The sequence below is a fragment of the Elephantulus edwardii genome, unplaced genomic scaffold (genome assembly GCF_000299155.1).
Source record: "Elephantulus edwardii isolate Elephantulus edwardi_28Jun2011 unplaced genomic scaffold, EleEdw1.0 scaffold00080, whole genome shotgun sequence".
NCBI classification, from domain to species: Eukaryota; Metazoa; Chordata; class Mammalia; order Macroscelidea; family Macroscelididae; genus Elephantulus; species Elephantulus edwardii.
In genome coordinates, this window is record NW_006399830.1 from 4602108 (window position 1) to 4663299 (window position 61192).

Here is a 61192-nt window from a genome sequence, read left to right on the forward strand (position 1 = left end):
GACAGAAGGAGCCGTGATGGCACAATGATTATCCATGGGGCTGCTAAAAAAAAGATCAGCAGTTCAAACCCACCAGTTGCTGCAAGTGGGAGCAAGCTTAAACCCCCTGTGCATTTCTGCTCTGTTTTACAAGGTCCCTGTGAGTCAGAATTGACTCAGCGGTGGTGGTTTTATGGTCTATAATAGCACATAGAACTACTGTGAATTTAGTGATGCTTTTAGGTGAATTTGACATTGTTTATTATAATGGCTGTAGCATCTCGGCACATTTAGAAAATAGCAATAAGAATGCCCATGGCACTTTCCATCTGTGGGCCTTGTGAACTCAAGACTCTGACCTTACCCAGGGTCCACCTGGTGGGTAGCTCCCAACTCTTAGCCTCCTGAAAGGACAGCTGTCAACAGCTGGATCTGAGCCCTGAACTGGCCCCAGCCAAGAGACAATATCACAAATACTGTTGTTGTTTCTGTATTTGGAGGGTTGTGGTTGTTGACATCATAGTTCAGTGGTTGCAGCTTTGGCCAGTGGCTGGCTGTCCTTGTACTTCCCGGTGGAACCTTGCTTGGGAACCAGGAGGAGGAAGAAATTATGGTACCTTGAGCTTGTCGGCATAAGTAACCTTTTGTTTTCTCTCTCTTTCAAAAATCTAGTGCTGAAGGGAAAGAAACTCAGTTTGCCAGCCTAAGTGCCAAAGACCATCGCCAGCATCTGTCCTTCAGGGTGCTTGGACAGAATTCTGACCACAGCAAAGGCGTAAGATGCTTGATACGGAAAATCAGACACTCACCTGCCGCAGGTGCCCCTGAGGCTCTGTGAGAACACAGAGGAAGAGAACTCAAAGGTTTCTGTTGAATGCATCTTGCCTTATCTTTTTTTATTACAATGTACAAAGATTTTTTTACACAAAGAAACTTAATGCTGTATTAATACCTTCAATGTATAGCTTCAATTGGGTTCGTTCCAAAAGTGAAGATTTTGTTGCGGAATACTGCAAACTCCCTTCTATTTCTTTTCTTCTTTTCAGTTTTAAAACTTCTTGGAAATTGTTGATTCTTTGTGTCTATAATGAATTGTACTCCTTGACTGTTGGTAGATTATATATTCTTCCATCTCCCAAATTGCATTCCACTATATTTATTTTGTTTTTTCTTTTTGCCAGAGATGGGTTGTGTTAGAGACCTGCATCACTATGCAGACGTGGTGTCTGTTCACGTGCCCACCACCTACTGGGGCAGCCCGCCCTGGATTTCCCCACACTAGTTAAGGCTTGGAAGGAGGATTTGCACATTTTATGAGTCAGGATGTAGACTGAATCTCTTTAAGGGTCACTGAAGGTGCTTCCCTGCCGCCCCCCCGCCCCCCGCCCCCAGGAGTGAGGCTGTCCCAGAGGCAGGGAAGGGACTTGGACAGGACTTGGGGCTGCCTGTCATCTAAGTGTGGGACAGGGGGCCTCGGGTTATGTAATGGGATATGGGACTCTCCCCTGCAGAGTGAGACTCTAGAGTGAGATCCCAGTGCTTGCCTGTCAACATTGATTTCCACATAGGATACACATGGGAATACTACAACCATGTCCTTCCCCTCATCCAGAGGGTCTGTTCTGTCCATTTGGAGGTAAAATCACAATGTTTTGTTTCTTTCTCAAATTGGCAGCACTGACTGTCATTCCTTATAACCTTTCTTTCCCTCTCCCTCCCAGTTGAGTTCTGGCATGATTTTTCTTGTGTTCACGTTCTAAATAAACATTTTTCTCAAACGGAGAATCTCCGTTTTTTTGAAGGCGGCTTCCTGAAAGGCCTGTGTTAGTGTGTGGTCATTTTTCCCTTGGCAGCATGGAGGTGCTGACACCAGACGTCCACCTAATCTAGAAATCTTTCACAGTTCGTGGACACACCCAGTTCCCTTTTTTCCTCCTGATTTTGCCATTATATTGATTTGCTACATCTTTTTTTGATTTATGAGAAAGTCTATGACTGTTTTTCTGTGAGGCACCATAATGTTAAAGTGCTAAGTAACAGCAGTGCTGACTGTAAGACAGATGGCCTCTTTGTGCTTTCTGCATTCAAGTGTTTTGAAGAGGAAGCTGGTGGATTGTTCTCTGGTGGGGCTCTGCACCCCTCTTCCTGGAAGGTCGCTGTCCACTCCAGCCTCTTTCCACCTTTACTGTGTGTTCCTCCTTCACCCATTTGCATCTCTGTCTGAGCAGCCTACTCTTGGTTGAGTTTCTGTCAGGTTTTCATCACCCTCCTTCGAAGATTCTGGGTCTTACTAAGTGGAGCTGGCTGCTGGCTGTCCAGCCTGCGGTTGGGGTGAAGGTGGCCAGGGCCTCAGTGTGGGCCCAGCTGGGGTGGGTTGGGGAGCCCAGTACACCGTGCCCGAGGTCAGCACCCCCTGCCGCCCAGAGCCCTGTGCTTCAGTTCCCCTGTCCTTGTCAGAACAACAACGGCTAAGATGTCCCCACTATTTCTGTGGCCAACCAGATTCATGAGGAAGAGAGTACCTAAGCTGGCGTTGGAGGGCGGGGACCAGGGCAGCGCCCCAACCTTGTCAGAAACAGCCGCCTCGTGTGAAACTGCTTATGAAGCACTGTTTCTTAGTTACTTTCACTTCCTGAATAAAGGTTATCAGGTAACTAAGACTTTTCACTGAAGTGTTTATTTGTGCAGTTTTTTGTTTTTAAATGTGTGAACTGAAATAAAACAAACTTAACAAATGTGCCCAGTCAATGACACGACACCAGCATGTCCTATCCAGTTTAGTCAAAGCTTCTTGCTCCCTTATAATCTGTAGTGAGGAGAGGAATAGGCAGAGAAACAAGTGTCCCCCACCAAAAAAATTTTTTAAAGTTTGCAAAGACTTTGCCAGAAGGGTTAGCCTGACCTTTACAATGCTGCCCACTGCCCTCCTGTTGTGTCCAGCAGATGGTCCAAGCACGTCAGTGTGGACCTGCTCTCTGGAGAGTCTTCAGTGGCTTTTTTTGGAAAGTAGATCTCCAGGCCTGCTTCCTGAATGCCTGAGGGTGGACCTGGGACATCCCTTCCAGGCAGTACTTGGGTGTGCACCACTCACTCCAGAGAGGAATGCTGTTGGGCGCCTGGTAATTCCACCCATAGTGACCCCATGTGACAGCTGACTGCCCCACGAGTTAGCAGTCAGTCAGGTTCTTGAACCACTGTGCCATCGACGTCCCTTTACGAGAGCAACACCCTAAACTCGCTGCCGTCCAGTCGGTTTGGACTCATGGAAGGAAACCTTCCACTGGATTTCTGAAGCTGTAAATCTTTATGGCAGGAGACTGCTCAACTTTCTCTCACAGATCAGCTGGTGGATTTGAACTGCTGGCCTTTCAGTTAGCAGTCCCAAGTAACATACTATACCCGGCAGAGTTCCTTCTGAGGAACCCTCGCACTCACTGCCTTTGAGGAGGAGGCTACTCAGGGTGACCCTCTTGGGTTTCAAAGGACGTAAATGACAAGGGAGCAGAGTGTCCATCTCGTCCCTGAGAGTTCAAACTGCCAGAGAGAAGGGTGGCCTCTGGATTAGCGGAGCAGCTTAACACACCGTTCCACCGGAGCTCCTAGGAGAGAAACTGAGGCACAGAAAGCCCTAGGGACCTCCCAAAACCACGCCCATATTCTCCATGTGTCTTCACCCCACCCCCAGGCTCCGCTGGGCTAGTGGTAAGAAGTTGCACGGCAATCCCAAAAGAACACAGTTCAAATCCACCAACTGCTGCACAGGAGGATTGGTGATCCCTTCCCTGGAAATTTACCGCTTCTGAGAATGACGGAACGAGTCCATTCCACTCAGCCTCATGCAACAACAGCCCCGCTAGGGGCTGCGCAAGGCACGGTGCCTAGTATGGCCTTGGTTGAGTATGCCAACTTTGAAGCAATTAATCTTTTCTCTGAGTTGAAAGCAAGTCTAAGCACAGTATTTAACTAATCCCTCTGTACATCAACGAGGATACTTTCTATAACAGTAGAATGTCACCTGATCGAGTTTTAGTAAAGCAAACATGTCATTCTGTCACCAGCATGAGAACGACAGCAGTCTGCCTCTGTAAAGATAGCCTAGAATACTCTCCAAGGGTAGTTCTACTGTCACACGGCAAAGTGCCGTCGATGGCCCCCAGCAACATGCACATACCAAGCATCTGAATGATAAAAACAATTAGGTGCAGGCCTCCTGACGGAAGTTCAAACATACCAGAGGTGCTTTGGAAGACAGGCCTAGATATCTCTTTCCCAAAGGTCATGGCTTTGAAAACCTTTCAGAGTAAACTGCATACCTAAGGTTACCACGAGTTAGAATTAAAGCAACTGGTGCAATACACACAATAGGGAACACTGTAACTCCAACCACTGCTGACTTTGCAGAGCAGAGCACTGTCCCATTGGTCCCAAGACTGTCTATCTTTCCAGGAAGTGGAATGTCAATCTGTTGTTTATTCCCTCGGAGCAACTGGTAAATTTGAACCATGGACCTTTCAGTTAACATGTTGCCACAAGTGACGGTAAGAATAAAAATGTTTCTAAGCACGTCGTCAATTTAAAAGTGTGCAGCAACGTGTTAAGGAATGTAATACTTAATTCATGACACCACGGGATCGTTACAAGTACCTACTAAAAATCATTAAACAAGTGCCAAGATTTTCCAAGTCTGAAATTCTTCTATGGGGGTCTTAGAAAGAACAAGACTTCAGGGTATAAAAATAAGATTCTTTTTGGTAAGGTAATCAGGGAGGAGGTCAGAGGTAGTAGCACTTGACCTATATCCAGAGTATTATCCAGATACCCAGAACTAGGCTGTGTGTGTGTGTGTGTGTGCACACACGCTTCCTTGCTTTATTCCCCCCCTTAGTTTATTTACAAAACTCAAATACAAACTCGAACAAATTCAATTTCCCTCACCCACCCACCCATCCATCAAACTGTACAACTCAATGATTAATCCCCCCTGCCCCTGCACATCCACATCCCTCTGCTTCCAGCCTCTCCCACCCCTCCTGGATCCTTATACTCATTCAACAATAACAGTTTTATACAATATTTATCCTTGTGGGACTGGGTTTTTTAACGCAGCATAATGCTCTCCAGTCCCTCCCAAGTTAGATAATAATTTACAACATTATTGCTTCTGTGTCCTGCATAGTATTCCATTGTGTGAATGTACCACAATTTCTCAATCTATTTGTTTGTGGTTGGACATTTGGGCTGTTTCCATATTCTTGCAATGGTGAATAATGCTGCTATGAACATTGGTGTACAAATCTCAGTTTGTGCTTCAGTTCTCATATTCTCAGGGTGTCTTCCAAGTAGAGGAATAGCTGGGTCATATGGAATTTCTATGTTCAGCTTTTTGAGAAAGCACCAAACTGCCTTTCAGAATGGTTTTACCATTTTACAATCCCACCAACAATGTATAAGAGTTCCTTTCTTGCCAGATCCTCTCCAACATTTATTATTTGCTGTCAAACTTTGCCACTGTTACTGGAGTGAGATGGTACCTCATTGTGGTTTTGATTTGCATCTCTGATTGCCAGTAATATGGAGCATTTCTTCATGTGTCTGTCATTTGAATATCTTCCTCTGTGAAAACACAGAAATAGACCCAGATATTTTTGGTCAACTGATATTCGACAAGGAAATCAAAGCTATCAAATGGGGAAACAATTTCTTCAACAAAGGGTGCTGGCAAAACTGGGCTTACACCTGCAGAAATCTGAAACGGGATCCACATCTCACACCACACACAAATATCAAATCAAGGTGGATCAGAGATCTGGGAGTAAAGCCCAGAACCGTAACTTTCCTAAGAGGCAAACTGGGGTCAAGCTTAGAAGCACTGGTCCAAGGTTCAGAGACTGCAAAATACAACTAGAAATGCATAATCTAAAGATAAAATTGATGCATGGGACCTTGTAAATATTAAATCTCCGTACACATCAAAAACTTTTTCCAACAGGGTGAAAAGAAAACTACAGACTGGGAACAAACATTTGGTAACACCATCTCAGACAAGAGTCTTCTAACAAAAGTTTACAGAATACTCCTGAGCCTCCACAAGAAAAAGTCTGATAACCAAATTACAAAATGGGCAAAAGACAGGGAAAGAATTTTCACATAGGCTCTTTCTTAGAACACAGCCCACCAGCCAGTTCAAAATGTGTAGGAAAGATTTTATTAGACTTGCACAAAGGACATACTGGCCAGGTTTGTTTACCTCCTGGTGTGTGCTGCCAGTTGACTTGTTCATAAATTTCAACCAAAAAGAAATATCCAGGGGATTGCATATACACTGTAGGGTGAGACCTACAATTAAAATTTAACAGAGTGACAAAGATTACTAAAAATAGAACCACAAGACTAAGAGCATTCTTGTTTCATCTCCCAGCTGGACTAGATGATCCCTCTCAGAACTTGCCAAGATAAGGTTCAGGTGACAGTTGGTTATCAAAAGCCTTCAGTTCATGGGAAAGCAAGAAAGTCGTTATTAAAACACATGCGGCGGGCTGGCAAGGGGAAATCTAATGAACTGGTGCCCCTCTTGGTCAAGCTGTCAAACTATGACAAACAAAGAGGAAATACCTGTGGGAGGTGGATTCTGACGGAGACAACCTGGAACGTAAAAGCCCTGGAGAGGGAGCCTCGTGTGCTTTAGGAGGGGGAAGAGGGTCCAGCAAGGGGTGATGGAGGGACCCAGGGAGAGAAGGGGAGACACGCCCTCACAAATGCGCATCACTTCCAGGGAAAAGGCCTGCACGATGCTGAACAGACTTCAACCAGGTGCAAGCCAGTCACCGCGTTTGCTGTGCTGGCCAGCATTGTGGGGGACGGTGGGGCTCAGGAAGGAAGGAGACCATCCAGGCACGAAAGGAAGGGGGAGCAAACCTGAGAAGGAGGCACTGACGAAGGCCTGTTCGAGAGTTTGTAGGTTCGAACCCGCCACCCCCAACACTGCAAATGAGTGTTGCAGACCCTGGGCTATATAGCAAGGTGCAGCGAAGAACAGAGCGGCGGCAGCTTCGTCACAGGATCCCGCGTCTCACAGCCCTGGGCAGGAGTGCTGCACTCCGGTCTGCAGGGTCCTCGGCTATAAAAGGTAAATACTGAGCTCCGGGATGCCCTAAACGCGCTCACAGCCTCTACCGCCAAGTCGACGCGCGCAGGCGCTGCTGTGGGAGCCTAGAAGCGCGCAGTGCGCATGCGCTCTCTCCGAAGGGAGGCCACGCCGAGGCCTCAAAGTGAGCGTGCGTCGTCCCGCCTCCCCGCCGACGGGCGCGCATGCGCAGTGCCGCGGTCAGGCCGGCGGCTGAGCCGCGAGCGCCGGGTTCGAGGTTGCGGTGTTGGGCTGACCGGCCCGAGGCCAGGCGGCGGGGCCATCGCCATGCCCGGGCTGGTGCTCTTTGGCCGGCGCTGGGCCATCGCCAGTGACGACCTGGTCTTCCCAGGGTTCTTCGAGCTGTTTTTACGAGTGTTGTGGTAAGTGCGGCGGACGGGTCAGAGTGCAAGGGGCACAGGGGTGGGGGCGAGCGGCCACTGGTCCCAGTGACCATGGCGCCGGCTGGCACGGTGACCCGCGCCGGCCTTGCATGCTCCTGTCTCGCTCATGATCGCGTGAAATCAGTGCTGCTGCCGCTGTTATGTCAACGAGTGTCCTGCGACTCATAGCGACCCTGAGTGTCCAGCAGCCCTGACCCCTCCCTGCCCTGTCCACAGCCAGTCTCGCTGTCTCCGTCTCTCCCACTCCCATCGCCCCAGTTACTGTTACCATCGCATTTACCCAGATGGGAAACTGAGGCCTGGCGAGGGGAGGTGTCCGGGTGTCCGCGCTGCAGGACGCGGTCACTCTGCCGAGTGCAGCACTGAGATCCAGGCCGGAGCTGTGCGTGACCCTCCGAAGGAAAACAAAAACACATCATCATCTCCCAGATGCAAAACGAAAGCTTGTAAACAGTGACCACCCCAAACCCCACTCTGTCCATCCAGCGGTTGTGGACTCAGCCAGCCTGTGGACAGAGGAGGAAAGGGGATTGGTCACTCTTCGGCCGAGCAGCTGGTGGGGTCAGACTGCTGACCTTTTGGTGGACAGCTGAATGCTTTAATCCACGGCGTAACCTGGGCCTAAAATGAAGGTTGGGATTCTTTGTTTATTTGGTGGTGCTCAATTTCCAGAGAAGCAGACGGGCTTGGAATAGACTTTGCCTTTGGAAGTGGAAGTGTGTACTTCCTTAAAGTAGCCTTTTTTTGGGAACAGTGGCAAACTGATACTTGGCATAATAAACTGTTTCTGCAGGGTCTAGGTCAGAAATAGCATATTTGTTGTTATTATTAAGTAGATTGTTCTGGGTGGTGCCCAGTTACCACTACAGAACATTTCTTTTAAAAAATATTTTCTTTATTTTGTTGGTAGCCGAGCATTTCTGTGACTATACATTTAAACAAATATTCCATAGTATTCTGATCAAAAGGGGAAAATGCAGAACAGAATTTCAAACCTGTATGTACAAAGTTTTTAGAGCCATTGAGGCTGAATGAACTCCCAGAGTTTCAAACTTTTAAATAAAAATATATTAGGAAATCCACCTTAAACCAGTCAATAGTGTGGTCTTGTGATGCATCACTTTTATATGGCCTTTCTTACCATGGTCTGTGACTCTCACCAAATAACAAACGGGTGGGGCTGTGCAAGTAAGATGCTGTTCTATGCCTGGGATTTTGGAGAACTGGCTAATAATAATTCAAATAAGGTACATGACACTCTTATGGAGGTGAGGCTATGTAAATGAGATATATAGGACCCTAAGTAGGGGAATTCTGGTGGCCTAGCGGTCAGGGAGTTGTGCTTCCAACCCAAAGACAGGTGGTTTGAATCCACAAGCTGCTCTGAGGGAGAAAGATGAGCAGTTTCCCCCCATGTGATTTACAGCCTCTGAAACCCCACTGGGAGGTCAGCTGTGAATTACTGGTACGCAGCAATGCAGGAAGAGAGCTCTGGTGCCCTAGGACGTTGCACTGCCAACCCAAAGGCCGCGTCTCTCTGGTAGTTCCAGTTCACCTCTGGCTCTGAGGGGGAAGAGATGGGCAGTCTCCTCCTGGTCAGTTTACGATCTTGGAAACCTGCTGGAGGGTCAGCCTCGAATCTGCTCTGGCTTGATGGCAGTGAGTTTGTTTTGAGAATGTGGGACTTGGTAAGTTTTGACCTCTGCTAGGCTTGAAATGAGCCATCCACTGGCAAACGGGGGACTCCACTACCACCAGAAAGAGGAACTGGGAGTGGAGGGCGTCCTTTGGGCTCATCCTTACCCTGACAACCTCTTGGACTCAGGAGCCAGGCAGCGAAAGCTGTCCCACTGAACATGGCATGGATGATGACAGTGAGGCAGCAAAACCAGGTGCATCGAGCTCTCCAGCCTGGAAGATGTGGTTACAGTGGGTGCAGAAGGTTTCACGCCTTAGGGCCTCCCAGCTGAGTGAGATGCCTCCAGGGCACTTGTGGGCTCTCCCACAGAGCAAGAAAACTGAGCCTTGCAGCAGGGTTTATAGGCCAAGGATAAGTAAAGAGCTTTGTAACTTTTGGCCAGGGAGGGCAGAGGCCAGTGTCAGCGTCAGCGTCAGCGCCAGAGAGGCCTGCTCACAGGCATGACTGAGAAACTATTCTGAATGAACTGTTTTATCCAGATTACGTCCCGAAATGATACATGGGATCAAATGAGCAACAGCGTCTTGAAAGATGAATAGGGAGCTTACGGAGCAGTGAGCTTATGCTAATGAGGGAGGAACAGTTCACAAAAGGAGGATTGCTTATGTGTTGTTATTATTTCTAGACAGAGTCATAATATTATCACAAAAAATCCCATGAAATCTTATCTGGTCTCATTCTACTTCTGGGTTTGGATTCTTGGGTTCCTGCCAGGCGGGACTCTGCCCCCTCGTAGCTCCAGCGACGGCCGGGTCCCTCATCGCTTTCATTGTTGGATGCTGTTCTTTGTTCTGCACCAAATTACAAAATACACAGTATCTGCCCTTTGAAGGTGATGCGTGTTCACCAGGGGACAGACTGGCACAGCTTGCTGCCTGTTATTCAGGTTTAAAGGACACCAGTTTTTGAGCGTTTGGCTTCTTCTGTTGATCCACAGATGTAAAACCCACTCTGGTTAGTAACAGAGGGAGAGTGTTATCCCGTGGTTTACTGGTTGTGTATTTCTGAGTCTTGATAGGATGCACTTCCCTTCCCTGGCTCACGTCATACTTGCTTGTTTTTGGTTGAAAATGCCTCTTGTTATTACAGCAGGCGTGAAAGTATATTATGTAAGCACAGACTCTTATAGCTCATTAAAAATAAAGCATGCTCTTTAATTGGTAATTTAAAAAAAATTGTTGTGTGTTCAGTGGATGTTTACACAGAAAATTGGGTTCCCGGTTGACACTTTCTTTTTTTTTTTTTTTGGTTGACACTTGCTGCTCAGATCATCCAGGGGCGTGGCCTCTTTGTAATGTGTTGGCCGCCCTTTGCGTCTGTCCAGGCGTTTCTCTTCCATCCCTGCCCCCTGTGTCTCTCATTGCTCAGGGTCCCTGCTGACCTTCTGGTGTCGTGCAGCTGGTTTGCACCAGAGCCTGGGACTCACAGGTGGATGCCAGTCTGTTACTTCGCTGTGTGTGGACCTTGGGTTAGTTTGGGTTCAGAGTTTAGAGAGTATCTCAAGGTGTCTGTCTCAGCATTGCTCCTGTCTCACCTGGCCCAGTAAGTCCGGACTTCTTAAGGGTTTCAGTTCTAGTCCACATTTCCCACCCCCCCTGTTCTTTTGGGGTCATAGAGCTGTGTGTGATGTCCTCTCCTTTTTTATTTCATGTTAGTTTAATTCTTTATTGTGTTCTGAGTGGACATTTACAGAGAAAACCCACTGCCCATTCATTCATTCATCCATTCAGATTCTCTTTTATGCATAGACTGCAGGACCCGTGTGGTAATAGCACTCATCCCTCTTCCTTCTTGGGATTCTCATTTCCTTTTGTCTGTGCAGTCTGTCCCTTCCTGTCTGTCTGGGCACATATTGTCCGTTTGATCTCATGTGATTCTTCTAAGGAGCGAGTTACCACCCTCATGTACTGTTCACCTGACAGGCATGGCTGAAATTTGAACCACAAGGCACAGATCTGTTCTTTCTGACAGTTATGTTCCCGAGTGTGCCTTGCCTTGTTTGGGAGAGGACTGACTCCGTTCGTCCCTCTGACTCGCGTCTTACAGAGCTGCTCTGCGGCCCTGGGTCTGACACTGTCTCCCCCGCAGGTGGGTCGGTATCCTGGCGCTGTACCTCATGCACAGAGAGAAGCTGGACTGCGCTGGGGGCGCCCTCCTCCGCAGCTACCTCGTCGTCCTCCTCGTCCTCCTGGCGCTGGTCATCTGCGCCGTGTCGGCCATCGTGTGTGTCAGCATGAAAGGTAAAAGCGAGCGTTCTTTGGCCCCAACTCTTAGTGTTCACGTCTTGCTTTGGGTCCCTTTCCTGAACTGTCCTGTACTGTACTGTACTGTCCACCTCAAGACCTCGTCTCACACACTTTGGGTATGCTGTCAAAGGAGGGTCCCTGAGGAAGACATCGTCCTTGGTAAGGTGAGGTCAGTGCCAAGGAGGGAGACCTGACATGATGGTACCTGACCACCCCCTTCCTGCGTAATGTGTGTCATTCCGTGGTTTTAGTAAAAGCACAGAATTGTGCAGCCAACCCTATAGTCATTTTATACTGTTTCCCTTACGTCATCACACCTGTTAGCAGTCACCCCCCAGTCCTTCCCTGGCCCCTCAGCTCTAGGCACCCACTGTTCTCACTTCTGCGTCTGGCTTTGCCTCTTCTGGACATCCTGTGGCACGGAGGAGCCCGGGGTGGGGGGGGCATGGTGTTTTTTACACGTTAGGCTGCTGTCTAAGAGACAGGCTGCTGAACCCCCCTCAGCTCTGTGGGAGAAAGGCCAGGCCTCTCCTCCAAGAAGGTTTACCACCTTGAAAACCAGTGGAGAGCTGGCGAGTTCTGCTGTTTCGATGGGAGGGCAGTGGATTGGTTGGGGTTTTTCGCTTGGCTTGGATAATCGTATAGAAGTGGTGGATTCTTGTAAACTGAGTATGGGGTTTTCGGGGAGCATCCTGCTTTAGTAGAAATCAGACTTCATTCTTCTTTTGGCTAAATGAAAGCCCACAGTTTAGAGCACGCTGCTTTATCCTTTCAGTGAATGGACACTGGGGTGGTTTCCGGTGTTTGAAATTATGATTTAACACTGCCACGTACGTCTGTGTACGAGTTTTTATGTTGACACCTTTTCCTTTCTCTTACGTGTGTACCAGGGAATCATTGAGTCACATGGTAATTCTGTGCTTAATATTTTGAGAATCTTTCCGGTGCTGGAGAAGAGTATTGAATATACCATGGACTGCTAAGAGAACAAACAGGTTCATCCTGGACAGGGTGAAACCAGGCTGCTTCTTGGCGGCAAAGACTCTGAAGCTCCATCTGACATACTTTGGCCCTGTTGCAAGGAGAGACCAGTCCTTGGAAAGAGACATCATGCTTGGGAGGGTGGAGGGACAGCGCAGGAGAGGAAGACCCTTATTGAGATGGATTGACTCAGTGACTGGGAGGGTCATGGGGGTAGGTGTGTCAGAGACAGTAAGGTTGGCTCAGGATAGAGCGGGGCTTAGAGCTGTTTTCCATAAGGTCGCTGTGAGTCGCAAGTGACTCGACGGCACATAACAACAACAACCATAGTGAGCTAGGGAGCTCTGATGGCCTAGAGGTATGAAGCTCAGTTGCAGTCCCAAAGATACTTGGTTGAAATCCATCTGCTGCTCTTTGGGAAGGAGGGGCAGTCTCCTCCCAGGTGGTTTACTGCCTCAGCAAACCTGCCGGCGAATCAGCTGTGGGTCGGTTCCGACTTGATGGCACGCAGCAACAACGACAGAGTGGGTTAAGTGTTGCGCTTCTGACCAAATCTGGTCTCCTGTCTGCTCAGCAGGAAAACCGTGGCCGTCTCTGCTCACGGAGTGACAGCCTCAGGCCTGGGGGAGGGCGGCCGTGGGCGGGAGTGGAGGCAACTCGAAGGCAGGGGCTTGGTTTTGCTGCGCCTGCTGCAGGTCCAGGCTCTGGCTTCTTCACAGCCTCATTATACCTGTTCTCTCACTCCCGCTCGTCGCCTTCTCGGGGGTGAGTCGATCACCTCACTGTGGCTATGGTCTGCTCGGCCCTGGTTGACCTGTCCCCGAATTCAGGCCATCTGTTTGTTATAGTTGGAGGAACGGCTATTTGGAAGCTTTGCCCATTTTTTTGTTTGTTTGTGGTGTGTACCCTTCAGTCAGAACCCACCCACAGCCCTTTGTCCATTTTTAGATTGGGTTGTTGGGGTCCTTTTGTAATGAAAAGGTAAGAGTTACTGAGTCACGGTGATGGGCTGTTGGTGACCAGGTTAACATGAGACCGTCCCTGGAGGTCACGGGAACCTCCTTCCTGGGTGGCCCTGGTCACGTGGGCATGTGTGTGGTAATCGATGATGAACCGCCTTGGGTCCCACCATCTTGGTCATTCAGGGCCCTGCCCGCACCTGCGTGGCAGGTGGGAGCCAGGCCTTGGAGGGGAGGAGGAGGAGAAGGAGGAGGAGGGAAGTGGGAGGCTGTGGCAGGCAAGCAGGAATCAAGGTGCTGACTCTGGACTGATGGGCTCAATGTACAAGGAACCTCAGTTCACAGGGAGAGGCGGCCTGAGAAAGCGTTCTTGGGAGAGGAAGAGCGGAGGGTTTGAGGTGACCAGGAAGCACGGGGTGCCCACTCTCTCTGGGGGCAGATAGGAAAGCGCTCTGCTGGGCTGTCGTGTCCCTTCTAGACGTGAACCCACGGGGTCTGGGATCAGTGTTGATCCCCACATCTGTGTTGTCCTGGGTGCCGGATGCTGAAGGAGAGGCCGCAGCTCCCTGTCCACGTAGGATTTGGCGCTCTGGGGTCTTTGGGTGGAGGCAGGCTTTCTGAGAGGTGAAGGATCGAGTCTGATGTCATTTCCGATCAGGACCAAGGCTCTGAGTCACCCTGAAGGACAGAGCAGAACTGTCCCACACGGTTTCCATGGCGGTCATGTTCTTGGGAAGACATCGCCTCGTCTGTTCTACAGTGACAGCTGGGTTCAAACCACCAACCTTGTGTTTAGCAGTTCAATACTTAGCCCGTGGCACCACCAAGGCTCCTATTTCAGACCCAAAATTAGCTCATTTTCTCATTGTTCCCCTCCCCCTCTGGTTTGGAACACTGTAAGGGTTGACCCAGACTGGAAGAAGGAAGTGTAGGTTTCTTTTTCCCTGAAATTGTTTCCTGTCAAACGGTGGTGGTCCCGGGGCAGGCGCAGCCCTGTGGCAGGGGTACGTGTCCACTCCGTGCCTCCCACCTAACACTCACAAAGCACGTGCTCTTAGCTCAGCCAGGCTTCACGGGTCCCAGGAGCGTCACTGCTTCTCTCTCCGCCACCACCTCCACGTAGAACTTGGTTTTGTTCTGATTCCTCACCACGGTTCCCATCTCGGGGTGTGTCCAAGAAGGCGGTCCTGTGGCCCACTCTAGGACTGTCCCAGTGTCCGGGCGTGGACGTGGGACCTGACCCAGGCCAGAGAAGTGCAGGGAGAGTTTGCTGGGTGATGTTGGGAAGGCTCCTCCAACTCCTCTCGGCAGGATCCAGAAGCAGCGTGTGGTTCTGTGTGTTGGCTGCTGTGCAGACCTGCGCTGTCTCCACGCAGACCCCAGGCTTGGTGTGGGGGGTGGAGCAGTCAGGGTCCGGGAGGACAGAGCCAGTCTTCTGGGCACAGCAACCTGCCCCTGGCCTGGCCCTGGACTTCCTGTCCTTCCTGCTTCTACATCAGGTTTTTCTTGTTGGCTGCTTTTTCAAGCTTTTTATAGAGGATTGGATTAAGGTTAGCAGATAAATCTTCCATTCAACAAGTCACACCCATTCTGTGGACTGGTGTTGATGGCATTTCATTTCCCACAGTGGGGCAAGCAGCACTCTTCCTGCTCTTCCTCTGTGTTTCCCATTTCCATTCTTCCTTTTATTTTTTTTTATTTTATTTTATTATTTTTGTGTGCGTGTACCGTCAAATCAGCTCTGACTGGTACAGGAGGAGATTGCCCCTCTTTCCCCGGCAGAGCATCTGGTGAATTCGAACCGTGCATCTCTGGGATTGTAGTTGCAGCTTCTTGCCACTAGGCCACCAGAGCTCCCCTCCATTCTTCCTTTTAAACCCCTTACTGCATTCTACGCTTTTCCCTCTAAACTAATTTGAGTTTGGTTTTCTCTTAGGGTCTAGAGCTAACCCAGCTGAACAGAAAGCGGTATTTATTTCATAAAGCATGTTGGCTTCCTTGCCAATGTGTTACAAAGCTTTACAGGATGAGCCTTTAAAAAAACATTATGTGAATACCATAACCCAAATTAAAGTAAGTTTTTTAAAAAGGGCAAATGGGAAAAATGTTTCAAATACATGAGACGAAACCTCATCGCCTTGATGTAAAAAGGCCTCTGCAGATGAAGGGGAATCTCTGGGTGGAGCGTGTGGACGAGCGCTTGGAGAAGGACCTGGGAAATCTCGGGAGGCAGACCGTGTGGAAACCCCAGTGGTGGTTCTGCTGGTCTCCACTGTGACCCCGTCTGCGGGGTCAGCTCAGTGCACCTGACAGCAGCAACAAGCCAAGAGGTTGGCTGTGTGAGCCCCTCCCAAAGGCACCTCCTGTGCCAAGCCTGGCAGCCTAGAAGATGGTCCAGAGCCATCCTGCTCGGCACACGCATCTGCATCAGCTGTGGTGGGTAACAAAGCAGCAGCCACGCCGCAGGCCAGTGGTCAGGAGAAGATGGGCGAACGTGGACAGACGGTTCACGGTCAGCTGCGTACACCTTGCAGAGATCAGAAGCATGTCTGGTCTCTGTCACAGTAAGAAAAGTCATTCAGTGAGGACACGAAGCTCATGGGGTGTAGAAACAGGCTTTTCTTGGTGGTGGTGCAGATAGTTTAATCTCTCAGGGTCCAGTTTTGTACGCATGTGTGTGCTCTGCATAGCAGGTTTTTTTGTGTGTTTGCACATGGACAGAGAAGGAATGTATAGGATCTTCACGGCAGTGTTTGTCAAAACGACAGACAGAGAAACACAAGTGCGTGCCCACTGGGAGGCCTCGGGCTCGCTGTGACCAGGACTGTGGGTTCATTTCAGAGGAGAAAATGCCACCCGGGGGACCGGTAAGGGATGATTTCCATTGTGATGGTTTCCGTGGTGATTCCCTGGTGGCGCACTGGCCCGAGTACTCGGCTGCTCCACAGGAGATAGGTGAGGCCGTCTGCTCCATCAGCAGCCCCTGCCGGCCTGCGGAGCAGTCTCTGTCCTACAGAAAGGCCCCCTGAGTTTGGGAGGTCCAGGAGCGGAGGGTTCGGCCCACTTTTTCAGGGAGTGTGGTGTAATTTGTACATTTCTCTTAAGGGTATAGATGATCTGTTGTGTTGGAAGGATCCTGGGAGAAGATTGTGGTGTGCTTCCAGTGGAGGGCACGGGACTGGAACCAGGGCTGAGGGAGCGGCTGCGTGGTCCTTGGTACTTACCTCAGCTCCTTGAACCTACCCCATCCCCTTCCACACCCCATGTCAGTGAGTCTGTCTGTCATAGATCGTTATGTTTAGGTCTGGTTGAAGTAACACAGTTACACGCCTGGCTGCTGATGGGAAGGGTCGCTGCTGCAGTGCGATCGACTCGATGGCAGTGGGGCTTTGCTTTGTTGGCACTGTGGCCCATCTCACCCATTGATTTATGGGTGCCCTGCCTTGCCCTTTAACTTCCGAATCCATCCTGATAATCAGTGTGTCTCTTGTGAGAAAAGGCTGTGCTTATTTGGCGTTTGGTTGGTAATCCTCCAGACCACGCTGGTTACACCTGTTGGAAGAACTGGCGGACGCCCCTTTGTCCGGAACAGGGAGGTCTGCAGGAGAGGGAGGTCTGTGGGTGTTCCTCCGCTTGGTGTGGTCAGAAAGCTCTTCATGGGAAGATGATCTGCTCTTGTCAGTGGCTTCTCATTCTGCCTTGAGCACATCGCAGGAGGTTCCCCTGGGCTGGGCCTCCCTGGTGACAAGCCTCTGCTTTATGGAGGAGTGTCCTCAACCGCCAGGGGCTGCTGGGTGGCATGCTGAGGCCTGAGCGTCCTCCATCTCCTCCCTTCTCCTCTGCGTGTGTCTCCTGAGCTCATTGCTCCTCTCATGCCAGCCAGGCTTGCTGTTGAGACTCGAGCTGTGGAGCAGGGGACCCATCTGCTGCTCTTACGTAACTGGCTGTGCCTGGCGAGGGGCGGCTCACTCCAGGAAGGCTGCGTTCAGGACCTGGCCTTCGCTGCTCCTTAATTACAGGGCTGTCGGCATCAAGACGCCTGAGCCCGAGCCAGTCCACGCTGGCCAGTCTGTCTGGAGTTTGTCTTAAGATTTGTTGAGAGGAAGAGATGTTTTTGCTGGGCAAAAGTAACTGTGTAAGTAAACACAGAGTAAATATGTGAGTAAACACGTGGACATTAATATATGCATACGACTGTGTATGTATCTCAACACTATAGACAGACAGACAGTGTTTGTATAATGTGTATATATATATAGTTAAAATCATGTGCCATGTGCTGTCTGCTCGGACAGCCTAACTGAACATACGTCCCTGGATATTCTGACAATAGTTCAGAACTCCCACTCAGAGAATGGGACACAGTGAAGGTAGCAGTGGCCCCCACACACACAGCACGGGGGTCTTGAGTCTTTATGTAAAGTCAGTGAGCTGTCAGCTGTGTGATGGTGTGGTACCCAGCACACATAGCCACCAGCACATGCACCCACCAGCACACACACACACACACACACACACGAAGAAACAAGTTAAAACCATGGCCCCTGAGTCACTTCCAAGTCAGGCAGGCCTGTAGAACAGAGCAGAACTGCTCATTTGGGTTCCCAAGGCCTTTAACACCTTCACGGAAGCAAACCAATTCATCCTTCCTCCATGGAGCAGCTCCTACATTCAAACAGCCAGCCTTCCGCCGAGCAGTCATCAGCTCCCTGGCACAGCACACAGAGTACATGTCTTAAACAGTGACAGTAAAGGCCCATGGGCCGTGTACTCTGTAAGCCCATTTTTATTGGTGACTTTGAATTTTGTCTCAATGGAGGAGCAGACGACTGTGGAACAGAATTATAAATCATAGAGAATACCCTGGGCTTGTAGGTCTGAGAGAGAACTAGTAGAACCCCCCCAGACTAAGGTCTGCAGTCCTCCTTCCAGCCTGGAACCCAGTCACCCCATGACTCAGGTTTCTGGAATTGAAAAGGCATCTTCTTCCCAACCTAACCTTTAGCTCTTAGACCCCCACCCCCACCCCACTCCCCGGCATTGTTTTGCTTTAATCCTGTATTACTTAAATTAGTATTTCTCAAATTTATCAACGTTTTCTTTTTAAACTTGTTAATTTTTAACTGCATGAGGGTTTAAAAATCTTACTGGTTTTCGATATAGTCATTCATAGATACTTAGTAACATCATTTGCTGTTGCAGAGTCAGTGCTTTCTGTGAAGAACTAGCAGGTGTAGGTCTCTGGCTGCCCTGGGATTTCCTTTACACACACTAGACCTCCTGCTACCTGCACTTCACAGATACTTTGTTTTTTACAAATTGAAAATTTGTAACAACCCTGTATTAGCAAGTCCATTGGCACCATTGTTCCAAAAACAGCCCTTTCTTGGTGCATGTGCATGCATCAAGTCTTGTCCTCACTCTGTGTGTGCGTGAGTGTGACATCACGTCCTCACATGGTGTCGCGTTTGGTCATTCTTCCCACATTTCAGGTGTTTGAGTGCTTGCCCGCTTAGCAGAGTGTGGTGTATGCTGTTAGGTGCTGTGTGGTTGGCGCCACCTCGTAGCCCCCCACCCTCACCCTCCCTCCGCCAGTCCCTGCTCTGCTCAAGCCCGTCATGGCAGGCACTGTGTCAGTCCATCCCGTTGAGGGTCTGCATCTATTGCAGTATTCGCTTTATTGTGGTCTGGAACTGGGGTCTGCCTGACCTGGAAATTGTCGTATCTGAGTGTTGGGCTTCTTTGCAGGGCCCTGGAGTGTTTGCTTCTTGAAGGTGGGACCACGTGGGTCCAGGTAATGTCTGAGCCAGTAGCTAGCTGTTAAGCATGCTGAGCCTTGTTGTCCTCGTCTGTAAAATGGGAATAATGGCCCTTGCAGGCTTAGTGCAGGTCATGGAACAATGGTGGGTATGTGCTTGGAGAGGCACCTGGAATGGTTGAGGCTTTGAGTGGTTGATGGAGCTGTCTTTCCTGGAGGTCAGAACCTGGGTGACCTTCTGTCCTGTTTCCTCCAGACCTGTGTCCCCGTGGGATTGTTAGTGGTTCCCTGGAGACGGTCTGAAGTGGCCCCATTTGGACAGATCTATTAGAGCACAGAGGTGTGTTTAATCCCTCATGCTCTCACGTAGGGAGGCCTGTGGTTACAGGCCTGGGTTACACTCCCTGTGCCCGCTCTGACCGCCCCCTGTCCTTCAGGAACCATCTGCAACCCTGGACCGCGGAAGTCCATGGCCAAGCTGCTCTACGCTCGCCTTGCACTCTTTCTGCCTGAGGTGGTCTGGGCGTCCCTGGGGGCCGCCTGGCTGGCCGACGGAGTGGACTGTGACAGGACTGTTGTAAGCGGCGTAATTGCCACCGTCGTGATCAGGTGAGGCCTTGTTTTTGCTCGGTGTCACCTTACCACAGGGGTGGTGGAGATGGGGGTGCACCAAGCTCCCCGACAAGCCCCCACAGCACAGCCCTCCTGCAGGGTTAGAGACCCAGGTCTGCAGACTCCCTCCCACAGGAGGAGGCAGTGATCGTCCCTTATGCACATGTCACTGTGGCTTTCTTCCTTGCCAGCTGTCACTAGGAGCCCTGGTGGCTCAGTGGTCCTTGCACTTGGCTGCTAACTGAAGGATAGGTGGTTTGAACCCACCAGCTGTTCCCCTGAAGATACCATGGCGTTCTGCTTCTGTGAAGGTTTACAGGTTGGCAGCCCAGGGCTCCCCCGGCTCTGTCCTGCCGTCCGCTGTGGACTGGAGTGGACTCAGCAGCAGTGGGTTCCATTTTGGCAGCTCAGTTGTAGGCTTCAGGAGCTCTGGTGGTGTAGTGTGCAGGGAGTTACACAGCTGACCCAAAGGTGGCACCTCTGGGGGTTCAGATCCACCAGCTGCTGCTCAGGAGAAAGACAGGCAGCCCCTCCCATGCAGTGCAGCCTCCACAGAGCTGCTGCAGGGTTGGCTCTGGAACCACACCTGCCCTGGTCCTGGAGCCTCGGGCCAGAAGCTGAAGCAGAGAGTGGCCTTGGCTGCACACCTGTGTGGCAGCTGCAGTCACCAGGCCTCAGTCTCTAGGTAGGCCGTCCAAGTCACCAGGATCCTCCCATCACCAGGACCCATTGGTCACCAGGCCCACCTCCCCGGTCAACAGGCCTCCCTGTTCACCATGGTGACTCCCTAGCCACCAGGCCTCCTTCCCTGGTCGGCAGGCCTCCCTCATTGGTCACCAAGCCCCCCTCCCTGGTCACTAGGCCCTCATCCCTGGTCACCAGGCCCTCCTCCCCAGTTAGCAGGTCCCCTCCCAGTCAGCAGGCCCCCTGTCCTGGTCACCAGGCCCTCCTCCCCAGTTAGCAGGTCCCCTCCCGGTCAGCAGGCCCCCTGTCCCGGTCAGCAAGCCCCCTCCCCAGTCAGCAGGTCCCCTTCCGGTCACCAGGCCCTCCTCCTCAGTTAGCATGTCCCCTCCCCAGTTAGCAGGCCCCCCTCCCTGGTCAGCAGGCCCCCTCCCCGGTCAGCAGGCCCCCCTCCCTGTCAGCAGGCCCCCCTCCCTGTCAGGGCACCCCCGTCCCGGTCAGCAGGCCCCCTCCCCGGTCAGCAGGTCCCCCGCCCTGGTTAGCAGGCCCCCATCCCGGTCAGCAGGCCCTCTCCGCGGTCAGCAGACCCCCTCCCCAGTCAGCAGGCCCCCCGTCCCGGTCAGCAGGCCTTCCTTCCCTGTCAGCAGGCCCCCTTCTGGTCATCAGGCCCCCTTCTGGTCATCAGGCCCCCCTCCTGGTCATCAGGCCCCCCCTTCCGGTCAGCAGGCCCCCATCCCTGGTCAGCAGGCCTGCCCACTCTCTTTTGCAGCTGGCTCATCATCGCCTCCACCATCGTCACCATCTTCATTGTTTTTGACCCACTTGGGGGAAAGATGGCCCCATTGGCCCTGTATGCCTCTGCTGGCCCCGACCACCTGGACAGCCCTGACACAGGCCAGCTGCTGAGTGGCCTCAGGACAGCCGCCACCAGCCTGTGGGAGACGAGGATCAAGCTCCTGTGCTGCTGCGTGGGCGACGATGACCATACTCGAGTTGCTTTTTCGAGTACGGCCGAGCTTTTCTCAGCCTACTTCTCAGTAAGCCGAGGGGTCTGCCCTTCCCCTGTCAGGTCACAGCCTCTTGTCAAGATGAGTGTGTTGGCCCTGCGCCAGCCCTGTGCCCACGACGCTGTGTACAAGAGCCTGGGCTCCCAGGGCGGGGGTGTGGGTCACGGAGGCAGCGCTAACTCCTGGGGTCCCCCGTGAATCCCCCCACCTTGGCCACAGGCTCTGTTTCAACAAAATCTTTCCAGAAGCTTGAAAAACGAGAGTATCACAATAGGCTCAAATTGGCCTTGACTACAAAGACAAAATATATCCATTTATTCCTGATATTTGCAAAGGATCTGAATTAGAATAAAACAAGCATAGTGAAAGTTTTAAAAAGATCAGCAGAATTTTTATGGTCTCCAATGGATTTTCAGAATCTTTTTCTGTTGATTTGGGTGGAAGTTTACTGAGCAATTTGGCTTCTGTTCATTCAGTTCGTTTGGAGACATTGGCCGCGGCCCCTGGATCCTCCATTGGATTTGGGGGGGGCGGGAGGGGTATAGAAGGAATCCTGCGAGGAATAGTGTTGCTTTAAGTTCCGTGTGTGTGTGTCTGTGTGTCTGTGTGTCTGTGTGTCTGTGTCTGGATTCTATAAAATCGAATTTGCAGGGACTCTAGTTCCTGCTGAGTTTTTTGACGAGGTCTGTGGTTCCCATGCAGGACACCGACCTGGTGCCCAGCGACATAGCAGCGGGCCTCACCCTTCTCCATCAGCAGCAGGACAACATGAGGAGCAGGCAGGAGCCCGAGGAGGTGGTCACCCACTCCCCAGAGGCCTCCCAGGTAAGCCTGTTTCTGTTGGGTTGTAAGTGGTGCCGATGTCTGCTCCTGATTGTCCTCGCCCGGAAGTCGATGCCTGGGCATCCAGGCTAGGATCTTACTTGCGGCTTCGGTTGGCTGTAGTCCTAGAATCCTGGTGGGGCAGTGGGCTAAATATTGGGGTGCTAAGTGAGTGGGCGACAGTGGGGGAAGACGAGGCAGTCTGTGCCCATGAAGACCACAACCTTGGAAACCCCAAGGACAGCTGCCCTAAGGTCACAGGGAGTCACTGTTCGCTCAGTGGGCAGTGCAGCGCCAGCAGGTGGTTGGGTGTAGTGGGTCACTTGTCAGGTGAGGAATCTCCCCTCACAGAAGGTTCATGTAGTGGGCTGCCTCCTGCCCACTCATCTGGGGTTCACACAGTGGGGAACCTCCAACCTGCTCACCCCCAGGGCTCAGGTAGTGGGGTGCCATCCTCCCGTTCATCCCTCGGGGCTCAGGTAGTGGGGCATTTTCCTGCCCCTTCTCCGCCTATAGTGTTTGAAACATTGGGATGCGTTCTGTTTTAGCAAGCAGGATGGCGAGTTAGATGCTGCCTGCCAGGAAAGTCCCTTTGGGCGGGGACCCAGGTCCCCGCATGTCTGGCTCTCCTCTGGGACTGGAGAGGGAGAACCGTGGGCTCTGTGGAGAGTCATTCTCTGGTTTTAGAAGGCAGGTCGTCACGCAGGCAGGATGTCATCCGGCGTCGGGCACTATGGCTCAGACTTGCTCCATCGCTGACTTCCTGTCCAACACCGAGCTGGCTGCAGTCTGTGCTCAGGGCCCAGTTCACCTGGGTTGTTCCCCGTGGAGGGAGCCGAGGAAGTGGGGCTCCGAGCTCCCTGTGATGAGGGTGGCAGACGGTGTTGAGCAGCATCAGAACGAGACTATGCCAGGCCCCGTGTCCACCTCGCCAGGCCCCGTGTCCACCTCACTGGGCCCCGTGTCCACTGTGTCCTGTGTCCACCTCGCTGGGCCCCGTGTCCACCTCGCCAGGCCCCGTGTCCACTGGGTCCCGTGTCCACTGGGCCCCGTGTCCGCCTCGCTGGGCCCCGTGTCCGCCTCGCCGGGCCCCATGTCCACTGGGCCCCGTGTCCGCCTCGCCGGGCCCCGTGTCCACTGGGCCCCATGTCCGCCTCGCCGGGCCCCGTGTCCACTGGGTCCCATGTCCGCCTCACCATTGCTGCCGCACACAAGCCCCCAATCCAGCCCCCGTGACTGCCCATCTCACTGAGGGTCATGCTGTTTCACTAACCCCTCCTTTACCACGATGTCCTTCCCTTAGCACTCGTCCTACCTGACCACGTGTCCAGAGGACACGACACAAACCCTTGCTGTCCTCACTTTAAGGAGCAGATCCTCTGTGGCCATGCGCCCATCTCGCTTTTCTTCCAGGAGACAGATCTGGATGCAGAGTTAGAAAACTGCCGTCATTACATGCAGTTTGCAGCAGCTGCCTACGGCTGGCCTCTCTACATCTACAGGAACCCCTTCACAGGGCTGTGCAAGATCGGCGGGGACTGGTACGTGGCCACGGCGGCGAGCCCCCCCAGGCTGGCCTGTGCTCAGGTGCCATCAGATGAGTTCCAGTCTCGTGTACAACAGGACAAACGCGGCCTGGCCTGCCCAGACCATGGTCATCACCTCACCGGCTCAGTTCATCTCTCTCTGGGGCTTCCTCTTCCCCACCCTCCTTGACCAACTCGCCACCTTCCCTGGGGACTCGGCCCTTCGATCGCACGTCCGAGAGGAGGAGCACTTTCTATTTTGGAGTATTGCAGACATGCCGTTCCCACACGCTCTTCCCGCAGTCACGGGCTGTGACTCATTCCTGCCATGTGTGCTGTGTCACTCTGCAGACACTTCTCCGCCCCCTCCCACCACCACGGTCCTGTCACCGATGCCGTACCCCTAATCTGTAACTGCTCTAACATGTTCCTGAAGGCTGGCTTCAGCTCTCGCGTGACCAGCGGGCACATCCACAGGTCAGGGAAGTCACCCTGGTCATTGGCTAATGCACCCTGTACACGCACATTTGTCCAGGTGCCCGGGGGTGTCCCTGATAGCAGCTCCCCCTGGACACTTGTCCCCTTGTCTCTCCATCTCTTTCTCCCCCGAGACGCTAACGTTTGGAAGGTCCTGGCCTCCTTGTTTTGTGCGGCTGCATGTTGGTATTTCAAGTTGAGGTGTGACTTGGACCCATGGGGCAGGGACTTGAGTGGGGGGAGTGTCGCGTCCCCTGCACACACGTCATGGGCCCGCGGTGGCACGTTTTCTCTTGGCCAACACGCTTGTCAGGCTGCTCCACACGAGTTCTCTTTCTTCCCTTTTGCAAATAAGAAGTCAGGTTGAGGGATGACGTTGAGACTGTGTAAGGACCCTGGCACTCTCCAAACGGAGTTCCAGCGTCTGCCGGTGATTCCTGTCTGTGATTGTGGAGATGGCTGCAAGGTGGCACTGTTGGAAAAGTCCTCATGTCCTCATCCAGAGTCCACGTCCTGCGGGGAGGGCTTCTTCCCGGTTCTCTTACTGTCAGCGTGGCTCCGCAGCCGCGCTTACGTCAGTCGGTTCTAGCTCACTCCTTGTTCTACGATCAGGAAATTCACTCCTTGCACTTCAAGCTGCCTGTTGAGTCCTGTTTCTACATCCCCATTCTTTTTTGAGCACTTCCTTATTGTTCTTTTTTCACAATTTTTATTGTGATTTGGTGAGAGTTGACAGAGCAGATGTGTTTTCCTTTCGACAGCTCACACACGTTTTGTTGGTTTGTGTTGTTTTGGTTTTTTTATTTTACTGTTTTGTGTGTGTGTAGCGTCAAATCAGATCTGACAGGTACAGGAGGAGATTGCCCCTCCTTCTCCAGTAGAGCATCTGGTGGATTTGAACCACGTGCCTCTGAGATTGCAGTGCAGCTTCTTGCCATGAGGCTACCAGAGCTCCCTCTCACAGGTTTTGTGACCCTGATTGCAGTCCCCACAGTGGGGTATCCTCTTCCCACTCGCTGCCTGTGTGTCCCATCTCCACTCTTCCTCCTTCCCTGGCCCTTTCCTGCCGTTTGTGCTTTGTCCCTGGACAAACAGACGCTGTACTTTGAGCTGGTACGGTTGGTTGGTATAGGGTGAGGACTTCCTTATTTTTTTACTTGAGCTGTTTCAGGCTTATCTTGTACTTTCCCTGGGATCATTTCACCCTGGTGTACTCTTCCTTTACAATGGTTTATGGCATTTAGAAACCAAAACCTGCATGGTGCTACACCCAGGCTTTTGGGTCTTCACAAGGGACAGAGCTGGGGAAACAAGCCATGTCTTGTGTCAGCCCAGTGTCTGTTTATTTGAGAAGCTGTGAGTTCACAGCACCGCCTGCTCATTCCAGCACAGGGCTTGTTCCTGCCTCTGCTGTGTCTGCTTCTGCAGAGAGCACCCCGCACCCCTCAGCAGGAGGCTACCTGGGGCTCACAGAGTCCTTAGGACCCCAGCCAGTGCCCAGACCCAGCTCATAGCAGCCCAGTAAGACAGAGCGGAGCTGCCCGTAAGGTTTCCAGCACTGTGAATCCTTATGGAAGCAGATGGCATCTTTCTTCTATTGAGCGGCTGATGCGTTCCTGCTGCATCTTCTAGGGTTCACAGTTCAGGGCTTAATTACTGCGCCGTCAGCACTCCTTCGTACCGCATCAAGACAAAATTAAACCCACTGCCCTCTATTCCATGTCGGCTCTCGGCAGCCCTCCTGCAAATGTCCAAGGCTGAGATGTCTGTGAGATGTCACAGACCTCTGGTAGTTCACTGGCAGCTCCACCGGGTAGAGATGGGCGCTCTCCTGGATGGTTTATAGCCCCGGAAATGCAGTAGAGGGTGGGTGTGGGTGGAACCCCCTCCATGGACGTGAGCACAGTTTGCATTTTCTCCCGAAATCTTCACGGGAACAGACCGCCTCATCTTCACCCCATGGAATGACTTGTGCTTTCAAAGCACGGCCCTCACAGCTTCCCCTCAGTTTACACCCAGCACTGTGAGGCTCTTGTTCCCCATACTATCACAGACCGTATGGGTTCGTGGTGGTGGAATTATTTCCAGTTCTTTTCTTTTTTTGGAGGGTAAAATAGTAAGGATCAATTTATTAGAAAGTTACATCCCCAAAGGGACGAACTTCCCTCCATGAAAGGAAATGAGAGGTCAGTTCTTTCTGTTTTTAAACCCAGCGGATTGCATTCCAGTTACTTGAATTGGTTCCTTTTTTAGCATTTTCTTTTCCATGCAGCTTTCATATTCATTTCAAATGGTCTGGCTCATTTATGTCTATTAACATTCAGCCCTAGGGGTCCTCTCCTATCTTTGTTGATTATATATTTTTTTTAATTGTGTAATAATTAAAGTGACTCCAGAAGCAAAACTCTGGTAAAAAGGGCCCATAGAGGAATCATTGGCTGGTAAAGGCCCTTCAGGGGCCCTGGTGGCATGGTGGTTAAAGCACCCAGCTGCAAACGGAAAGGTTGGCGGTTTGGACCTGCCAGCCACACCAAGGGAGACAGATGTAGCAGTGTGTGTCTGCAAAGATCGCCCGCGTGGAACCTGGGGCCGGTTGGGCTCTGCCCTGCAGGCTCGCTGGGCGTTGTTGACCGGGTCCCAGTGGCCGAGGCCCGCTGGGGACGGGTGACAGTGAGGGTGTGCTGTCCCTGACGCATGGCTGTGGTTGGTACAGTGACACGTCTCCCCCTTTCCAGTTGCCGAAGCAGAACCACGGAATATGACCTCATTGGAGGCGACCAGCTCAACTGTCACTTTGGCTCCATCCTCCAGACGACGGGGCTGCAGTACCGGGACTTCATCCACATCAGCTTCCACGACAAGGTGAGCGGAGGCCCCCTCTGCACACGCTTCAGGTTGCGCCTAGATCCATGCTGCTTCTTCCCTTGGTCCCTTGGGGGTCCTTTGTTACTCTAATGGAAATTGTGAACCAGAACACAGTCCCCTCAAGTTTGCATACGGTTTGGGGGGTCCACAGACGCCCCTGGAGCCCATCCATGTCCACGGGGCCAGTGTGCCCCAGGTTTAACGCAGCTGAGGAACCCTGGCAGCAGACGCTGCGTCACTATGCCTCGTGGATCCCGTTTCTCACGGATACCAGGTGCGCAGTGGCCTGTGGGGAGTGGGCTGTCAGTGCCGATGCAGGCAGCTGTACCCCCACCTGGCCCCGAGGTCCATTCTGGTCATTCGCACACCATTGCAGACTTTCCCCTAATGCTGCGCCTACTGCATACACCCGCGGCCAGTGTAAACAGTACTTCTTTGCACACTGGGAAACTGAAAACCATCTGCAACGGAACCGAACCATCACTGCAGTCTCCCCACAGAACTTGGAGCAGCCCCAGTATGGGTATCTGGGGTCATCTAGTATCTGGCATGGGTGTCTGGTCTCCGCCCCGTCAATGGCAGTGTGGTATCAGGACCACTGGGGTGAGCCTGTAGACACCAGGCTCTGTCCACTCCATGCCTTCTCGGCCCTCAGCTGTCCGCCTCTTGCTCTTCTGTATTGTTGAAGGGACCTTTGCTGCCCTATGGATCCAGATGGAGGCCTTTCCATCTCTGGAGGCCTGGGCCACGCCTGACTGACTGAACAGACACCCTGGAAATGGGACCGAAGGGTAGAGCTTTTTAAATTCCCAGGTGTTGCCAGGAACAGGAACCCTGATGCTCTGCTCTCTGGTCTAGTGGTTCTCAAATAGCTGTGTTTTGAATCACCAGGACACTCTCAAGGAGCCCTGCTGGCGAAATAAGTGGGGGGCTGGCCAAAAGTTGGCAGTGTGAACCCTCTGGCTGCTCTGCTCTGAACGGTGAAACCATGTGCTCCCATAAGGACTGACAGCCTCCATGGCAGGAGGTGGGGCGTTCTAGAAGTCCTGATGCCAGCCTGGCCAGGCCAGTGACCGCTCAGGGCCAGCCTGAGGCGAGCAGAGGAGCCACGGCCGCCTCTGCATTCCTGTTTCCTGACTGATGACGGATAGAGCTGATCTGTTTGACAATGTTTCAGATCATTTCTGTCTCGAGGAATCGAGAAGCCCAGCAACACCCACTAATTACAGCAGCGAGCATGTCAGCTTATGGCAGCCCCAGGGGCTTTCCAGGGCTCGAGATCTCGAGTTAGATCTGTTAGCAGTCAGGACTTCAGCACTGCACCACCAGAGAGGCCGCAGCAGGTGCTGCTGTCACCGCCCTGTCCCCGTCACTTAGGCCTGTGTTGTCTCTGCCCTCAGGTGTATGAACTCCCATTTCTAGTGGCTCTGGACCACAGGAAGGAGTCAGTCGTGGTCGCTGTGAGGGGGACCATGTCACTGCAGGTAAGGGCCTGGCTGGGGGCTGCACCTGGGTGGGGGCGGGATGGGCCCCACCTCCTCTGGCCTGACGCGAGGAGAACAAGGAGCAGTGAGGGATACGAAACAGGGAAGTGGACCAGGGCTGTGAAACGCTGAAGGTGATGTTCCTCCTCTCAGCCCAGGGAAATGCCAGAAATGCAAGAGAGACCCCTGCCTGCCCTGACCCCCACTCCGCCCTCCCAGCCTTCTGCCCACGTTACCCTCTGCCCAGAGCCCACAGCCAGGTGGGAAGGCCGGACTGCACAACTCTCGGCTGCCCCTGTGGGCCCCTGGCTGCCCCTGCCCTGCTGTGCAGCGGGACCATGTGTGACTTAAAGAAGTCTGGTCCCCACACAGCTGGGCACACCAGGCCCCATGAGAAGCACCGTTTCTTGACCCCAACCCTGTGATCTTTGCCTTCCTCAGGCCAGGCCTCTGTCCCACGAGACGCTTCCTGTGAAGCGGCCGCCTCTCTCTTCTTATGTTCCAGTTTTGGCTGCTGCTTCTTTGTTCCTCAGCCTCATTTCTCTCCTGATCTTGAAATGCAAGGATCCACCAGCCCTGGGCCCTTGCCCCTCTCTGGGCTCACCTGTCCCCAGGGCCAAGGGATCCCTTCTCCTGAACTGCTCTTCAGGCCCATTTTTAAGTCTCGGCTGCCCGTGTCTGTCACTGTCGTGTGGTCTCCCCTGGTATTGGGCGTGAACCACAATGTGACATTGACCCATGGTGCCAGGAGGCGGAAGGAGCAGTGGGCAGCTCCATAGTGACAGGGGGACTTTCCGGGGGGACTCTATGGGGTGGGACCCAGGCAGGGGCCATCTCTCCACATCCCTGAGTGGAGTTGGGGCTTTGTATGGCGTTGGGGAACAAAGACAGCTCCATGTCCAATCCTGGACCTCCAGGGCCCTGCCTGCTTTAGAAGTTACAGAAGAGGGACTAGAAGTGGAAGTGGGCCATCAGAAGGCCGAGTGACCACATGTAGCCTTGCAAAGTCTGTTCCTTTCACCTGGGCCTGTTTCTAGATTCCTCCTGTCCTTCGTCCCACCCAGAGTGCTCCATGGCATGGCACGTCAGCCCGCAGCGTGGCACGTCAGCCCGCGGGGCCACGTCAGCCCGTGCGTCAGCCCACGGTGGTATGTCAGCCCGCTGTGCCATGTCAGCCCTCGGTGCCACATCAGCCTGCGGTGGCACGTCAGCCCGCAGGGACCACTGGAGACTTCCCACCACCTATACTTGGAGTCTGACTCCATGTTGGCTCTGTGGGCACTGTGTGCCCTGACTCTCCCAGCCACGTTGGCTCTGTGGGCACTTGCTGGATCCCCGCTCTGCTTCTAGCATCCTGACTCCCGTCTAACAACCCCCTTACTCTCAGGCAGGAACGCTTTCCACTTTGAGTCCCAGTCTGGGCTTTGGGGCTTGGAGCGCACACACCAGGAGGCCACAGGCACGTGGCGCCGTCCCCAGGCGCATGGCGCAGTCTGTGCCTTTTCCGCAGTTCCCCCGACGGAGCAGACCGCACCTGCGCTGCCTCGGGGTGCTCGGCTGCCATCTTCTGATGTCACCTCCTGTCCCTTCGCTGCCGGCCACGGCCTTCTGTGGTCAGCTCAGATGCACACGGCCCCTCCCACACACCGAGTGATGGTCTGCTCAATGTGTTCTCTTGTAGGACGTCCTCACTGACCTGTCTGCAGAGAGTGAGACCTTAGACTTGGGGCTGGAGGTGCATGACTGTGTGGCCCACAAGGTAGGGGCCCTGGGATTCTGGAATATTCTGTGGAGGGGACACTGGGGAGGGGTGCGTGTGTGTGTGTTTCCAGCTCTGAGTATGCCCTTTAATGCCACGGTGTCCGCAGACATGCCTCTGCCAGGTGCTCGCCAAGCACCGGGCTGTTCTTCCAGCGAAGCTGCTCGCGGCAGCCCTGAAGGTACAGGCTCCGAGCTGGACGGGCCCGGGCTCACTGAGCACGCGAAGGCCCCACGGGACAGTGAGCCCAGCTCTGTGGCCCTGGACCGTCCTGTCTGAATGAAAGGAACGTGTTCTAGTAACGAAGCCAGTCGAGTCCAGAGGGGTGTGCAGTGAACAGGAGCTGTGGAGGACAGGGGGCAAGCACTGGGCTGCTAACTGAAAAGCCAGTGGTTCAAACTCACCAGCTGCTCCGTAGGAGGAAGGTGTGGCCGTCTGCCCCTGGACGGCCTTGGGATCCCAGTGGGCATTCCACTCTGTCCTCCAGGATCGCGGGGTCAGCGTTAGCTCGGCAGCAGCGGGTCTTTATTTCAGTCTGGTCAGCAGTAAGCACACGTCCTCTATCCTCCTTCCGTCCCCAGTCCTGCTGCGTGAGCCACTGTGAGCGGTAAACAGTGTCACTGGGGCCTGGCATGTGCGGGGTCTAGTTGTCATGTGGTCAGTGGGGTCAGGTTGGGAGCCATGAGGCCTGCTAAGGAGGGTGTCCAGTTGGGAGCAGGCCCGGTGAATGATGTCGGGCTGTGACTGGTGTCTGGTGTGACGGGTGCCTGGCTGTGAGCGGTGCACAGTGTGACCGGTGACTGGTTGTCCCGTGTCGAGCAGGTCCAGTGGCACTACTTTCCCCAGCAGCGTGCGCCAACCTTGTCTCTGGTCACCCTCACAGCAGTCCCTGTTTTCTCCTCTTGCTGTCGTACACTCGTAGCCTGGGGGTCACATGCTTATAGGCTGACGTGTCACACTTGTAGCCTGGGTGTTGCACGCTCATAGGTCGAGGTGTCACACACTCATAGCCCAGGGCATCACTCGTAGGCTCGGTGTCGCACGCTTGTCGGCCGGCATCACACCGGTAGCCCAGGTGTCACACACTTGTAGGCCAGGTGTCTCACACTCATAGCCTGAGTGTCGCATGCTTATAGCCCGAGTGTCACACACTCACACACTCATAGCCCAGGGCATCACATTAATAGCCTGGGTGTTGCACAGTCATAGCCCGAGTTACACGCCTGTAGCCCAGGTGTCATAGCCCGGGTGTCGCAGCCCGGGTGTCGCAGGCCCGTAGCCCGGGTGTCGCACGCCCGTAGCCCGGGTGTCTCATCCTCGTAGCCCGGGTGTCGCACGCCCGTAGCCCGGGTGTTGTAGCCCAGGTGTCACAGGCCCGTAGCCCAGGTGTCGTTGAGCATGACCTGTGCGCAGTGGGCACCCACACCTGTCTGTGACTGCTGTTGCTGCGGTGCTCGGCTGTCCTCAACAGCTCTGCGTCAGCCTCTGTAGAGCCCCATCTTCTGACGTCTCCCGGGGTGTGGTGGGGCCTGCCCAGTCAGGACTGACGTCCCTTTCTCTGTGCCCAGGGGATTTCTCAGGCCGCCAGATACGTGTACCGACGACTCGTCAGCGACGGCATCCTGAGCCAGGCGTTCAGCGTCGCCCCCGTGAGTCTGCGTACCCCTTGACTTCACGTTACGTCTTGTCGTTCAGCGGCGGGCCCCTTCTCACCCTCTCCTCTGTCCTGTAGGAGTACCGGCTGGTGCTGGTGGGGCACAGCCTGGGGGCGGGCGCCGCGGCCCTGCTGGCTCTCATGCTCAAGACAGCCTACCCACAGGTCAAGTGCTATGCCTTCTCCCCACCCCGGGGGCTGCTGAGGTGAGTGGGCCTGCGTGGGCCTGGTGCTCCTCCAGCTGTGGGGTCACCTCCCCTTTACATCACTGTCACGTAATCCCTCGTCCCTCCCCAGAGTGCGGGCTTTTGAAGCTGCGGTTCGTTGTAGACCAAAGTGTGACTGGTCTTAGGGTCTCAGTCTAAAAAATTGGATCCTGAAATTCCTTTTTAAATCTATTTTCTGAGTCAGCATGCTTGGCCTGGCCTGGCTCATGTCACCTTTTGTCCCATGATGAAACCTTTTGTACACAGTAGAGACACTGGAAAAAACACACGTGTAGAGACGTTCACGGCTTGTCACCGTGACTTAGTCTCTTTGATCAGGTGACCAGTGGCACAGTGAGGTAAGCACTGGCTGCTAACAGAAAGGTGGCCCTGCCTCCGTGAGGACTGGCCCTGGCCAGGGACCACGCTGTGGCTGGAACCTGCTCACCGGCTGGGGGAGGGGTTCGGGGCTAATAGTCCCCTCTCTAGCGGCCAGTGACCATGGCTCCCATAGTGTCTGTTGCTGCGAGTGGAAACTAGAATACGAGGTGTCCAGCTTGTCTTGCCCTTGAAACGCCCATCCTCTAGGACTTCTTGTCTTCAAAGGGGGAAAGGGCACACGGGCTGGGCTGCCTTCCTAGTATCTGTTATTTCAGCAAGAGAGAAAGTTGGGAACATTCCATGTGACCAGACTGGAAGTTCAGTCAGGCTGCTTGTCTACCTTCCAGGGCTGACGCCCACGCCCAGCCCATGGCCATCAAGCGGCTGCTAACTCATAGCTTTCCTGAGGGACAGCAAGCCCAGCCTCTAGCCATCAAGTGGGTTCTGACTCAGTTTACCTGCAGGGCAGCTAGGATCACCTTATACATAGTGTGTGGGGTAGGTGCTGGTCCAGCCCCCCCAGCCACTCCCACTTCTGTAAAAGAGACCAGCATGGAACCCCTGTGGCGATCCCAATGTCCTGTTGGTGGGGATGTCGGTGGTCAGCCATGCAGGGCCCTCAGCAGGCCGAGCTGGGCTCAGGGCTGGACAGCATTTCTCAGAGGACGTTTGGGGCTGTGACTAGCCTCCAGCCACGCCTTCACACACCTTAGGAGAGACAGCTTCCAGGAACACGGCCTGCTAGGTCCAGGGTGACCACTAGTCCTGGTCTGGTTGGAGACATTAGCTCAAGACCATCCCTGCTGGTCGGAGGGTCCCTGAGCTGCTCTGACTGAAGGGTGCTCACCTGCACAGGACAGAGAACAAGAAGGCCTGTAGGTTACCAGCCTCACTCCCCTGGAGAAAGGCCTTCGTGTCTGTCTTTGGAGTTCTCTGTGGATGGTATCATCATCAAAAGAACTTTTCCGCTCTTCAAACTGGAGACAGAATTCACTCCCAGGGCTCAGCTTTCAGCCAACACCAGCGAGGTCCTCACTCTTGGGTCAGTCAGCCACAGGTCAGAGGGCAGCACTGGCTCAGGGAGAATGCTCAGAAGTCAGGAAAGGAGAGGAGGGATGGGAGCAGGCAACACAGGAAGGGAGTGGGGAGAGTGCTGTCACACTGTGGGGACAGGAGTCATTGTCGCCAACAACAGACACGTGAATGCTGAGCGGGAAGCTTCCATCTACGTCACACTTAAAGGAATTAACTTTTCTGTTTCTGATTTTTCAGTAAGTCCCTTTACGAATACTCCAAGAGCTTCATGGTGTCCCTGGTCCTGGGGAAGGATGTGATCCCCAGGTGTGTCTGTGGGCAGTGGTCAGTGGGGTGGGTGGCAGACACCAGGCCCCCTCAAGTTCTGAGCTCCATCTTCCCCGCTTCTCCAACCAGGCTAAGCGTGGCCAACTTGGAGGATCTGAAGAGGCGTATCTTGAGGGTGATCGCTCACTGTAACAAGCCAAAGGTAACTCGGGGTCCTCAGAGAAGGGGTCACTGGGGCCGTGGCCCCGGGAGACTGTGGGGAGTGGATGGGAACAGCCTCCATGTGCTGCCTCAGAGCCAGGGCCGCTGGGACCCTGCTTCAAGGTCCCCTTCTCTGAGGTGTTCGGGTGGGGGCAGGGCGGGGACGAGTCCAGGAGCTGCCCCATCGGCCCGGCTTCCCGCTGCCCGTGTCCTCCTTTGTGGCCAGCAGGGTTGCCTTGCCCTTGGCTATGCTGCCTGGAAGCAGAGAACTCAACGCTGCCAGATACAGCCCTCGTGGACCAATGGGTAAAGAATTCAGGTGCCAATCAGCAGGGCCACGCTCCTTCAGTTACTCTGAGGGAGACAGGGCCATGTGCTTCCTCGTGGACTTAGAGCCTGGGGAAAACCAGGGGCAGTTCTGGTCTGTCCTAGAGAGTCGTTACGTGCTAGAATCAGCTCGGTGAGTGAACAGGTGCCCTGGCGGTTCATGGGTATAAACATTCATTCACCCATTAACTGAAGAGTTGGTAGTTCAAACTCAGCAGCTGCTCCACCAAAGGTGAACTTCCTTAAGGATACATGGCCTTCAGAGTCTACTGGGGACAGTTCTGCTCTGTCCTAGGATTTGTGAGCTGGGATCAATTCAGATGCCCTGAGCTTGATTGACGTTTGCTTTTTGTACTGAGTATTACATTGTTGTTAGGTGCTGTTGAGTTATTACATTGTTGTTAGGTGCTGTTGAGTTATTACATTGTTGTTAGGTGCTGTTGAGTACAGGCTGTAGTCACCCTGTGAACAAGAGATCTGCACCCTGTCCTGTCCTGGGCCGTCCCATCATCTCTGACACACTGGAGCCCACTGCTGCCGTCACTGTCAGTCCACCTCGTTGGGGGTCTTCTCATTCATTGACCCTCCACCTTTCCAAGCATGATGTCCCTCTTCAAGAAATAGCCTCTCCACACAACATTTCCCAAGTACTGATAGAAGCGTTGCCGTCCTTGCCTCCACAGAACACTCTGACTGCCTCTTCTCTAGGACGTCTGTGAGGAGTATTATACAGTCACTGAAAAGGGTGACAGCTATTTGTATTCCATGAAGTTAAAAATACAGACAAGCTTACAAATGCTCCTTAAGAGTGTAATCCCGTGCAGGGGAAGGAAACAAAAGGTGGATGCATTTTGATGAAAATCTAAAAAAAATATACACAAAATATCTTCCTGGTTAATGGAATTAGAGTTGATTTTTCAGTCCTTTCACCCATTTCAGAAATTTTGTGGGTTTGTTGCTAATTATACACAACATTGTATATATACATTGTTGCTAAATATACAACTAGACAGAAATACAACACTTCAAGTAAAGTGGCTCAATGAGAAAACATTTTCAGTGACTCCCCAACACCCTCACCGGCGGGGCACGGGGCTTTTGCAGCGTCGCTGGAAGCATCATGGCTGGGAGACCTTTCCCGGCCGAGCTGGGGCCCTGGCGCCGGGGGCAGCCCATGTCTTTGTTGGTGCCAGTGGGCGCCTCCCATGGAGTTAACAAGCCTTCTACTCTGCATCTCGCCCTCAGTACAAGATCTTGCTGCACGGATGTTGGTACGAGCTGTTCGGAGGGGACCCCAACAACTTTCCGATGGAGCTGGATGGGGACGACCAGAGGGACCTGACGCAGCCCCTCCTGGGCGAGCAGAGCCTGCTGACGCACGTGTCCCCAGACTACTGCTCCCCGCTGCACTCGCCATCCAAGTACCCCCCATTGTACCCTCCTGGCAGGATCATCCACCTGGAGGAGATGGGCCACTCAAACAGGTGTGTGTCCGCGGCATCTGCTACTCGGGCCTGGTGCTCAGGACCCAGAGTGCGGCCATTCACGCCTGTCTCCCCTGCCTTTCAGGTTCTGCTACTGCCCCACTGCCCAGTACCGGGCCAGGTGGGCGCACGAGTCCGAGTTCAGCAGGATTCTCATCGGCCCCAAGATGCTGACTGACCACATGCCAGACATCCTGATGCGAGTGCTGGACCGAGTAGTCTCTGACAGAGTGGACTGTGTCTCTGGCTTACCACAAGGGGTCCCTGATGTGGACATGGTGTAGCCCCAGATTCTGGGAGCCACTAGCAGGACCTCTGTTTTTGCCTTTAGAATCTGAGCGGTGACTGAAAGTCCGCACCCTGGCTTCCTGTGTCACAGCAGGGTTATAAATTCAGCAGTCTAAATGCTGGGGACTTCGGGGGAGTCATCTGGACCCTAGTCCACCTGGAGTTGGGGCCTCGAGGTGACAGGACCCTGGCAGTTAGGAAGGCCAGCAGCCCCCTCCCACAGGCCACTGGTCCTCCTGAGACGGGGGGCAGACAGCCCGCCCCAGGCTCTCTATGGGCCCGTGGGCCCCACCCCTGGTTCCCATCCCTGACCAGGCTCGTTCTGGGACCTCTCTCCCAGCCACGCAGCCGCTCCAGGGGCCATGGACTGAGAAGCCAGCCGGAGCCAGACCTGCTTCAGGGAGCAGCTTCCAGCCAGCCCCAGCTCTCAGCCTCAACACAAGGACCAGGGCAGGAAAACGGCAGCCACGTTTCCCCTGCCAGCGCCCAGTTCTTGTTTCACTCACAGCAAGGAGTGGGTGTAAAGTAGATGCAGAGCTCAACAAATACACATGTACCTGTGTCTGCCTGTGTTCCTCACTGGATGTTTCTAGAAGGTTCATTTTCCAAGTTCTGAAGGCTTGGCCTTTTTGGAGGGTTTTTACAATCTTGTCATCCAGTCCCTGCATCCCCACTGACTGAACAGCCTGACCCGATGCCGCCATGATGCTGTGACTCGGCCTCTTGGCAGACAGAGCAAAGCTGTCCCCCTGGATTTGCACAACTGCAGAGCTTTATAGGAGCAGACTGTCTCCGCTGCCCCAGGGCGGAGCTTATGTGGGCCAGCCACCCAGAACCCCAGGAAAGCACCAGCAAAAAGACTGCGTTTAAAATAAGCATAAACCTTCATGTTCTGAGGGGAAAGAAAGCCAGGCATGCTGGAAGGAGAGCTGAACTAGCCCCAGAGACAACAGGCCTCATGGTGCTGAGGCCATGCCCCGGGCAGCAGGCAAGCTGGGGTCAGGGGCTGCTGGAAGGCAGGAGAAACCCTTCGCCTCCTGGAGCTGGAGGACCAGCCTCGGCACCACGTGGCCTTCATGGGCTCCTTGGCTGTCCCTGCAGGTTTGAAATGTCCACTAGAAACAGCATGGCAATGTCCTGAAGTTTCTTTTCTAAACACAACTGCACAGGCAGCAGACCTGCCATTCTAGGTGGCGTGCACCAGTGTATGGCACCTCAAGCCACCAGCGGCTGGCCTTCCATTCTCCTAAGCAGCAGCTCATGGTCACCAGGTGTTTGGGAAGGCCCTTTAAAGGGAGACACAGCGAGCAAGCCCACCTATGCTTCAGAACAGAGTACTGAAATCATGATGCAACCCGGGAGGGCAACACCCCAGAATCCATGGAGCATTTAGCCGTTAACAGCATGATCACTGAAACGAACTCAGGGATAAACGGGAATGGGAGACGGGAAAGGCCATTCCAGGAGGACTAATGTCTAAGTAGTTCTAGAAAGAACAAGAAACAAGGACTTGGGTTCTAGATGGAAAGAGTCCATCAGGTAGAGCCAGACATCAGTGACCAATTCTAAGACATGAGGCAAAGGAGAGGGTCCCTTGGCTCCGAAGACCGTGGCAAAGCGGGGTTCAGAAACCTGGAGACTGTGCCACAGCTACGTTTTTAGTGTAGCCAACTGTCAAGGTGGAATCCATCCCAAGATCCAGGGCTCAGAACCCTTCCCTCGCTCACTCCGTCTCAGGAAACTCGGAGGAATCTAACACCAATGAGGGAGTAGAGGGACTGGGAATCAGAGTAAGAAGGAAACAGCAGCACATGGGCTGAAGAGCGAGGACCCTCGGGAAACTCCGTGACAACCAGACCCCTGGAGAGGGTCCAAGGACAAAACCACGGGTTTATGAACTCACGGGAATCCACACGCGGCTGTGAGGTGCTGTGCAGTGGCTCCAGATCCCAGCCAGCGTGACCCTGTACAATAGGACCAGACACTACCGGTCAGGTGACCCTGTGAACAGACTGGAGGCTCACCCTTTGCTGCACCACCTCCACCATCGGTCATGCCCACTGGGTCAGTCTCCCTCTGCTCTTTAGCTGAACCTTGACCTTCTACCTTTCCCAGCATGTCTCTGTCCAAGGACTGGTTCCACCTAAGCATATGACCCCACAGTTAGTAAGCCAGAGTTTCACCATCTTGGTCTCTGAAGAACTCTGGTTGCACTTAGTTCCAGACATGCTTGTTCCTACAGCTCTCCATGCTGTGTTCTGTGCCTTTCGCCAGCTTTCAGATGCTCAGAACATACTGTGGCTTGGCTCATGCTCGACTCCTTTTAAACGGCCATCCTTGGGAGAACACGGGCAGCAAACGGCTGGCCAGTGAGCAGGCCGTGTTTACAGATTCCAGGCTGAGGTGGTGAGGGAAGCTGTGCCACTCACCTCGGACCCACTGGTGGGTCAGCACCACCTGCACTTGTCTGGTGGGAGAATGGGGTGCAGTCTCCTCCGGGATAATTTACAGCCTCAGAAAACTCGCTGGAGGGTCAGCTGAGTTGGTTCAGGTTTGTGGTGAGTACAGCAAGTATTTTTATGACTGGACTGAAGCGGAAAATTCCGACGAGCAAGTGTGAGATGTGGAATAACACAACTGTTAAAAGCACTGAACAACATGGCGCCTGTGTGTGTGTGTGTGTAAGGGGCGCTGTTTTTCTAATAAATCTTGTACAGCTATCTGATTTTCAAACTGAACATTTATCTTTGATAAAAAAGGACACAAAAATCTAACCATCTTCAATAAGGAATACTGTAAAAACTGACATGAATGCTAAGAAGTTCCCAGGTGCAATTCCAGGCTCCAGAATCATGGGGTCAGAGTGCTGCCCAGCACGGTCACCCTGTGTGCCAGTGTCCACGTTAGGACCCCTACCCTCACTCGGGCCCATTACCCTCAGCCTGCACCATCTGACTCTCATCGCCCCAGCAAGAATCCCCCCACCCCGCCAGGATGTCCACTCAAGCTCTCAAAAATTACGTTTCACCAGACATATGATCAAGGATTTATTAAGTCATACATGCAAAACATAGTGCTAATTGCATTAGCAAAAAGATCAATGTAAAAACACTCCACAATTCTGCAACTGTCAATTTAAAAAATTTTGTTCTAGTGGTTGAAAGGTCCACAGCTGCGTCCGGCCAGCGTGTGAGGTGCCTGACACTTCAGCGCTGCGCTGGCCAAACCGCAGCCCCGGACCTGGGGAAGCAGGGGCAGGAGGTGTGTCCACGTGGGCGAGGTAAGGCGGAGGGTCGTTAGTCAGTTACAGCATCGTCACCCGGCAGGACTGTGACGAGGAGGAGGGGCACGGTGTAAGGAGGTCTAAAGATTAGAAAAAGGGTCAAGCGGCAACACGGGATCTTGACACCTAGTTACTAGGAGACTAAAGAAAGAAAGCACTTCAGCGTTGAGGAAAGAAACGTGGCACGAATGCACTGGACTCGTCTACGCAGAACGGACTGCTAATGCATCATCAGAGAGTTTATAATACAAGGAGACATATTGCTCATTGGGGGGTCTAGAAGGGAAGCACTCACTATGTTAGCATCTACAGGAATGGTCAGCCAGGGGTTAAAGGCCCAAGGGGGCGTAGGGGTCTTGGAACTCTGACACCACTGACCTGTGTGCCCTTGTGTGGATCTGACAGAATGCCCTTGCCCCCCTTCCACCCGTGACACCGTTCCGCTGCAGGACGTGTGTTCGATGTAGTGTAAACCGGCCGCCACTCGGGATTGTGTCAAAATACTGTCTTCAGCCTCTGTTGACCCAGGTGTCGCCCATGCCCACCCAGAATACTTCATCGCAGGAGACGCCGGGGCCTCCTGGTGGGGATATCCAGGAAGGCTAACTAATGGTCTGGAAAATGTCACTACGAAAGCAGAGTCACAGAGGGGTGAGCGCCAGGCTCCATCAGGACCCGTGGTCAGCGTTACGAGTGAGCGCGGGATGAACTAGGGACAGTTAATGGCAACGTCTTGTTAGGAGGCTGGACTGTGAGGCGTCTGGGATCAATCGCAAGTGGCTGCCTCTCCTGACATCAGGAGCTACAGTCTTTAGACAGAGGGCTTCCCAGCAGTTTAGTGCTTAGTGTTTGCAGCACAACAATGCAACTTAATTCACAGGGGATTTTGGCAATTCATCTGAGCTAGAATAGGTGGGGGCTTTTGAAAAATAAGGCTTTAATAAGGCTTGTAGTTTAGGGGCTAAATTTTAATAGAATGTGAAAGTTCTGACCTCTTAGATTCAATAGTACTTTGAAATTACTGATTGGTTCAAAATGGTTTTATGGAAAAACTAATCTGTAACAAAAACTTGGCATTGAGTGCGAAGGCTCCACTGTTTTGTTTTGAGCAAAGCATACGAAGGGTCCGGGGCGGGCGGGCGGGCTGGGACGTTTACAGCAGTAGGCATTTTCTCTTCCTCTTCTTGACGGGGGGCGGGCACAGGACGGCTCTGATGGCTTCGTCGAACACTGTCTTGAGGCCTCGCTGCGTGAGTGCTGAGCACTCGAGGTATTTGACAGCACCTGTCAGCAAACAGTCTCAGTCACCTCTGCCCACCTGACGGACACCCCCCCTTCCCACCCACAGTGGAAGGAACCGCGAGAATCTTGCAGAGTTTCCTACCGATCTCCTTCGCCATTGCCAAGCCCTGCGGGTAGGTGATGGGGGTCAGCTTCTTCTCTTTGAGCTTCTCGATCGTGTCCTTGTCATCCCTCAGATCCAGCTTGGTCCCCACGAGGATGATGGGAGTGTTGGGACAATGGTGTCGCACCTCAGGGTACCACTAAGGGCAGAGAGGGATCCAAGCTGACCCATCTTCTAGATCAGCCACCTGTCCCTGCAGCTGACGTGCCCTGTTCTGGGGCCTGGCTCACTTCCAGTCAGACCTGACAGAACTTCAAGGGTGCCCGTGGGTTCATCTCAGAGGACCCACCCTACAGAACCAGCTCTGCTCGTCTGTCAGTAAGGGCACAACGGGGGGTGGGGTCTGACAGAACAACCAGAGGAGGAAAGTCCCCCAAACAGTCGCTTGACTTGATGTAATTAGTAAACATCTTAAGGTTGCTCAATTCAGGGAGGAGATTCAACACCTGGAGCAAGGCTCAGCCTGCCCTCCCAACCCCTCAGCAATTTCTCTGACCACTAGACTGAAGGGTGTCCCACTGAGGGCTTTCACTGAGAAGTCTGTGAAAGATGCAGGGCCAGAAAGACACGGTCATTGCTTTCATTAGCCCAACTCGAAAGGTGCCATCACTTTACGAGAGCAGCACAAATCCAGGCTTCTGAACCCCTGAAATTCAGAAGTCTAGAATCTGAAGGCAAATGGCAATAGAACAGATTATCTAAACAGTAAAGTCAGAAAAGCCCTCTAAATAATGGAGAATTCCTAACAGTAAGTGACATTTTAACTTAATGTTCCTTGCCTAAAGTAGTGTTAATTAAAAAGTACCCCACAAAGTCAACCCCACTTACCTTTGCGCGGACATTTTCGAATGATGCAGGGCTCACCAAGGAAAAGCAGATTAAGAACACGTCCTAGAGAGAGCAGAGAGGTGCTGAGGGCCATAGTGAGGGCCGTGGGCACTTCCCAGGCCCCCGCTCATGCATGCTGCCCCCTCATGTACCCCGGCCTCCAGGACCAGCACAAGGGCAAGTCCTAGAGGGAGCTTTGCCCTCAGCTCCACCCACGGACCCTACCCCCCACAGGGCATCTAATTCTCTGCTCTCCACTAAGGTCTCCCTCTGGTACTGTGGTGAAGCAGGTCTGTTTTGAGAGAATCACGAATAAATGGCTTCCTAAGGACATGTCCTCTGTCTTGTCCAGACAAAAATGTGTCACTGTGCTCCCGTGACAGCTGTCATGGGTCACACACAGCCCTGCCACCCTAACCCTCACTGAGCCACACCTAGGTGACGGAGGCTGGTGAAGGCACGCTTGGTGTCCTGGTCCAGCACCTTGACCAGCCTGCACTAGGGCTGCGGCCCAAGGCATCCTGGGAAGCAGTGCTACATGGCCCTGAGGCTGAGCTCTGGCTCACTGTCAAGTATTTGAGAGTTTCGTCTCATTCTGTGTGAAGTCATTACAAAAATGCCCACAAGTTCCCAAGATCTTGGCTTAGGTTAGATGTATCCTTGGCAGAGCGCACCCGTGTGCTACTTATGAAATGCACGGTTCTAAGCTAACCCTATAAACCCTCCAACTGTGATCCCACACCTGCTTTCACAAACGTCACGTAGACTAGGGTACATGCACAAGTGGGCCCGAGAATCACCAGGTGTCCCGGCACGCGGCTGATTGTACCCACTTCCAAGCACACGGTTAGCTCACCAGCCTGGCACAGCCATGCCCCACGTGCCACATCACCACACCAGAAAAGTACAGCAGAAGAGACCCTGAGCAGAGAGGTTAATGCTGCACCAGCACCAGCCCACCATGCGCGTCCCCCGGGGCCTTCGCACAAGCCCTCCCTCGATGGACCTCCTGGGTCAGTCATGGTCGACAAAGCAAAACCCGAACAGACTCCAATTTGAAAACAGTGGACATGCCCGGACAGTAATCAGAGTGGGAAAGGTTATGTAGTTACAGGACTCCTAGAAATGAGGACCAGCACACTGCACAGCAACCAGACCTAGGCCCGACAGGGTGGGGACCAGCAGTGCCCCACGCCCCCAGACCCCGGGCAGTCACCTCCTGCACCGCTCCTGGAGGGGCCTGCTCTGCCGCTTCCAAGGCCCCCTTTCTAGTCATCACTCTGGCACACCCACATTTTACAAACTGGAGTCTCTTCCAATTTTACTGCATCGGTCAGGAATGGCCTGGTTTGAGCTGATCTGAAGTCCTGTTTAGGGAGAGGGAAGTGGCAGTGCACTCAGGGCTCTGGTTCAAAGCAGCAGGTGAACCAGCAGGCTCTAATGGAAGGGTGTTTCACCAAGTACAGCCCCAACTTCAAGGGAGGCCACACGCTCGATGGCCTGAGATGCAGGGGGCTGTCCAGGGAAACAGTGAGATGAGAGGAGAGACAAAGCTGGAGTCTGAGGGCCATGGAAGGTATTACATACGGCAATCGGCTTGTCTCTGCCCCTGGTGACGCTATCCTTACCATACGTGTCTCCAACCTAGTAATGCATGAGAACTTTGTTTGAGCTCAGTGCAAAGGGAGGCGCAGAACAAGAACACAGTGCATTATTCTGCTTCAGGATCTTAGCTCTCCCCTCCCAACGGCTCTAGCAGGGACTCCTCATCTCCAGATGCCACTAACTCCTCCATCAGAGCAGCCAGGATGCCCTGCACCATTAAGCAAGGCTGAGAAATCCAGCAAACCCCAGGGACAAGACCAAGACGCCTCTTCTACCCTAGCGGCACGCAGCGCGTCACGATGCTCCGATTTCACGCAGAAGGCAGGCATGCCAGGGAAGCCCCACTGTGTGGTCAGGGACCCGGAGGCAGCATGCCAGGCCCAGCCAGCACACAAGCATGCACATGCCCACACACGTACGCTCACATACACACCCCCACCCCTGCCAACCACCAAGCCGTGTTTCCCGGACCCTTTGCAGGTTCTATCTATTGAGGCCGCCCTCAGTCCCACGTGACAGAGCTGATAGCCTCTCTAGGATCCTGCCCCCTCCTCTGCTCCAACACAACCAACAGCCCTGCCATGCATCCAAGCCCATGCAGGCCGATGCGGAACTTGGCTTCTAAGGACAAAGCAGAGGGGGACTTCCTGTCACCCACGCAGGCCTCTGGGATTCCGACCTGGAGGATGAGCTGTGGGGTTGATTCTCTGCGTCATTTCTAAGTCCTCTCCTTCCAAGGACCTGGGATGCTCCTCTGGAGAGCGACACACTCCTGAGACCATCTAGAGACTGTGCTGCAGCTGCAGCTCCACACACAGCCACCGGCGGCCCTGTTCCACCCAGTGGGGACCTGCTCAACTCCCCAGCCTAAACCGAGCACTCAGAAGACATGGTGACCTCACCACTTCCGAGGACTGCTGGGCTGGGTTCCTGAACATTCGTCCTCAGAGGATAGGACACTCCTTCCTCTGGACTCGTCCCTCCACTACCCTTGGCCTCCACCAGGGATGACAGTGAGCTCTCTAAGTGGTCAGTCCTCCAACTTTCTCATGATGCATCACCACACACCAGTGCGCTCGCTCCAGTGGTCACTGCTACCTCTCCTGTGAGCAGGGAGTCCAGAGAGGAGAGGGGATCCAGCAGACATGCAGACAGCTCCCACCAGCTAGACCACCCTCTGTCTTTTACTCTGTTCTCTTCCAAATGCTTCCCACGTGGCTTGACTGTGTTTTGTTTTGGTTCCCGCCCCTCAGCAGACCACACAGAGGACAGAGGACAGGACCAGGACACAGAGAGGACCAGAAAGCCAAACCCAGGTCACCAAAGCAGAGCTGCCTGGAGAACACGCTTAGTGAACAGCAAGAGCACAGCCCCCACCAGGCGGCCCTGGCACGTTCCTACTTTCTGCAGAGTGTGCTCCTGTGCATAAGGCACACCGGGACTCAGCCGACGAGCACAGCGTGTATGCATCTGCACCGGAGCACACATCTCCCAGACCACCAGCAGCTGGGGCCAGCCCCCCAACAAAGGCCAAGGCTGGACAGGAACAAAGGCTGCCCGCAGCATGCTCACAGGTCACCGTGTCAAGCACGCATCCCCCACACCTCCCCAGTCGGGAAGTCTCAGCACAGCAACTGGGGTTCCAGATGGCTGGGTCTGCAACACACCTAGACCACTTGGGTCTCAGATACCCAGAAATCAGCAGTGTAACCGGGCCCCTCAGCACTAAATGGACACTTGAGATCAGAGATGCATGACTGGGTCCTGAGCACTAACTGGACACCCCGAGACAGACCTCAGTGCTACACGCAGGGTCTGGTGTGCTCCCCATGCTGGTGTGAGCACCAAGTTGCACTCACCAAGCCACAAGTCCTGAGAACTCAGGCAGCGTGCTCACGTCATTTCTGTCGTTGTGAGGTACAGGAGTCGGCCCTGATTCACCACAACCCCCTCCAACCACACACAACCCTGCTCGGTCTTGCCCAGCCTCACGTCATTCTCAATCGGTGAACAAACACCCATGCAGCAACGTCCGCCCGTAGACTCAATGACGCACTTGTCCTGCTGGGCTTGGCGTTCATCTGTCTTGGCTTCGTTCCCCGAAGCCTTCCCTGAGCATTTCATTGCTATCGGCAAATGCCCGACAGCCCTCAATCCAAACTACCCCCTCCCTCCGTCTCCTGGGCACCAGACATCAACTCTCAACCTCACACCCCTTAGGGCACACAGCATTTGTCTTTTTGCAAGGAATTTCACTCATTAGTTACAACAATTTTAACTTACTAAGATGTCTTAGTAGTAGGTACCTGCGCTCAATCCTAAAGGCACACAGTTTGAATCCAGCAGCTGCTCTGTGGGAGGATAGGCTGTCTCCTCCCATGAGATCTACTGCCTCTGAAAACCAGCTAAGGGTCAGTTCAGACCCAAATGCACACAACAAAGGACAGGAGAAGTCCTAGATTTAATTAGGAAATTAAAACCTTAAAGGGCAATTCATGCTGAAAATGATGGTTACGTGCTCACCATCTTGCAGTGAGCAGAGTACAGACTAATGGTTTAAACAGACTGAAGGCAGCTGCACAGAACTAGCCGACCCACAAGGGCGCCTCCTGCCTGCGTTAAGTAACCAGGGGAAGTGGAAGGTCTCTTGTAGAAGCCTCAGTTAAGGCACCTTCTCCCTGAGTCACAGCTGAGCTGCAGACCGGTCCACAGACTAGACTCTGAAGCCTATGGTGGAGGCATGGGTGAAGGAGGGCTCGGGTGAAGGGGGCTCGTGGCTCAGGTGAAGGGGGGCTCAGGTGAAGGAGGGTTCGCGGCTCAGGTGAGGGAGGGCTCAGGTGAAGGAGGCCCGTGCTCTTAGCCCTGCATGTCGGTGGTGGGAGGGTGCGCCTGGGTGTTTCCCATTCGAAGTGGTGCCAGAAGAACTGGCTCTGCCTGGCTCCTGCCTAGCTTCCAGCCGTGGACCTGCCACCTCCCAGGGCACAGCAGCCCGGCCTGCGCTGGTGTGCCCATACCCATCTTACAGTGGTCAGCATGTTTTCTGTGAGCAGCTTGAGGATGGGATCATGTCTTACCTGACTGGCTATTTAAGCACCTTAGAGCAAAACAGGTCCCACCTACAGGAGAGCCTGCACCTACTCTGAGCAGTGTGAGAAGCCCGTATCTGGCAGCAGGGTGGGCTTCCAGCCAACTCACCTTTGACTGTGACTCCCTCAGGAGACTGCGCCCCACCCTGCACACCCCTGAGTCACAGGAGTGGGGCAAAGTCCTTCCTCAGAAGTGACACCACACCCTTTGAGGTCTACTGAGATGACTGACTAGTTTTACCTTCTACTGGGAGTGTATTTGCAAATTAACTTGCCAAATTCTACAGCAGGCTGTCCTGCTGGCCTCCTGGGTGTTAAATGGGGCTGTGAAATGACAGCTACAACTTGAAACCTTTCTCCTGTGCATTTATCAGCTCCAGCCGCAGTAAAGGTCTTACTGAAGTCCCCAGTGCCCAGCATGGCTGCTGATCCAATCCCACAAACCCTCACCTACAGTCTCCTGTCAGGTCTCAGAAGAGGCTTCCTCTGGGTTTCTAAGATGGGGTTTAGGCTCCATCCCATGCCACAGGGCCCTGATGCCCACTCTGGTTTGCTTCTCTGAGGAGTAGTGGAGTCTGGAAGTCTAGCAAACTCTCTTGCTCTGTTTTCACAGGTGAAGAACAGAGGAGAGAAAGATCCTGCAGCACTTCCAATCCCAGAAGGAGCAGGACAACCATTACAACTGGAAGCTTCGGGGCAGAGACCTCCCGGCTGAAATGAAGGAGGTGCTTCCCAAATCATGCCTCACCTTATGGCGAAATAAGAAAAGCCAGGCCAACGCAGCCAAAACACTACTGTCAATGCCTACTCAGGGACCCTGCAGGACAGATTGGACTGCCTTTCCTGATTCCCAGGTTGCTAATCTTAATGGAGTGTAATGCAGCCCAACAGGTGAGTTCAGACCACCAACACTTAACCCTCCGTCCCACCAGAAATCTTGTTAACAAGTGGGAAAAGTCACTCAGACAGCTTCACCATGCTGTTCTTGAAAGGGGAAAGAATTCAGTGTCTGGCTAGACGCTCAGGTCCCTAAAAGATCCATATGGTTTCGGCTCATCCGCTCAAGGCTGTGGTCTGAACCCATCTGGCAGTAGTACTGTGTAAGAAAGGCCAGGCACTCTGCTTCCGTTAGGACTACAGCCCGGAAACTCCACAGAGCCTCTCCACAGCTCCACCTTGTCGGAGCCGCTCCACCCTGTCGCCATGAGCTGGAATGGATCTGATGGCAACAGGTCTGGGCTAGAAACCGAAAACCAGCAGAGTTCAAGGTTCAAGGCCTTGTATTGTTTTTCTTGCTCTATCTGTATCAAAGCATCTGGTCCGCAAGGAGACAGGTGAAGTCTAGGAGAAGGAAGCCCATCAAAGATCACACAGCCAGAGAGGGCGAGCAGGCTGTGAGGTCAAGGAATGTGCGCCAAGGCTGCCCATGCATCCCTATGTCAACCGTGGTGCTAATCTGTCTGCAAAGCGGTTTTAAAATACTTATTAAAACATGAGCAAAGGCAAATGTAAAAGAAAATGTATCGCTTGCTCTTTAAAGAAAGGTGGTCTGTGGTCAGGACCATCCTGTGCAAACGCTACTGTAACCACTCTGCCGGGCTGGCTGCAGGCAGGCCGTCCTCTGTGGCTTCTGACAGAGACGCAACAGCAGCCTTAAGTCTGTCCTTTTTTTTTAATTATTTTTTTTGTGCATGTACCGTCAAATCAGGTTTGACTGGTACAGGAGGAGATTGTCCCTCCTTCCCCCGCAGAGCATCTGGTGGATTCGAACCAGGCATATCTGGGATTGCAGTGCAGCTTCTTGCCACTAGGCCAATGTCTGTCTTGACAGAACACAGCAGATTCACCTTACAAAACTGAAGCCTCAGTCTACACTGAAAAAATGTACCTTCAAAAGCCACAGAAATGGAATGTAGATGCTCCACAGCTGAGGACTCAGCTCCACTCTAACTACCAAGCTGTAAAAGCAATTCTTCACCAGCCCCATTAGCACCGCCTCTTAGTTAATAAATTGACTGAAAAACCCTAAATCTAAACCAACAGCTTTTAAAAGCTGATCTGCAAAAAATAAAAACACTAATAATAAATAAAACAAGATGTGTATGAATGAGGGACTGGAATACCATTTTGCTGTGTAAGCTTTCACTCAAATCATAATTTAAGAAAAAAGCAAAAAAAGCCAAAGCAGTGCTAGCTCTCGTGAACCTAAATGGACAAAGCGTGTGTCCAGCGCCTGTCGTGCCCAACCCAAAACAAAGCCTGCTCTGCACCTCGTAACGTGTTAGGAAGGGAACCGACAGAGCCAGATTCGCCATCACTTGACAGCCCTCATGACGGCAGCAGAGGCAAAGCCAACAGTGACAGGCAGTTCCCGTCCCTCCACTGCACACTCGCAAGGGCCCCGACAGGTCAGCTGTCAGCCTTACTGTTTGCGGGTAGGAGAGGGGGCGCAATCGGTCGTAGTCTTCTTGTCCAGCTGTGTCCCATAAGCCCAGGTTCACGGGTTTTCCATCGACCATAACATTGGCAGAGTAGTTGTCAAAGCTGTGGAAGGGCAGAGTGGTTAGTGCTGGAGGGTGACGAGGGCTGGGCCGCCCTGCAGTCACTCAGTGTCCTGAGCAGGGGGCGGGGAGGGAAGTAGGGGGGACAAACACAGGGAGGCACCACCAACGTGCTACTACAGTGACAGGTAGTGGAAGCAAATCATGGTCAGGAATACAGAGTCTCCAAGGTGTTTCTCTCCAGGAAGAACAGTATAAAATTAGTCCTATCACAAGTGGCTCGTGCTGAGCTCGCACTTCTTCTATTTTCAACCTAACAGCAACCCCGCCACAGGTGCCCTCCGCTGCACCTGCAGACGCCTTCACGCGGGGGTGGAGGGAGCAGAATGCTCTGGTCCGCTGGGCCTGTCACAAGAATGCAGGTTAAAAAACACAAACGCCAGTCCAGAAGCTTCCCTATCAAGTGGTCAAGTGAGTGTCTGAGATTACGTCATTTTGCAAATGAACTTGATGTGCGCACAGCTCAGGAAAAGGCAGCCAAAAAAGCCTATTGACTGCAGAGAAAAAAATAAGGCTGACAAGGTAAAACTGCAGCTAGAATATGTTTAACTATCACAGACACAACTCACTGGGGGGAAAAATCAGAACACAGTACTGTAGCCCAGACCAGGGGAAGTGTTCAACAGAGTAGCAGCCACGGTATATTAAAGGCCAAACCAGAGCATCACTCCAATGTCAAGGTCAAAATGTGAGAAAAGGCTCTGATGTGGGTCAGAGATTTAGGAATAGATTACTTCCTAGCTTTCACAAAGGAAAGGGCTGATAAATGTGGTAACTCTGCTCTTAGGAGGGAACACACAAATCCCAGATTATGCAAGAAATAGTAGTGGAATGACTATTTTTCATCTGGAAAAGTCAGGTATTTGACACATCAAATTCTTTGCTGCTGAGTCAGTTCCACTGCCTAACACCCCAGGAGAAAGAGTATGACAGCCCTAGGTCTCCAGGCATTGTCTTGAAGCAAGGGGATCACCAGGCCTTTCTCCCTCGGAGCAGCCAGTGGGTCAGCAGTTCATCACTGTGCCTCCAGGGACCCACCTGCCTCCTACTGGATCAAAACTGCATTCTGAATGAGTTAAAAAGAAAAACTTTTGCTGTGATAAACTCAGGGGAAAAGACAAGGTGTTTTATCATCATTGCAGCAGGAAATGTCTTTTCCAAGTAAGATATAAAAACCCACCTCAAAAAGGAGGTAGAAAGGGGGCATATATGGACACACACATTTTCAACTTCTGGGAGGGGAAAAAGATGTCAACATCAAACAAGGCAGAAGGGATTACTATTTCCTACATTTAAAAAGTTCCATCAGCAGAAAGAACTTTTAATACAAATTAGAGAAGACCTCCAGGCGGGTCATGAGGCTGTGAATGCAATCCGATCTCAATTAAGGATCAGAAAAGCAAATGACAATAACAAGATGACCTGTCTCACCCAAGTCAACTCCCTGTGTACTGAGGGTGACAGGTATTGTCTTCAGAAGAACAAATAGGTAAAAAAACCTTTCCAAATTTAAAACATACATTCCCTCTGGGTCTGGCACACTTCTTCTATCCTGCAGAAAAAAAAAAACTACCATGTGGCTTAACACAGCAGGGTTTTGAAGGAGGTAAAAGGAGAGGACAGAAAGGAGTGTCTAAAGGAATACATGATTAGACATCATAGGTACACCAGCGGCCTAGGACAGGAGGCAGATCACTGGTAAGAGGACTTGGAGGGGCGCGGAGGAGTGTATCTGTGTAACAATGAATGAATATTTTAAAAAAGTGAACTGGGTGAGGGACAGGGAGCAAAATATACAACAATAAATGAATGAAAATCTACCTTCTCTGTAAACATTCGTTCAAATCACAAATAAAATTAAATTTTATTTTAAAAAGAGGTGAAAAGAGAAAACATTGCCGAAGTGCCCAGCGGTTGAAGGGTGCGGGACTTGGCAATCACTGACGACTGTCAACGGTTTAGCTCTTACTACCTACGCAAAGTCGCCTGCAATATATTCAGAACACGGACAAGACACGCTCCTACGAGTATCTTAAAAACGTGTGCACGACACTTCAGAGCATGCGTGTGCAAGAAAGCAAGTTAGAACAGCCCTGCCTCCACTGCTGGGGGGGGGGCGAGGCCCAGTGCATGAGGGTCCTGGGGCTCCCTGGTCACCCCATCATCAGAGTCTCTCCACCGACTCAGCTGCCTGTTGGGAATAAGCCACTCACAAGGCAGTAGGCCAGTCCACCCTCCCCACACCAGCCCCCACACCTTGGTTTCAACCCCAGAACCCCGGAAAGGAAAGCATAAAGGAACGCTTCCTGGTCCAGTTCGTTGCTCTGTCAGAAAGAGCCCAGGGACCTAAATAACCTGAAAGGTCTACTTCTCCACCTCTGTTCTCGAGAACTGGGTCCAATGTCCTCTTTTGTTCTTCCTCCTACGACTGAGAATCAATTAGGAAATCGAGGCCCATTCCACCAGTAAGAGCAAACTTGATACTAGACGGTCTTTCGCAGTTTAATAAAAAAGGAAGGGGTGGGGGGAAACAGCATGTGACCTGCCAGCTTTCCAGTGAGCGGGGCTGGAGGAAGGCAGGAGGGCGGCTGGCGTGGTACTCACACGGTGGGGATGTACTCTCCAGGAAAGGCATTGGTCGTGTAGCTGATGAGCAGACACGTCTTACCGACGGCTCTGAGGATGAAAGGGAGAGAGGCGTAAGCGGCTCAGTCAACAGAAACACTGCACCTCTCCAGTCAGGACAGAGTCTTAGCTTTCTCTAGTCTTTTAAAGTAACTGCTAGAGAAATCAATATTCACTATGTATTCGGAGTTAACGAAAACCACATTCACCCCCTTTTCCTTAACACTACAGTTTAATCCTTAAATACCTATGCTACGCAAATTCTTTTTTTACTTACATATTTATTTGCTTAGAAAGTTCATATCCACTGTGTTTCACACTATACTACATTCACTCTGTGGTCAATACACTCATTCTCACTCATTCTGTTTTATGAAATTAATCACCATTGAACTTTGCCCACCATTACTCTGTCTTGATCAGGAATCTTTCCAGTCTATCTAGATACATATTTGCTCACAGCTGAGATCGTTGTTACATACCTAACACACATACGCTATATGGTTGGGGTTTTGCGAACCATGTAAGCCCCTCAGGTCGGTCCACCCTGTCTGCTGTCGTATGTGATGTGGGGCTGTTCCATGTACAACACATACAATAGCACAGTCAACGTGAAGAAAGTGAGTTCTTCTCCTTCACTCTTTTATAAAGGTGAGAACCTCTCGACAAGAGCCTACAGGCCCATCCAGTCACGCTAAGACTTGTTTCTCTCCTCACATTCTGAAGGGTTTAACCAGAGCCGAAATGGCCCATCCCAAAGACCTCAGATCAAACATTACATCATCAGTTAGGCGGCAATTTCCAACCAGAAATGACTCACTGGGCATCCATACATCTTGCTAAAAGCTGTGAATGTCGAATCAACCGGTATTAGCAGGAGCTAAGTTCTGGAGCCACAGGCCTGGATGTGGGACCCACTGGCAACTCTGTCACACTCACTGGCCGTGATTCACTGGCCAGTTTCAAGTTCCTTATGTCAATTCTGCCCAAAGACTATGGAGAACACTGATTCCAATTCATTGCACGCCAGCAAACCATGTGCCGTGCTAGGAGGGTACTAGTGCTGAGACACTGCAATGAGCGCACTGAGTTTATTCAATTATCAGATGAAAACAGGACGAGTCATTATGGAATCACCACATTAAGGAGGAGACGCTTGGTGTTATTAAAGATGACCGGGATGGTACAGCAGTATCAGCCCCGTGCCTGGGCAGTCGGGGACCACAGTGCTGTTGAGGCTAAGTGGGGTCAGGAGGAGGAACATTCTAGGCAAAGGCAGCTGCGTTTGGGAAGCTCAGTGTAACTGAAAACCAACCATAAGGACAGGGGAAATGTGAGGAGGGACCATCTCTCCCCATCAGAGCCAGGAGGACTTAGGGAGAGGACTTGTGTTGTTGTGTTGTTTTTTTTATTTTGTGTGTGTGTGTGTGTGTGTGTGCGCCGTCAAATCAGATCTGACTGGTACAGGAGGAGAATGCCCCTCCTTTTCCAGCAGAGCATCTGGTGGATTCGAACTGTGTATCTCTGGGATTGCAGTGCAGCTTCTTGCCACTAGACCACGGGAGAGGACTTGTTAATCTCCTAATAACAAGGAACCGTGAGGTCTGCATTTTTAGAAGAGGCTGGACTGCAGGGTGGAAAGTGGAGGCTGAAGGCTGGAACCAGGAAGCAGTGGTCTGGACAGAGGCGGGAAGTTGGGAGATGGTACAAGATGGAACTAGGTGCTTGCCCATGGCAGCTGAGGGAGAAGGGGGCACCAAAGGGCCATGATCAGAGAACCTTATTCTAAAACTGTAAGTGTCGTAAACATCCACAGCTCCTGCTGCCCGTGTGGGCAGGTTTCCATCTCCACAATCCCTAACCAGTAGCAGGCATTGGGTAGTGGCACCCAAACCTGGCCCAATCAGCGCATCTCCTCTAACATCACCTCCACACCGCTGCCCTTCCACCAGCTGGGCCCAAGAGTCCCCCTCCCCCTGTTCTGGCTCAACATCCCAAAACCCAAGCAGTGACTGGGTTCACCCTAAGACCTCAACTCTGCACCCCAAGTCCCCATCATCCCTCATGCCTGCACCCGTTGTTCTTTCACTACTTCCTCAAAGGATCAAACTTGCTAACAACAAGATGACTTTTCCATTTATTTTCCTGGTTTTTAAAATAAAATCCCTAAAAAAACAAAAAAAAAACCCAAACAACCCCTAAATAAAAAAAAAATATATAAATAAAATCCCTCAGAATCAGCAGCAGGGGAAAAGCCCTCAGCAGCAGACTTCCACATCACATCTTTCTGATGCTGGAGGAATTAACCTGGCTGGCAGCAGGTGTTTTAAGCACTGGACCACCAGGGCTCGCCTCATGGCTCTTTTTTTTTCTTTCTGGGGTGTGTGTACGTGTACCATCAAATCAGATCTGACAGGCACAGGAGGAGATTGCCCCTCCTTGTCCAGCAGCGCATCTGGTGGATTTGAACCACATGCCTCCGCGATTGCAGTGCAGCTTCTTGCCACTAGACCACCAGAGCTCCCCTTGCTATTTTTAATTAAGTGCCTACTTGCAGCAACTCCCCCCCCCACCCAAGGTTCTCAACTGTCAAGGGAAAAGACCACCTTTCTCCTGCAGAGCACTGCTGGAGAGGCAGCCCCTTTGGGGAGCAGCACCCCACAGCACCCCAAGGACAAGGCCACTAGAGTTCCCTTCCCAGCCCTCAGGGGTCCTAACATTTCTTTCCTCTTGTGTGATTTACAGCCTCTGGAGAGTCAGCTGTGAGTTGGTTCCAACTTGACAGAGATGAGAAAGGTCTTCAGCTGAAGCATCATCTTCGGAAAGACCTAACTGTGAAGGACTTCAAGAAACAGACATAATCTGACAGAGACGGAACTTTACTACCAATCACAACTTGCTACAAAGCAGTAGTAGCAAGTCAGGTGCAAAAGGCTCACCCTAGAACACCTGAAGATCACGGCAGGATCTGCTATTACCAAATACTTTTCACTTCAATTCCAACGAACAAGATTTGCTACAAACCTCTCCAAGAAAAGTTTCAAATGTGAAATAAGTGCACAGCCTCCCTGATTAAATATTGACTTTTTTAAAAAACTGGACAATGAAACAGAAAAACAGCCATTCACCCCATTATTTACTCTTCTCTTAAACACACAGCATAAGTCAATTCCAGAGGCCAAAGTCAACAGCAGCACTAGGCAGAGTTAACAGCCTTCCCCGCACAAAGAATGGACACTGTATTTGCTCGCAGCCTGATGGATGTGACCAGAATTTTTGAAAGTTACTGTTTACTTCGGAATTTCAAATTTTATACATTTGGCTGATCAACTTCTTTTAATCTTTGCCATGACGCTAGAAAATAAGCAGGAGTCTACTGAAAGAAAACCTTCCATGGTTCTACCCGGGATGGTCTCCTGCTCACGACACGACGACGAGCCCTGGTGGCATAGGGGCAACTGAAAGGTTGCTAGTTCAAACCCACCCTGCTCCTTGGGAGAATGATGAGACCATCGGCTACTGTAAGAACTGCAGGCGGCCCTGGAAAGCCTGTGGGAAGTGCTACTTTGTCCAACACAGCCGCTATCCAGCAGAATCAACCCAGAGGTCTGGGCTTAGCATTCTGGGTGTTGGTGTTTCAAGAAACTATATTAAAATAAACAAACAAACAAGGTACCTTATGTGTTCCTCCTACCCTGTCGTGTAGAAACTAACAAGATTCAAATCAATAAATAATTATATTCCTATTTCTGTCTTCATTTTTCCATTAGGAGAAATTTTAAAGAAAACCTTTTTACTTGCATTTTAAAAACCCACACATTTCAATGTTAATGAAATCTACAATTAAAAGCTAAAAAGCACATGTGATAAGTAAATCTTAAGCTACTGGCGATTTATTTCTCCATAGTTAAGTAAGTAAGGATGCAAAAAGTGCCAAAAGAAGAACTTTGTATCCTCTCCTTTTCCCTGGTGAACTGCTGTTCACAGAAACACCAGAGGGCTCTGGCACCTGTGACGCCTGGTGCCAGCAGGGCCAGGCAGCCCAGTGGTTGCACCGTGCCCCTGCTCTGTGGGAGGTGGCCTGCTCCAGAGAGACTTACACGCGTGCAAACCCCATGGCAGTTCTGTCCTGTCATACAGGGTCCAGAGGAGTCAGAATCAACGCCGGCAACACTGGGATTTTGGCTTTGTTGGTTATTTTTTTTTTTAATCCGGGGAGGAGGCTGTAACTGCTACATACAGAAGTCCCCATGTGGTTCAAATGGTCAAGCGAGGCCTTGACTGTGGTAAAGAGCTGAATTCAAGACACGTGGTTCAAATCTAGCAGCTGCTCCGCAGGGGGAGAAGATGGGCAATCTTCTCCTGTGCTATTTACAGCCTCTGCAAACTCACTGGACGGTCAGCTATGGGTTGGTTTCACTGGACCACAGCACATAACAGCACTAAAAGGTTAGGGGTTTGAACTTAGAGGTACTTCATAAGACAGGGCTAGCAGTCTACTTCTGAGAGGCCACAGCTAAAAGCTCTACAGAGGGAGTGGCCATTGTCACTGTAACAGTGGATTTTCCACTTACCTAGACCACCCTCACTAAACGTCATCTGTGCGTCTGCGTGCGAGCGCGCGCGCACACACACAGCCATTCTGCATTGTACACGCAGCCTCATCGTGACGCGTCATCAAAGCAACAACTAACAACTTACTAGCTAGAAGTATCCAGACCTTGGGGACAAATCAATAAAATGCAGTAAAAATATTAATTTTTAAATATTAAATATACACTAGTTTTACAAATAAGAGACCTTAAAGGAGGGAACTCTGATGGCCTAGTGGCAAGAAGCTTCACTGCAATCCCAGAGGCCCGTGGTTCAAATCCACCAGATGCTTTGCTGGAGAGGGAGGGGCAATTTCCTCCTGTACCAGTCAGATCCGATTTGACGGTGTACGTACACACACACACACACACACACACACACACACACAAAAGAGAGACCCTGAAGGTGTGCGGTTTACATGAGAAATAGGGCCTGAGAATACTGTACAGAGTAGGCCATCAATAAATGCGTAAGTGCAGTAATATATAAGAAGGATGACTAGAGTGGCTTAGCCTGACAAAAACACACAACTCAATCTGAAAATCTATTACCAGCAGGGACCATCCCAACGAACTTCTAAGAAAGCAAATCACTATCACAATGGGCTTCAAAAAGATTCTGTGTGAAGTTTCTAGAACAGTTAAAGGTGAAGACATTAACTGCAACAGACTTCAAATCTGAGGCAGATTTACTTCCAGGACCATCCAGTGTCCTCCACCTGGGGATGTGGACATGTGGGTCAGCCAAAGATGCAGTCAGAGGCGAGCCTGCCCACCTAACCGCATGCCACGCCCAGCTCCTGCACAGAGGCTCCTCGGACAGTTCCAGAGTCTCACAGCTGAAACACCCCCTGCAACATCAGGCAGAGAGGGGACAAAGCACGCGGAGCCAAATGCTGACCCACTGCCATTCTCCCAGCTAATCTTCCTGTTCAAGTCCCACCTGAGATACTGGAAGAGGCACTCCCTCGGCTGACGTGTGCCTGGGAGTGGGATTCATCTCCTCGATGATGGGGAACTGCTCCTTTCTGGGAAACCTGCACTGCAGTTTTAAGGTAGAGCTACATGGTGATGCAGAGGTAAAGAGTAGGAAGTACAAAGAGCTCAGATGACTAATGGAACAGTTACAGGATAAAAGGTGAGTTTACGGGGTGTAAAAATGGATCCCTGACCCCTCTCAACTCCAAGCTCGCTGGAATAAACAGAGAGGCCTATGTCTTGAGAGGAAAACCCATGAACAGTAAAGCAATTCCCGGGTCACACCCCTGAAAGCACTCACCGCAGGGGACTAGGAGTTTCTGGGAAAAGGGAGGCACTGGCTGAGGGCCCTCCCACCGCAGCCCAGGCCCCCCTGTGGCAGTGAAAGGAGGGGGCTTCAGTCTGTTCCTCGGATCTTTCTCACCCTTGAAAGCCCAAATTCAAACCCAACCCACTGTCCTCAAGTGTCTCCACGTCTGCCAGTACTCTCAACAGGAGAAGGGCCTTCCTTCTCTTGCTCCCTCAGAGCCACAGGTGTGTTTGAACAGCCTTCTGATTAGCAGCCCAACACTTAACACACTGCACCACCAGGGCCACTTAGACCAAACCGCACTCTTTAAAAATGGTTCTTAAACTGCCTGTCTGACGACAAAGGGAGGCTGTGAGACAGAGGTCCCACCCAGAGGCGATGGGATCCGGAAGGACTACTCTGCTGAAAACCTCAACTTGTACAGACTTTCAGTCCTTATTTTACACCCAATGCCAATTAGACTGCCACCTAGAAAACAGTCCATTTACCATAAATGATCTTAGTTATAAAATAATTACAATGTAGCTGTTCACTGTAACTTTTTTTAATGAGTTTGGATATTGTCAGTTTATTACAAAAGAGACACAGAGATTACTAACTCTGAAGGCTAAACTACTTGAACTACTTTTAAATGAGTGTTATCCAGCATGCCTTTCCGGCTTCAGCTGCCCTCACTCTGCTCAGAAAGCCCGACTCCTCGCTCCCACTGCGCAGTCAATCCCACAGCAGACTGCTTCATCCTTCTCCCACAGAGCAGCTGGCTCTAAATGTTAAATTCTGGTTAACAGCCCAGTGCTAAGGACACGGAGACACGGAGCTACAGGCTTCATCACGCACGCCCATCCTCCCTGGGCTTCTGAACTGTAGGTCCTAACAGGAGCGGGGACTGCCCCTCGTTCTCCCGCTGTGGATTCAATCCGCCAGAGCAGGGTGGGCTGTGGGTCAGCACGGCCTGCACCCCTGCAGAGCCCTCAACCATTCAGACTCGCCCTCACAGCTCATTACAACCATGGTATCAGGAATGCCTGTTACTCCGTTAAAAGCTAAAACTAAGACCACTAAGTGCAGTATCAGAAGGCAGAGTTAACTTCACAATCAGGAGCTGAGTTGCGTGTCTAACAGTGCCTCCTAGTAAAGCAGCCTCAGTAATAAGAACGGAAGCCCGCACCTGGCACCTGAGAGGCACTTAATAGAGGGCATCTTGTTTAATCCTCCAGGCACCTCTCTCCAGGCAGAAGTGATTTGCTCAATGTTCTCCCTAAGTAAGTGGTGGGTGGGGATTTGAAGAGAGGCTTCGGGTTTCACGGTAGACATTCATCAAGTATATGATGTTTTCAGTATATGTTTTCAGCCAGCACAAACAGCAGCGTCTATAACGCAATAGCGTCTTAAACAGCTGAGTATCTGTTAGGCGCCCTGGTGCTGTAGTGGGTTAAATATCGGGCTGATAACCAAATGACAGAGGGTTCAAATCCACTAGTTGCTCATGGGAGAAAGGCGGGGGCAGTCGGCTTCCGTTAGATTTACAGCCTCAGAAACCCAACGGGGCAGTTCCGCCCTGTCTTTAAACTCCAGTTCACTGCTGTGGATTCCAACTCGGTGACTCTCCAGCAGGCTCTCCTCCGGAGCTGCTGGTGGATTTGAACCTGTGGAGACCTGTGATCTGATCAGCAGCACAGCATTCCACAGAGCTCTCATTTCTGCCTTACAAACTCACTGTGACAGTCAACAGTAGGAGCCTGGTTTTGAAAACATACCTGTTACTGTTTATGTTTTTGCTTTTGAAATTTTAAGAGAAGACCACTTAATGGCTGAATATGGAATCATTATCAATTTATGGACTTAAAATTAAACTATGTACCGTTTCTATTCTAGGCATTACTGATTTAGCTCTTCTAACTTTTAAAGGATATGCAGACAAAAATGTTCCCAAGAGGGGGAAAAAATGGCATGTGTTTAGTTAATGCATTCATTATGCAAAAGAATTAAAACGTCATTTAAATAAATCCACAGATTTCACGCTTAAAACACGCTTTGGTCAAATGACAAGAGTAAAGCCTTCATTCAAACCAAAAGCAAGTGTGTTGCCATGGAGTCTATTCTGACTGACAAGCCCACGTTACAAAGCTGAACTGTTCCATAGGTTTAGGTTTTCTTGGCTGTAATATTTACAGAAGCAAATGAAACAGGCCTTTCTTCCGAGGCACCTCTGGGTGGATAAGAACCATCAAACTTCAGCTTTAGTGACTACTCAGCAGACTGCTATCAAGGGCCTCAAAGTTTTCTTTTAAAAGATTAAAATGTACACAACACACACACACTCCCCTGTACATACACTGCTGAAAAGTAGACAATTTCAATTCTATTCTGTACTTACCTGCAAATAATACACACATTATATGGGTGTTTGTAGATTTTGTGTAAACTGGGCCACTCCCAAAGGTGTCTCCTAGCTCCTATGTGTGTGGGCATTTTATAGTCCAAAACACATCCTCCACATTTTGTAAATCTGACAAGTCAGTCGGAAGAGCATCTTTCAAAAATCTAACTGCTGTTCTTGCAGCTCTAACAGTTACACTATTTCCACTGTCAAACATGCACTTCTCCTAATAAACCCAGGACCGTACCAAAGGCAGGTCTGGAGAAGAGGAATCAAAAAAAAAGGTCAGGGGTGCCAGAACTCTTAGGCCTTCCACACTTGGGAATAACCCAGTGGTATCCAGTGAATATAAAGAAACGGCTAGTGATTCTTCGAGCTTCTTGGTTCATGCCAAACCACACAAGCAAGCCTGAAGCACACAACTTCGCTCTGATTACACTGAGATTCTTGTTTGTAAAGGGGGGGGAGGGAATAAGACAAGTCTTGTCTTCCTTAAGGGCCTGGATCCGCCCCCCAAACAGCAATGAAAAGAAATGTCTTGCAAAGGAGCAACTACACTCTGCACCCCTGCTCTGCCGCGTCCCAGACCTAATGCATTAAGCGAAGGCCATATACGTGTATTTTTTGGGGGTGGAGTGGGGACCGCATCCCATTCAACGAAATGAACAGTCTTCCTCACACCCAGCTGCTTCCACCATGGCTAAACTGAAAACGTTGCTCCCAGAGGCCAAATCGACCACAGCAACTCCAAAAGATCAGATGAGAAAGGGACAGGGCTGTGAGCCCACGACACAGGGACAGCTCGGAAAATCAGGGTCCCAACCCGAACACTGGTCATCAGTGTCCCTGAAACTGTGGCCCCGAGTGTACGAGCAGTTGTATGTCTTCTCAATAATAAAAGGAATTACTTTTTAAAAAAGTTCCTCCACGAAATCCCCAAAATGATCCCTTTAAAAACCCTGGAAGGGGCGAGGTGCAAGTCGAAGGAACCTCGTTCTAAGTTTAGGGCCGCCAACCCCGCCCAGGAAACATCCATCCCGCATTCAAGGCTGGACCACCGCTCCCCGGGAGAGCGATCGCGGGGTGACCGGGACAGGAGAGGGTCCCAGGACACCAAGCAAATCCTTCTGCAAGAAGGCCAGTCCAGATCCCAGCCAGCGGGCGCGCCAAGAGCGGAGCTGGACACTGCGATCGGCCGCCGGTCACCACGGGCCTGGCCAGGGGCAGAGGGTGGAGTTCACTTTCCCTCCGTCCGCGCGATCCCTCCCCCACTCACAGCAAAGGCGGAACCAGGCCCGCGCCGCCCGGTCCCGG

At 52.1% G+C, this 61192-nt stretch overlaps 2 protein-coding genes across 2 annotated transcripts; one reads left to right on the forward strand and one right to left on the reverse strand.

Moving 5' to 3' along the window:
* The first annotated feature begins 7390 nt into the window (after window positions 1–7390).
* On the forward strand, window positions 7391–36221 carry DAGLB (diacylglycerol lipase, beta). The gene is made up of 15 exons (XM_006889756.1): window positions 7391–7485; window positions 11294–11445; window positions 19587–19758; window positions 21212–21479; window positions 22152–22274; window positions 23685–23812; window positions 27010–27136; window positions 28540–28623; window positions 30305–30382; window positions 31951–32031; window positions 32115–32242; window positions 33896–33964; window positions 34055–34127; window positions 35699–35937; window positions 36023–36221. Exons 1-15 carry the CDS (start codon window positions 7391–7393, stop codon window positions 36219–36221), a joined length of 2016 nt encoding a protein of 671 aa, XP_006889818.1.
* A 4440-nt stretch (window positions 36222–40661) lies between these two features.
* On the reverse strand, window positions 40662–55068 carry RAC1 (ras-related C3 botulinum toxin substrate 1 (rho family, small GTP binding protein Rac1)). The gene is made up of 6 exons (XM_006889757.1): window positions 55043–55068; window positions 51598–51669; window positions 48859–48976; window positions 41742–41804; window positions 40893–41052; window positions 40662–40792 (listed from the first exon to the last, which is right to left on the reverse strand). The coding sequence occupies exons 1-6, from the start codon at window positions 55066–55068 to the stop codon at window positions 40662–40664; spliced, it is 570 nt and encodes a 189-aa protein (XP_006889819.1).
* Between the last annotated feature and the right edge of the window lie 6124 nt (window positions 55069–61192).

Bases quoted from the DNA above. Each gene is read 5' to 3' on its own strand.
- DAGLB (XM_006889756.1), top strand. From the start codon at position 7,391: ATGCCCGGGCTGGTGCTCTTTGGCCGGCGCTGGGCCATCGCCAGTGAC. The intron at 11,446-19,586 runs GTAAAAGCGAGC...CCTGTCCTTCAG, and splicing joins CGTGTGTGTCAGCATGAAAG to GAACCATCTGCAACCCTGGA. The intron at 34,128-35,698 runs GTAACTCGGGGT...TCTCGCCCTCAG, and splicing joins CTCACTGTAACAAGCCAAAG to TACAAGATCTTGCTGCACGG.
- RAC1 (XM_006889757.1), bottom strand. From the start codon at position 55,068: ATGCCACCAGGGCTCGTCGTCGTGTC. The intron at 51,670-55,042 runs GTGAGCAGGAGA...TTTCATCCTCAG, and splicing joins CCAGGGCTCGTCGTCGTGTC to AGCCGTCGGTAAGACGTGTC. The intron at 41,053-41,741 runs GTAAGTGGGGTT...CTCTGCCCTTAG, and splicing joins TCGAAAATGTCCGCGCAAAG to TGGTACCCTGAGGTGCGACA.